The sequence below is a fragment of the Protopterus annectens genome, chromosome 5.part0 (genome assembly GCF_019279795.1).
Source record: "Protopterus annectens isolate FY-2018-M chromosome 5.part0, PAN1.0, whole genome shotgun sequence".
NCBI lineage: Eukaryota > Metazoa > Chordata > Ceratodontiformes > Protopteridae > Protopterus > Protopterus annectens.
The window spans coordinates 655,412,643-655,484,731 of NC_056735.1; positions in this window are offsets into that span (position 1 = coordinate 655,412,643).

The following is a 72,089-nucleotide window of genomic DNA, read 5'->3' on the forward strand; positions in this document are numbered from 1 at the left end:
GTGCTAGGATTAGAGATATCACTATATCCATGTACCACTCCAGATATGATTATTGCCATTGTAGTTGCCCATGTGAGATGAATGATCTTAGATATTCCATCTTGAGGGAGATGCAAAGAGGCATTGCTGAGTTCTCTGCTCATATCTTCAAAGGCAAGACCCTCACGTTGAATAGAAGTATACCTTTACCAAAAATGATCCCACAGTTCAAGAATAAAATAATTAGCTTCAATAACTGGCCAGCAAATTGGGTCATTCTTGAGGGATCTGGTGTTTATCTGCTTGGGATGAAATGGTCAGATTCCTCTGTTTTATCAGTGATGGTTTGCACCTTTCACCCATCAGTTTTCACATACTGACTAAACATGTTTACTACTGTCATAGCACTTCTTTAAGCAGACTTCATACCAGCAAAGCAAATTCCAGTTTTGGTAATATCAACGTAGTACTGCTGAATACCTAGAATCTAAATAACAGGATCTCTAAATCTGAGCCTTCATTTCATCAATATAAATGGGATTTCAAACTGATAAGCAAATCCCCTCAAACTTAAATTAAGAAATCCAAGGTCATCTATGAACTTAGGGTTATAACTAATTCAAAAGACAACTGCAAATCTGTGCTGGTGGCATAGAGGGATAAAGCCTCAGCTGCAGCCCACATGACCTGAGGCTGACTAAAAGCTCAGGTGGTTGACAGAGCAAGTAGATGGGATGAGCATGCCCATCTTGGTGGGAGAGATGGTGATTCCCACTCAGTTCACACCACTGTTCTGCTGACAGGATCTCACTTGGAGAGAGGATGCCAGTTGTGATGCTGTGAACCATTGCAAGGAAGGTGTAGCCATAGTCCATGATAGTACATGTCAGGCAGCAAGCATGCAGGGACTGTAATGTAAGTGCTCACATTGCCATTAAGGCTGGGGTGAGACAATAAAAATGCAAAAATTACCTCACTCCTAGGATGCTGGCAAGAGTGTAGACCACACTTTTGTGGAGGCTTGATAGTCAGCAAGCACAGCAGCAAAAATTACACATAAAGGCAACATAATGCTTTCTTTAGCTATACCAAAAAGCTTAGAAATAACCAGCAGTTCTGTACTGAACTTACCATTAATGAGACTTACTTCTCTGACCTCAAGGGCGATGCTGCCCAACCTTCAGTCTGATATTCCAATTCTCTCTCATATCCCTCCTGCTACTGTTGATCTAGTCCTTTCGGCACTTTCTAAAATTAAAAATATCAGTTCCATGGGTCCTGACAATATTCCTGAATGTTTGTTGGGAAGCACTAAGTTCTACCTGGCAACATCTTAAAGCAGCTCTGAAGTCTGAGCCACTCCCTTAAATCCCTGAGTTGTGAACAAAATATGTTTTGATGACCCTTCCACAAAGTTAACCCACACACACACACACACACACACACACACACACACACACACACACACACACACTGACCCGGGAACTACAGTCCTTTTAGTCTCAGCATTATTATTTACAGGGCTATATAATGTATTAAAAAAATAGCAATATAGATGACCTTACATTTATTTATTTATTAATTTACACTTTGTTAACAGAGTTGGTCTCACTAGGTCAGTGGTGTCTTTTTAGGGAGGAGATGCAAAGTTATATTCATACTAACTAGAGAGAATTTGGCCAGAACACTGGGTAAATTCCCCTAATTGTTTTAATAAGTCCCATGGGCTTGTTTCCATCTATCCAAGCTACCATCACCTTAAGCAGATGGGATCTCATTTTAATGGCTCATCTGAAGGATGGCATGATCAAATGTGTATTACAGCTCCCTAATGAAATGCCGGCACTCAGCCAAAAAAAAAAAAGACTGAAAACACAGGAGAAGAGCAAATCTCGAAAATTGGCCATCTCCTTTCAACTTTTTTTCTGCTGGGTGGGCAAGTTTCCCCAGCACCCCCCACCTGACTATATATATACCAACTCCAAGACTGCTATACCTCAGAGGAAAAGGGCATATTCTAAGACAAAGCATCTCGGACTTAGTATATGTAAGTCTGCACTTTTGACCATTCAGTCTCCATATTTTGACACCTACTCTAGCGGATCCCGAGATTTCAAATGGTTACCATGCAGCACCCCACCATATACTACACTGAAGTATCAGTGCCAGAAATGAACCCAAGCTGCTGGAATGGAGTAGAACCTGCAGTATTCTGATCTCCTAGCACCAAAAGTGATTATCAGCCACTGACATTGTGTTAAAACTCTTAATGTACACCAGTTTGGCTTTGTAAAAGGTAGATCACATCTACTCAATCTGGATGAGTTCTTTAAAGGTAGTACAGAGGCCATGGATAACAAACATACAGGCATTGTTGTCTACCTGGGACTTTCTAAGGCCCTCAACACTATTCCCAATGCTGTGATTTTTGTCAAACCCTCTCAATTCAACATTAACCCATACAAGTTCTATGGATAGGAAACAGGTTATCTGACAGAACCAAAACTGTTATGTTAGAGGTAGTAGCGTAGCAAGGATGGGGCAAAGGGTGTGTGTGCACTAGGTGCAATGTGTTATAGGGTACAATCCTGAAGTGTTCTTCCTGCATTCTTCTTTCTGTAGTGGTATTTCTGAATGTCAGTACAGAAAGCAACTTGCCAACTTCTAGGGTAAGCTACAGCAAGCCGATTGTTACAAATGTAGCAAATGGCTTGTTACAATTCTTGTATTTTTTGCCTCTTCTACAAAAGAGCAAGTGAAGGAAGGGGTGTGTATCTGGCTGGCTTGGATAGCCAGCATATCGGAGGTAAGCTGACTTTTTTTGCTCTTCCAATGAACAGCAGTGTCAGGGATGGGGCATGTGCCTGGGAGGAGGCAGTGAGCAGTTTACCAGAATTAAGAAAAGTAACTTCCTCAACCGAATAAAGCAACCAATATAAAAATGTATAAAATAAAAAACACACAATTCAGATAGTAAGCACTTTCAGTCTGATGAAGCTTTTAACCGTGAAAGTGCTTACTATCTGAATTGTGTGGTGAATTTATATTAAAGTAGTGTTGCTATGTGGAACCAGCGTTTTTTCTTTTAGTTTATCAGAATTGCTTCTTTTTTTTTTTTTTTGAGGGGGAGTGCTAATCCAGGGACCAGACCAGCTCATGGCAATGGTTGAGCCATCTATGCCTCTGGTTAGAGGTTGTTTAAGGCAGAAAAGCACCACTAGTGGTGTCATAAAGGGTTCTGTCTTGAGCTTCCTCTTCTTAGATACACACAGCTCTAGCATGAACGCTGATGTCAACAAACTATGGTTAACCAAGTTTACTGACAACTGCAGCCTGAGTACAGTTATCTAATTCCATTCTGATACTCAAATTCTACCACAAGGACTTAACCAAACAAATGTTTGAAGTGCTAATTATGAACTTATCCTCAATACCAAAAAAATGCAGCATAACTTCCACTGGTAGATACAGCATCACTTCCAGTTAGCATATAGATAATTTTGCACTTAAATCTGACACAGTTATCAGGTCCTTGAGTACATATGTTAATAAACTTCTCTTTAACCATGATGTCTCTGTGGTGGTCAGAAAATCCTTCTACCATGCACAAATTCTCTTCATGGATCTCCTCAAAGTCCAAAGACATTACAGTCCTTATTAGGACCAGCACTGAATATAATGTCTTTTGGCATGCACCTTGTTAAGCACCTACATCAACTCAGAAAGCTTCAGCATTTCCTTGCCGAAAAGATCATAGGTCTCAGTACCCTTAGCTAATCTGAAAGAATAAACATCCTGTTTCTCTACTCAGTGTCATACAGACTCCTGAGGGTGATCTTTGCTTAGCCTTCCATGCAACAAATGACCAGCACTCTTTGACCGCCTTCACCTAAACAGAACCAGAGCTAGAGACCTAAATATGTGCTACAACATCAACAGCACCAGATAACATAACAGAGAATTTATGTTCTTTGTTGTAGAACAAGTTGATCTGGCAGCATATTGTGGGGACTGGAAGAATAAGTTGTTGCATAAAGAAATGCTTTGGCAGTTGAGATTTAATGCTATTGTGCCACCAGGCTTAAATGAAACAGTTTATATTGCCAGTGAGCTAAAAGAAAGATCAATAAAAAATATAGGTTGTCTAAATGCAAGCTGGCAAAAGACAAGTTGATGCAATATACGTAAGAACATGTAATTGTTTGTTGCTTTTTTAGTATGGCTTCTGCAAGCACAGCATGTATAATATTATTTTACTTATTTTATTCATGATGTTTTATTTTGTAATTATTTATTACACATGGCTAGTCAATGTGAATGCTAGCTGAGTATGTAGTTTTAAATGCAGGACTTGGCTTCATGACTTTTCAATTAAGGTTGGGATTTTGGTTATAAAAGCCTAGCTGCTCTAAATGCAATGGTTCTGATGATGTCTTTTACTTGTAAGATGAAAGTGCTAAACCTTTTTGATTTTTTACAACAGCAGTTTGTTTTTAAACTTTTTTAAGCTATAAGACAATAAATGCTTTGGGGATACACGTTCTGGTCCCTTGCAGCACATGGTTTATTTTATTTCTGGATTACCTATTGGGTTTGCTACCTTCTTGTCTTTTACAGGATAATGACAGAAACCTTACCCAACCTAGTCCCCATATCTGGAGTGCTGCCCTTACATATTAAGGAAAACATGACTGGACAGATGATCATAAGTTTTCACCTAGGATATGTGGGGAAAATTTATTTAATGAGTGACTGCTAAATTTCCTAATAAGAGCAAGCAAAAGGTCACAAAGATAAACCTTGTGAGTAAAAACAGCAAAAAGACTATGGCAAGCAAGAGACATCACTGAGTATAATACCTTAAAGCCTCTTTGCCAGAGGCTCATGGGAAATCTGCAAATTAACCCTTAAGGACATAAATATGTTTTAACCACATTTTTTCTTAATGTCAGTCTAGTATTATTATTATGGTATCCGCCACTTTAGATATTTATAATATTATGTATAATTATTTGTATTCTCCTTAACAGCTTTCTTCCAAAACCCAAATTACTCTGTATACCTCATACTTTCACCTTGCTCCATCAACTTTTCCACCTTAATCTATAGCTATCTGCTTGTGCTACGTATAAAAGTTTAAATTGTGTAGCTTTAAAATGTCCCTTCAAATCAGGTAGTCCTAAAGCACCCTGTTCAATAGGAAGAATCAACTTATCCCACTTTACTCTTGCCTACTTCTTCTTCCAAATAAATTCCTTCAACTTTTTTTTAATTACAATCTACAACTTTTCTTCTAGCAGATAAAAGTATGTCTGCCTATGTACAAGATCAAATGAATGAAAAAACACGTTTACTGCTGGTACTGCACTGTCCATGTCCATGGCCATTAATTTTCAATCTCTTATTTTATTATTTTTTTAAACACCTTTATTATACTATCACTTAAGACACAGGCACATACATTAACAGAAAAGAAACCATAATATTTTTATGCATTATACATTGCATATGTGTTTTCTTTCTTTATAACTTTCCATCACTACTGCCTTCCTCCACAATCCAGGTATTACCCTCAGCCCTTTATAAACATTATTAATCAGCATCTTCCAAGTCTTCAGTAGCCTCCTAGCTTCCAAATTTTTATGAGAATTGCATCCATTCCAGGTGACCTCCCTTGTTGCTTTATTATACATCACATTGTTTATTATAGCAATAACCCATGCCTGGGTGTGGGTAATGCTGGATTTACCCACGGTTGGTGTGGTTTGGTCACGAGGGTGAAGCCCGAGTGGCCAAACAAAGCCAACCGTGGGTAAATCCAGCATTACACCCAGAAGTGGTTATTGCTATTATACAATGACATTATTTAAGAAAAAAATAATTACTTTTCTTAAATAATGGCATTGTATAATGCCTCCTTGCTGCCCTTCCGCAGCTGTCTGGTATTCTGCAGCAGTTCTGATGTACTGTGCATGCATATGCCCACGCAGTACATCAGAGCTGTGGGCAAAAGCAACGGAGAAAGCAAGATCTCCGTTGCTTTTTACAAACTGTTTCGCTATGTTAAACCCATTTAACATAGCGAGACAGTTTTGAAAAAAGCAACGGACAAAGCAAGATCTCCATTGCTTTTAACAAACTGTCTCGCCATGTTAAAGGAGTTTAACATAGCGAGACAGCTTTAAAAAAAGCAACGGAGAATCTCTGTTGCTTTTTTAAAGCTGTCTCACTATGTTAAACTCATTTAACATAGCGAGACAGTGTGAAGCAACGGAGATCTTGCGTTCTCCGTTGCTGTAAAAAAAGAGTTATAGTAATGGAAAAACTCCGGGCGACCGGATCTTTTTCCATTACTATAACTCAAATTTACAACGTGCAAGCTGCCAATCAGCGTGCACGTTTTTGAATATTAATTGGGGGGGTCATTGTATAATTGTCTTTTAGCTATTGTGACTGTCAATTGTCCTGCTTCCCCTTCACTTACCTTTGGTGTATCTAATGGAAATGAAGAAATAAAATGCCATCATCAAATAGAGAAAACTATAAAGCAATTAAGACAAGAAGTACCACTATTAGAAGAATACAGAAGAGGGAACAGTTTATCAAAAATACTTGGAAAGATGTTTGTGGTAAAAACAATGCACAATATCAAAACAGACCAGGATCTATCATGCACTATTGTAAATAGTAAACTAAAGATGTCAGTACAGACGGAACAACTCAGAAGATATGCAATTAAATATAAAGGAAAAGAACAAAATAAGCAATTAACTGATGACTCAAAAAAGTTTTATAGAGAACTCAGAAATGAAACAAAAGTAACAGAAACACCACAAAAAAGGAAACACATTTTGGAGAAATATTTATGAAGTCCCTGTGGGACATAACGGAGATGCTAAATAGATACAAAAATAAAAAAAAACAAACAAACAAGGAGTTTTAATGTAGAGGATATGAAATGGGATTAAGTAACAACTAGAGAAACTGAAATAAAATTAAGAAAAGTTCCTAAATGGAACAACCCATACCCAGACACAGTACCTAACATTTGGCTAAAAGTGTTAACATCTTCTCATAAAGATTTAGCCCTAAATAAAAATTATTTTATTATTTATTTATTTCAGTTTGATGACCGAGGAAAATAAAACAGCCCATTTTCAGTGGAGGCCCAAGGAGAAAAGCTCCAGTAACAATGATAAACATATTAGCATACACACATACAAAGCAAAAACGTCGTACAGCTTTATGCAGCATTCTACAGTAAAAAAAAAAATTCTACATTCTGCAGTAATAATAAAATGTAGCAACTGCTAGAGCAATTATTTATATGTACATTCTGAACAGACACCAACCTGATTAATAACAGGAAAAATGATACTCATCCTCCTTAAGAGTGAAACTGCAAGCCATTATAAAAACTATAGACCAATAGCCTGCCTTCTGACAATGTGCAACCTATATACTAGAATTGATGCAGGCAGAATTTAGTCATTTAGGGAAAAACTCAATTATGGCAATAGAACAAACTGGTAACAAAATAAAGTCATATGGAACAAAGAATCACTTGTTGCTAAATAAACCTATAATACAGAATTGTAAAATGGGGAAGAATCTAAGCATGGCTTGGACATATTACAAAAAAAAAACATTTGACAGCATCCCACATTCATGGATAAAGGAATTCTTACAGATGTATAAGATAGACTTTATAATGCTCAATTACATTACAGTGACCGTGAAAAAATGGCAAGCCACGTTGCAGTTAAATCATGATAAAGGGCAAATTATTATCCCGGGGATAAAAATTCAAAGGGAGGTATTCCAGGGTGATTCTCAGTCACTGCTGCTGTTTCTCTTGCCCATAACCCATTAAACTGTTTACTTAACAGATTAGGCCATGGTTACAATTTATTTATTTATTTTATTTTATTTTACATTTGTTAACTGGGGGTGTCTGACTGAGCCGAAAAGGCCCTTTTTCAGCAGAGGCCCGGGGAGAAAAGCTCCACAAAGAAAAATTACAGACACATTTAGTTATTTAGATGTGATCAGTATACACACAAATTACAAGAAACATGTTTTTACAGTGGTATGCGGCACATAAACAGTTATAGTAGAGAGAACAAACAAAAAAATATTAATTTTAAAAATAAAAGTAATTAATAGATTTGTGGTGTACAGTTGAAATTTGGAACATAGGTAGACTACATACATAGTACACAGGTACAGTACATACACTGTAGATTAGCCAGTGTTTGTGAGTAAGATTGAAAACTATTATCAAGTGCTGTAGATTTAGTATGTATATGTTATCCACTTTCACTAGCCTGGGGAGCAATCATGGCACTGCCAACTTTGCTTGAGATGTTGCCTGATGAGGTCTTTAAAGGAGGCTTTGGATGATGTGTTTTGAATGCTAGTAGGGACAGAGTTCCATTTTTAGCCACTGAACTACTATATAGTGAATCTCCAAAGCTATTGTAGCTGTTGATGACTTCTAGTAGTAGTTTGCTTGATGATCTAAGAGGCCTTTTGGCTGAGTGATGTTGCACTAGGTTTTTGAGGGCAGGACACTTATTGGGGAGGTAATAGATAGAATGACAGAGGCAGAGCTGATTGTAGGTTAGGAGGTTGGGCAGTTCAAGTCAGTGGAGCTGTCTCAAAGCAGTACAGTGATGAGTTCTATATGAGCAATTTGCAGCAAAGCGGGCAATTCTGTTATAGCAGGCTTCCATTTTGCTTAGTTCAGTTTTGTTGAGATTAGTCAGAATGGGAGATGCATAGAGTAGGGTGGATAGAAGTTGGGAGCGAGCAATAGCTGATCTTGTGTTGTTGGTAAGAAATGGTTTGATACGGTAGAGTGACCCCAGTTTGGCATGTACTTTTTTAATAGTCAAGTTGAGATGACTATCGAATTTTAGGTGGGAGTCAATAGTTATTCCCAATAGCTTAGCCTGTGCCACTGGAGCAATTGGAGCTGCATTTCTGGAGTAGATAGTGAATTGACTGTTAGTGTTTTTGTTAGAACTGGTTATAATCATAAGCTGAGTTTTCTTTGGATTGAGGATAAATTGGGCTTTGGTAAGGTAGTTTTCAACGTCAGAGAATGCTAGTTGAGTTGTTTGCAGGATGGTGGGAAGGTTTTGTGCAGCACAGATTAAGGTAGTGTCATCTGCATACTGAATTATAGATGCATGCTATGTGGAGTTATGGAGATCATTTGTGAAGACTGAATAGTAGTGGTCCTAAGATAGAGCCCTATGAGACTCCTATAGTTATGGGCAGCTGAGGAGAGAGAGGATTTTCCCATTTCACAGCTTGGTACCTGTCAGTTAAGTAGCTTTGGAACCAGGTAAGAGTGGAATTTGACAGATGATATTCGTTTAGTTTGTTTAGCAGGATTTGATGTGAGACTGTGTCAAATGCTTTGAATATATCCAAAAAAAGAGTTGACACTTGTAGGCCTTCATTTTTGAGATGGTTTACTGTGTCTGTGAAGCAGAGGAGGGCTGTAGTGGTACTATGGACAGGTCTGAAACCATGCTGAGCAGGTGACAGGATGTTGCTGTCTAGGAGATAGTTTAGCATCTGGGTATGGATGCATTTTTCTAGGATTTTGGCCGGGGGGAGAGTAAAGCAATGGGTCTGTAGTTATTAAGTTCAGTGGAGGTCCCACCTTTATGTATGGGTGTAACATAGGATATTTTCCAGAGTTTGGGCACATAGTTTTCAACAATTGATCTGTTTATGAGAGTGGAGACTGGGATAGCAATAGCATCTGCTGTGAGTTTCAAGAAATAGCTGGGGAATAGGTTGGCTGCTGTTGATGAGGTTTTTAGTTTGGACAGCATGCTTTTGATTGAAGTGGTGGAAACTGTTTTGAGGGTAAAGCTTGTATTAGTGTTATTTGTGTTGGGGGGATAGTGAGGAAGGAACTGTCCTGTGATACTAAGGATAGAATTGAGTTCACATAGTGGGAGCTGAATTGTGTTTCGATGGGAACTTTAGTGTCAGGGGTGGTTGGTTTGGGGGTAGCCTTTTGGGTGGATTTTAGTAGCTGGTTTACATTTTTCCAAAAATTTTGCGGGTTGTGTTGGTATTTAGTTTGTAATGTTGTGTAGTAGGATTTTTGTCCAGCCTAATGCATTTTTTTGCACGGTTGTGCAGTTCTTGGCACTTATTTAGGTTTTGTGTTTCTTTGTTTTTTTTTTGACAGTAAAGCCAGGCAGTGTCTCTGGACTTGAAAATTTGTTTGGTTTCTTTACTGAGCCAGGGGTTTGTAGAGGTTCTAACCTTGATTTTGCGCAATTGAGCAACAGTGTCTAGGTGTTGTAGAAATGTTTTGTTGAAATATGCTACAGCCTGGTCAAGTGGGAGGGTTTTTAGGGGGGTCCAGTCACAGTTACAGAGTAAAGTGTTGAGGACCTCAGGAGAGAATTTTTTTGTGTTTCTAGTGGATATATAGTTAGTGGTTTTGCATATGCTTGTTCTACTACGTATAAAGTATATTATGTTGTGGTCACTTAAGGTGTCTGGGAGACTGCCTGTGCGAGGGTACAATGTGGGATTGTTAGTTAGGACCCAGTCAAGGATGGATTCCCTTTTAGATTTTTTATCACATCTAGTTGGAATTTGGACTAGCTGCTGGAAGCCATGGAGATTTATTAGATTACTTGGTGATTCTGATATACAGGTGAACCAATCTAGGTTGAAGTCCCCCAGAATAAGGGTTTCTTGTATGTGGAAGAACACCAGGATAAGAAGTCTTCAAGGCTAGCAGGTGTATTACCAGGTGGAATATAGATCACAATTGTGGTGATGACCTTTTTAGGGTGAAGTTGAAGTTGTGAGATAAGTATGTCCCAATTATTGGGGGAGGGGTAGGAGTTTGGTAATTGACAGACAGTTAAGTTGGACTTGTACAGTAAGGCAGTTCCACCCCCTTTACGAAGTGGTCTGTCTTGTCTAATGATACTGTAGCCAGTAGGGAGAACTTCCGAGTTAGCTATGTTTTTATTTAGCCAGGTTTCTGTTAAAGCAACTATGTCTGGGGAGTAGTGTGCTATTGTGGCCTGGAGTTCAGGTATTTTATTTTTGATACTTCTAATATTAATATTTAGCATTAAAAGATGGTTGGTTTTGCTGCTGTTGTTGATTTTCCCAGGGATGATGAATGTGGGGGTGTTATGCTCTGACATTTGTGTTGGAGCAGTTTGTGTTGGACAGGATGGATTTGGTCCTGGGTTGGGGTGGATATCCCCACTTATGGTGAGCCTGGAGTTAAAATGGTTATACAGATTTTGGAGTTTGGTCAGGAGTGTGAGAAAGTATTGTGTTTTTATGGAGTAGGAATGAGAGCATATGTGTTTAGTTCTGAATTGGTCCGTTATGTAGTTCTTGAATAACTAAGGACAGATATTATTATAATGTGTGGTGTCTGTATACGAGAGTGCATAATGTAATGTTGTGCTACTAAGTTTAGGGATATTGCTAGAGTGATAACTTGTGGTGTTGTAAAGAATTATGAGAAGACAGACTAGACTTAGTTGTGTGATAGTCATGGTTATAAAGTTTAAGTTGTTTCTAGGTGGGGGGTCTGAATAGGAACTATAGGATTGCACTATATGTGGAAGGGGAAGTAGTGTGGGTGATGTAAAAAATGCCTAGTGGGAATGAGAGTGACTGGGAGTATTTTGTGTGGAGCAAGTTGGTGTGGTATAATGTGATATGACTTGAGGAGCTGTGATTGGTGGAGGTGATGTGAGGGTGAGCTGTGGGTGTGGCTGTGATTACTATAAATGTAGAGGTAGTGGAGGCGGGAGGAAATAGGGGGCAGGGCAGGGGAGCAGAGAGACCCCGAGCGTTAGTGAGGGTGAATGGAGCAGGGCAGAGCCAACCAAGACAAGAGAAAAAAGTAAGTATTACTTTACAAATCTGAACACTTTAAACAAATTCCTGAGGTCTAATGGCTTACCAGCAAGCAGAATGTAATTGCTGAAGAGCACTTGTTTCCTGGTGGGAGACTAGAAATTTAAAGATGGCTCCATGCTCAGCAGGATTCTAATATAGACTTTGTATTGGGGGAGGGAGATATCACAAGAGGTGTAAACCAGGTGGAACGCAAAGAAACCAGAGAGGCAATCAGTGGAAATCAGTGAAAGCCTCAGAGGGGGTAAGTAATAATTCAAACTACCTGTAAAGTGAAGGAGAGAAGAGACAGCAAGGTTTATTAAGGTTGGGAGTGTGTCTTCACATTGACTTGCTGATTAGTAACCAGTTTGTGCACAGATTAGAGTAGGGAGATACATTAGCAATGAAGGGGAATGTATAGAGATGCAAATAAACTGACAGGGCTGCTTGATGGTTAATTTAGTCACAGGGATGTGAATTAAATGTATACTGTCTATTGGACAGTTAGGCTTACTGTACTAGCGGGGGGGATGACACAAGGCTACAATAGTCAGTTTTATTAGCAAGCTGAGAACTACTAAGAAATGCTGCTAATGTAATAGCTTCACTCTCATAAAACACACAAGTAGAATGCCCGGGTGGACTGACCCTGCTCTTGAGGCTCAAAATGTATATCCTTGTTTAGTTTGCAGTACTGATTCCTTCTTATACTGTATGGGTGGAGTAGTAGCCGCAGACTGCAGATTTGCTTGAGTGTACTCTAGTTCATTAGATGAGGAGCTGAAAGTAAAACTGCAAGTAGTTAAAACTTTCTCAGATGATATAAGAATTTCATTTGGTCTTGATAAATATGCAAAAGCAATGTTTAAAGCAAGAAAGCTGCAGCACCAAGACAATATCAGCCTGGGACAGGAACGTGATATAAATTAATTTAAGTAGATGGAAGTGTATAAATATTTGGGAAATGAAGAGGCATTGGCAATAAATTATGAACAAATGTGAATAAAACTCAGCAAGGAATACTTCAGAAGACTAAAACTAATACTGAAAACTGCCTTGACACCTAGGAATAAAGTCCAAGCTATAAAATAATTTGCTTTTCCTACTCTAACTTACAGTTTTATGGTGACTGACTGCCATTGAAAGATACTGAATGAGTTGGGCAAGGAAATAAGAAAAATACTTCATACTTAGCACATGATATATAAAAATCAGTGTATACCAAGATTATATATTCCTCGTTGTGAAGGAGGTATGGGCCTCCTTGTAATTGATTACAAGTACAGATCTGCAGTTGTGAAACTACATACATAGCTGCTGACCTCACCAGATACACACACAGTTAAAAGTTTTAAAACATAAGGAGAAGTCTAAGATGGCTTCTCTGCTTAGTTTAGCAGGATCAGTTCAGTGACAAGTGAGAATGGAAATTAAACCAGAAGTAGATAAAAAGCAGGCATCAGCTAAATGTGCCAAAAACAAAGGATATAATATAAGGAGAAGGAGTGGATGAGAAGGAAAGAAATGTGAAAAAGGCATAAATACTGTGGCAAGTACATGAGATCTACTGGGGTAACCCTATACTGATCAGGATTGACTCAGGAATGATTAAGAGGAGGTGAATTGAAACCAAAATATAAAAGGTTAACTTCCAAATTAGCTGCATATTGAGTAACAGCTTAATTTAACTCTCCCAGTGTGAAAAAAGGAACTTAGCAGAGAAAGCCACTGGACCTAAATTTCTGAGTAAATTTCAGTAATTGGCTGGTAAGTGCACTTCCTGGAAGCCAGAAAAAAAGAAATACAGAGGACCTGAAGGAAAATCAGCTACAAAAGGTGATGAAGAAACATCTCCAGACATGATTTCCAATAACCCAGAGGAAAGTATAAGGGAACTGCACACATACCTGATTAAAATAAACAAAACACTGATGGAATATATCAACTCAAACAATAAAAGGCTGGAAAAAATGGAAGAAGCTTTAAACAGATACTCAGATAAGGTGATAAAACTGCAAAACTCAGTGGTCAAAATGAAGAAAAGGCTGGCTGAATATGAGACTGCACAAGAAGAGATGTTTCAAAAAATAGTAGAATTAGAGAACAGAGCTCATAGGGGAAATCTGAGATTGTCTGCTGTAGCAAAGAAGCTGGAAGGAACAGACTGCATTAATTTTATGAAAGCACAAATAACCAACTGGAATGGTATTCCACAACAGGAATTGTTCATTCAAAGGGCACATTGTCTGCATGTTCCAAACCTAGCTATGACAAAGCAACCTAGACCTTCAATAGTAAAGATGCAATCTTACCAGCAGAAGGACTGATTCTGAGAAAACTGTGGCAGAAGGACAAAGTACTAAAAGTGGGAGACAACAAAGTGTTTGCGTAAAATTACTACTCATTGTATACCAGGTAGAAGAGGAGTAAATGTATTCCATTATTCAGGGAATATTCAGAAGCAGATGTGAGATTCAAACTGCCATACCCATTTATCTTCAAAATATTTTTCCCTGGATGGACAAAATCATTTTTGATGAAGTACATGCTAAGAAAGAAATACACAAGTTTGTCCAACACAAAGTGAGATGTGAAACAAGGAGATTCTGCTTCTTGTTCTTCTGGTAATAAAGACCACAGAGAGACTGTAACAATGAAACTTTTCCAATGTTTCAATAGAAAATGCTGGAGAGAAGGAAAAGTTTTGTAAGATGTGACATATGCTCAAATGGAGATGACAAGAAACAAACTGTATAAAAGATTAACCTGCCAAACAGTATATGCATGTAACACAAAAAATGGAATTGGACACTTAAAAAAAGTTGTTATACATAAAAGGCAGGAATAATTACTTTTTAAGAAAGTTATGCTTTATGTAATGTCTTTCAAAATCAATGGTCTCACATATAAATACAGAAAAGAAAAAGTAGTGAATTTATAAATACAGAAAAGAAAAAGTAGTGAATTATATTAAAAATGTAGAGTACAAATAGCTATGCCACAGGAGACACACTTGGAAAGAAGTGAACATGTGAATCTGATAAAGAAAGGTTTTCAGTTTGGTTATTCAGCAGAATACCTGGGGCAAAGGAAAAAAGGAGTATTTATATTAATTGCAAGAGGAGGTCCAATACTGATAGAAGAGGATAAAAAGATAATAATGTAGTACAAAGGGGCAACTGACAAGGAAGGTGGATTAATTACACTGGCATATATTTATATTCCACCAAAAACTGCTATAATGGTGCTTAAGAAAATTCTGGAAGAAATAATCAGCATTCAGCAGGGAACATTAGTTATAGGTGGGGAATATAATTTGATCTGCAGCAGTGGGGATGTGTCTGGGTGGTCAAAAGGGAAAATATAACAAAGGAGGGTAGATTTTTGAAGAAAACTATGAAAATATTTGGCATGGAAGCTGTGAATTCAGTATTAGGAGTTCAGAGTGAATTTACATATTATTCCCCAAGATACAAAAAGTGGGCTAGGCTAGACAGAATTTACATTTCACAGGAACATGTACATTTAAATGAAGGTCCTGATACACACCCAATAACTATTTCAGATCATGCACCAATAATAACTAAATTAAAAACACAGGGTAATGAAATAAAAAATGAGACAATGGCACTTTCCCACCTATCTGTTGAAAAGAGAGGAATTTAAGGAATGGATAGTGACAATTATTCAGGAGCTATTAGAGAAGATAGACATTTCTTCTGAAAATATAGCTAGGGAGTGGGATAAAGTTAAAGTGGAGTTTAAAAATAGGGTGGAAATAAAAGAAAGGGAGATATGGTCAATAAGTAACAATAATTATTTGGATGGACTGACAAATATTAAAGCATTGCAAAACGGGGAATCCCACAGAACAATAAGAGCAGAAACTTCAGAATGCTAAACAGAAAATAAGGCATTACCTTGATAACATGCATGAATTTAGAAAGACTGCTGTTAAGCAACTGTTTTTGATAATATCTCTAAAACACAAAAACTTTTAGCACAATGATTTGGCAACACAAAGGGCTGTCTCCAAGCTTACTGAGCCTATAATAAGGAGGATAACAAGAGATCCTGTAGAAGTATTAGAAATATTTTGGAAATTCTATGAAAGTCTTTATAAAGCAGAGAAATACAGAAATCAAGAAAAGGTACAAATGGAAATGTTTATGGAAGAATTAAATATGCCAAGGTTAGAGGTAGAAGATGCTCAATTACTGACAAAACAGGAGATGAGATAAAAATGGTGATATATAAACAATCTACAGGACAGCCACCGTGAATGGATGGTATTCCTGTGGAAGTTTGGAAGCTAGAAGGGAAAAAGTGATAAAGATCTTGAAGGTTTTGTTTAACAGTATTTTAAGAGGAGAAGTACCAACATCCTGGAAAAAAGCAGTGGTAGCTATAATACCTAAAGAGGGTAATGTTCCATCAGATGTAGCTTCATACAGGCCCATTTCAATAATAAACCATGATTATAAAGTGTTATGCCTGTAATAGTTAAAAGAATGGCAAAAGTGATGCCACAATTGATAGATATGGATCAATGTGGGTTTGTGAAGGGAAGGCAAACATATGACAACATTAACAGAACATGGATGATCCAGAGGGAAGTAGAATGTAAGAAACTACCATTGTTGACGGGGCTTGATACAAAAAAAGCATTTCACAGACTAAGTTGGGATGGTTTCTGAGCATGGCAGTAGAAACATTTGCATTCTCTGATAAAATTATGAGGTTGATAAGCAGGATATACAAGGGAACAGAGGTGAAAATTAAAGTTGTTGAGGTCCATTCTGATGATTTCTGCTTGAGCAGAGGAACCAGGCCGGGGTGTCTTCTCTCCTCTTTGTTATTTGCATTATATTTGGAACCACTAGTGAAGAAAACAAGGGACTCAGAAATTAAATTATATAATTGGTATGGTAGTCAAGAAAAGCTGGCTCTATTTGAAAATGATATTATTTTATATCTGACAAAACCAGAAAGGGAAATTACAGTATTGTGGGACATTTTGAGATAGTTTTAAATCTTTTCAGGATACAAAATTAATGAAACTAAAACAAAGGCAACAGCGGTAAATTATGTACCCACACATGAATTAGTTCAGCAATATCCATATTTATGGGGATATGATAAAATGAAATATTTAGGAGTATGGATTACAAATTATTCCAGTGTGGCAGCTAAGGATATATAGGAAGAGACTAAACAAAAAATAATACAAAAACTGAGAAAATGAAAACTCTGTTATATGGATACTGATAGAAGATACAAGCAGTTAAAATGTTTTTAGTCCCTTTAGTCTTATACACAGGTCATACTGCGGTGGTGCTGCTGCGATAGCATTGTCGTCTCACAGTAAGACGTTGTCCTGTTCGATTCTCAGCTAAAGCGTCTTCTGTGGAGACATGCGTGAATGGGCATACCTTCGTTGAAGGTTGTGCATCAGGGCTGGCAACTCGGTGTGTAAAAATCTACTGCCAATCATTAGCGGACCGGAGTTCCGCTGTGGCGACCCCTAACTGGGAAAAGCAAAAGATACAACAACAAGTCTTATACACAGGTCAGGCATCTTTTTATCAACCAGAGAAGAAGTTGTGGATAGCAATTAATAAAAAGCTAAAGAATTTCATCTGGGAGGGGATGGCAAGAGTCAAGTGGAATAAGCTAATTCTTCCAATAGAACAAGGCAGATTGGGATTACCTAATTTGAAGGGGCATTTTAGAGCAACACCGTTAAGTTTCCTATACATAGCACAAGCAGAAAAAAGAAGTTATGTACTCACCATAATGTTCCATCTGAGTAGTTATACTTCATTTTTCTGCAACCTGTGGGTATACGGACCCGTATCGGATCCGAGCCGGCAACTTTTTTTTCTAGCATCTGCTCCAAGCTCCTCCCTTTACCCATAATGCCCTACCATCTCCTATCTTCCCTCAGATCGAGTTTGCTGCAACTAAAAATATATATGCAACTCAACCCAATAAACCAACCATGAAAACAGGATAAGGTCCGGGGGATGGAGGGAGGGAATGTTGCAGAAAAATGAAGTATAACTACTCAGATGGAACGTTATGGTGAATACATAACTTCTTTATCTGAAGTAGTTAACTTCATTTTATCTGCAACCTGTGGAACAGAGTCCCCAGCTACTCCAATCCTGGGAGGCCCTTATGGAAGGATATTACTGAGCACCGCAGAGCCAAAGGATGCTCTACCCCTCGAAATCGGATCCAATTTATAATGGGAAATGAAGGTATGTGAATTGGCCCATGTCGCTGCTGCACAAATATTGTTCAAAGGCACCCTAGACCTAAAAGCATCCATCTGGCTAAAGAAACTTTAGAAATAGCTTTTCCCATAAAAGCTTTGAAAAAGGAAACAAACAATTGGTCAGTCTTGCGGAAAGACTTTGTTCTATGAAGATAAAAATGAGGTTGTCTATGAACATCTAACAAATGGAGTTTGTATTCACCTTTATTTTGGAAGTTGGGAAAGAAAACGGGCACATTAATGGACTGGTTTATGTTTGCTTCAGATGCCACTTTAGGTAAGAAGGAAGGGTTAGTATGGAGAGAGACCCTATCCTTATGGAAGACAAAATACGGAGGCAGGGCAGACGGAGCTTGAAGCTCAAAAGCTCTCCTAGCCGATGTGATGGCGACTAGGAAAGCTATCTTCCAGGACAAAAATTTCAAGTCCACTGAAGCTGCAGGTTCAAAAGGAGGAGCCATCAATGCCTGTAAAACAATAGTAAGGTCCTAATGAGGTACAGAATCCTTGACAGGAGGCCGTAACAGAAAAGTACCTTTAACAAAAGCCTTACACAGCCTAGAGGAGGCTAAGGCCATGTTGTCTTCACCAACGTGAAAACTGGAAATGGCTGCCAATTGTACTTTCACTGTGGAGGAACTAGATCCTTGCTGAAAGATACCAGACAGGAAGTCCAACACCGCTGGAACAGGGGCTGTAAAGGGATCTATTTTTCTCTGTGAGGCCCAAATGGAAAAGCGCTTCCATTTACTGCAATAAAGTTTCCTAGTGGAGTCTTTAAGAGAGGCCATCAGAATGGATTTTACCGGGGATGAAAGTCCAGGAGTCCTGGCAATTAACGGAACTGGAGCAACCAAGCTGTTAGCTTGAGGCTGCCCAGATCGGGCAGACGTGTCCCCGACGGATGGGAAATTAGATCCGGGCAGGAATCCAGAACCCACGGGGGAGCTAAGAGATGAGACCAAAGGAATGGGAACCAAACCTAACGAGGCCAGAACGGGACAATGAGGATCACTTTGCACCATAGTCGGCAAGCTTTCTGAAGAAACTTCAGAATGAGTGGTAAAGGTGGATAAGCATACAGAAGCCCAGGGGGCCAAGCATGGACTAGAGCATCTCTGGGGACTTCCCCTGGTGAGGGAATCAGGGCGAAGAACTCGCTGCACTTCGCATTGGAAGGAGATGCGAAGAGACTGCAGCAAGGCTGACCACATGCAAGGAAAATCTCCTCCACTACTGACTGTTTCAGAGACCACTCGTAAGGCATCAGAATGGCCCGACTCAATCTGTCCGCTAAAATGTTGGAGCACCCCGGGATGTGCATTGCTATCAGAAACCGACTGATGGAAATCGCCCATTCCCACACTCTCATGGCCTCGCGACATAGAGGGTAGGATCTGGTTCCCCCCTACTTGTTGATATACCACACAACCTACATGTTGTCTGACTGAATTGCAATCAATCTGAGAGGGAGGACTGTGTGAAAGGCTTCCAACACTAAAAGCACTGCTCTCATCTCTAGAACAATTATGTGCAAATTGGTCTCTGCCTGGGATCACATGCCTTGGACTGTCCTTCCCGAACAGTGTCCCCCCCACCCGAGTTGGGAGGCATCCGTGGTCACTGTGGTTTGGACTAGGGGTGACACAAAGGGGCATCCTTCTGATATCTCCGGTGAACTTAACCACCAAAGAAGAGATGTCCTACAGACATGACTGATCTTGATCGGAAATTCCATGGGCAAGTCTAGCCAAGACCATTGAACAGCCAGAGTCCATTGAAAAACCTGCATGTGAAGGCACGCATAAGGGAGAATAGATATGGTGGCAGCCATGGAACCCAGAGCCCGGAGAACCTCGCTCGCCTTTGAAGACTTGGAGTTCACTATCTGAGCTATGTGGCACCTGAGAAGTAGAATCCTGTCTGGAGTTAAGAATACCTTTATCTGCAAAGTGTCTAACCATGCCCCAATGAAGTCTAGAACTTGTACTGGTTGCAAATGGGATTTGTGAACATTGACTGTAATTCCCAGTAGATCTGCTAACCGAATGAAATAATCTCGGGCCAGACACAAGTGATGCTTATTGGGTGCAGCAAAGAGCCAGTTGTCCAGGTATGGAAACACCTGAATACCCTGAAGCCTCAGGTGAGCCGCTACAACTGCCATTACCTTGGTGAACACCCTGGGGGCTGTGGTGAGACCAAAGGGTAGGACTCTGTACTGGAAATGACTGTCTCCCAGCCGGAAGCGCAGAAACCCCCTGGAGCTTCTGTGTATTTTGATGTGGTAGTAAGCATCCTGAAGGTCTAACGAGCACATCCAGTCGCACTCTCAGAGATAAGGTAGAATGGACTGTAGGGTAACCATCTGGAATTTCTGTTTGGCTAATGACAGGTTTAATGTTGACAGGTCTAGAATGGGCCTGAGGTCCCCCGTCTTTTTTGGCACCAAAAAGAACCTTGAGTAGACACCTAATTTGGACTGATTGGGGGGGACCTGTTTGATGGCTCATTTGAGAAGCAGCTTTGAAACTTCTAGAGCTGTGGCCTCCCTGTTAGCAGGTGAAACATCCAGGAGGTGTTTTGTAAAATTTGGAGGGGCAACAAAAGGAATAGAGTAACCTCTGGATATTATCTGAAGAACCCAGCGATCTGTCGTAATGGACTCCCATGCCGCTGGGTGTAAGGACAATCGTCCCCCGACTGCCTCCAGAGTAGGACAGTCGGGCAACCCCTCAGGGCTGCTGATCGGGTCTATCAGAGAAGGGTTCCCTAGACCCAAAATTCCTGGGACCCCCTCTACCTCTGGGTCGGCGTTGATCCTGTCCCCCTCTGCCTCTGGGGGAATAGCTGTCCTGAGAATCCCGGGAAAACTGAGATTTTCAGAACCACATCTTCTTCTGCCCTCTTTGATTCCTAGAGAAGGACCGCTGAGGGTTAGAGAAGCAGACTCCAATGGCAGACAAAGTCTTCCCATCCTTTTTGCTCTGGACAAGTGTGTCATGCACCATCTTCCCAAAAAGGGAAGAACTGTTGTAGGGAGGGTTGATAAACGATGCCTTGAAAGGGTCCGCAAACTGACACAATCTGAGCCAGGCATGACGCCTCATGGCTATGCCTGTCCCAGCCGCCCTAGCTGCTCCTTCCATGGTATGGGAAAGGAGCCACATAGATGTGTTTGAGACTGACTACAGAGTTGACATTTTCTCCGAGAACAACTGTCTGTCCTGCGGCGATAAAGACTCTGGGGGCAACTCAGCGAATTCCGAAGCAAGGTCTCGCTGAAGCTGAATCACGTGCCAAATAATTCAGTGCACGGATAGAAAAAGTCGCTGAGGAGTATACGCGTTTCCCAAACCTATCCACCGACCTGGACTCCTTGTCTGGAGGGTGGACTAAGGAACTCTCCTGTGCTACTTCCTTCTTTGTAGCTGCTGCGACCAACATAGCATCAACTGGGGCTCCTTTTGACCAGGGTTGTCTGTCAGAAGGGGGAGATAAAACCTTGTCAGGGCATTTGAGGATGGGCTTTATGGTGTCAGGCTCCTTCCATGCCCTCGTGGTGGTGAGGTCCACCAAGGGGTCTGCTGGTGGGGACACCCAGGAAGTACATGGGCCCATGCCAAAGGCCTCCAGGAACACTGACTCATCCCCAGAAAGTTTTTGGGGCTGACCAACCTCTCCTCTGGCAGAGGATCTACATAATTTCTCAGAAGGAGACGTCTTCGGGAGGTGACCTGGAGGAACCTTCTTCTTCATCTAAGTCAGTGTCAGTAGTGAGGGACGCGGGGGAGTCCAAGTGCCTCCTTTTGCACTTGCTCTTACGGTGACCCTCTTCTGTGGGACTTTCAGAAGGGGATCCGTGAGCCGCAGGGGTTTCCTCGGGGAAACTGACCTGGGGATCCTCTGGCATGGGCTGTCCCTGAGACAGGATGAAGGGAGTTGTCGACAAATTCAGGGGGGCCTGGGTGGTATCTAAGGGGATGGGCTGGGGTCTCAATCCCTGGGAGAGAACCCTCTCCACCACTTCAAAGGCCGAGGGAGAAGCCCTCCCCGGATCTGAAGCAGGGACCGGAGCCAAAGACAGGGTAGCCTGAGGTCCGAGGGAAAGGATTGGATCTGAAAAGGTTGGAGCCAAAGAATCCATTCCCCCAGGTCCAACTCCCTGTCCGCAGCTCCAAGAGTCACTTGGATCCAAACAAGTTGGATCCGAGGAACTCAAGGTAACAGCCGGAGTCGAGGTTGGAGAAACAGTCGGCGCCGAGCTACCAGCTCTGGAAAACCTCAGATCCAACAGCCCCGAAGCCGAAGCACAGATCGGGGAAGGAGAGATGGGGTGGAAAAGAGGCATGGAGGTCCCCCCTCCAGAGGGAGAGGGGCCTGGCAAGACTCCCATCTGAATTTGGGTCTGAATAAATCTCTGCATCATCCTGTCCATATCCATGTCTGATAGGCTCCGAGTCGACCTCGAAGAGGCCACTGACTCGGATCTGGCTGGTCTGTACAGTGGGGAGGAAGGCCTTGGGTCCGAATGTTCCAACGGCTCCGGTGAAAAACGAGGAGACCGGAGCCGTGGAGAAACAGGCCTCATGGTCTTAGATGGGGGGCTGAGAAAGAGCTCCCTCTCTGGGGACCTCTTACAATACTTGTCCTTCTTTTTCTCCCTTTCCTCTCTGCGCCCTTCCTTTTCCTTGTCAGACTCGCTGACTGAAGATTTGTCCTTAGAAGACCCATCACCAGACGAAGAGGGAGGTTGAGTCCCTGTCTGGGTGGAAGGTAGTATACTAGAGACCGAGGCCAAGGCAGATTCCAGCATGGCAGCAGGGAGAAGGCCTTTGGCAACTAGCTTGGCCTTACGATCCCTAAGGGCCCTAGGGTTAAAACCTGAACAGACAGCACATTGAGTGGACAGATGTGCCACTCCTAAGCAAATCCCACACAGAGTGTGACCATTGACTGGGGAAAGCTTATGGCCACACTCTGTACATTTTTAAAAAACAGGCTTTGGCTGGTCAGCCATAGTCCTGCACTCCAAGGTACAAGCACTACCTCTCCAAAAACCACACACACACAAGTAGGGGAAGGGCAGGTCTAACTACTACTCTATACAAAAACTTTTTTTTTTTTTTATAACACTGATGACCAAATGAGATACTACACAAGGGGAGGAAGGGAAATCTTACACAAGCACACCTAGATATCAGCAAAAAAATTACTACTTACTATCCCTGAGCTCAGAGCTAAGGAGACCATGATGCACACTACTGGCGCGGCAAACGAGATCTGGGGGAAGATAGGAGATGGTAGGGCATTATGGGTAAGGGCAGGAGCTCGGAGCTTGGAGCAGATGCTAGAAAAAATGTTGCCGGCTCGGATCCGATATGGATCTGTATACCCACAGGTTGCAGATAAAATTAAGTTAACTACTTCAGATACTATAATTCAAAGTGGAAAGGTATGATGATGAAAGAGGGGGTAAGCTCAAGGAACAAGGACAGACTGAGATTTTGAACGCAGACCTTTAAGGAAAATAACAATAATCATACAGAATACAATATTCTTAAAGTAGCAGAAAGTATTCTAAGAACTAAGCGAACATGGGAATAGAGAAAGGAGATTCTGTCAATAGGGATGACTACAATTAGGGGTACAGACAATATGCAAGAGAGGGCTGGAATTTATTGGAGAAACCTGGCAAAGGAACCAAGGTATTAGGAGCAAATAATTAAGAGAGCAAAATGTAATAGAATGGGAAGACACCAATAAGTTATTTGGACTGCAGCTTAGAGATTGCCTTTACTGTCAAGGAGTGATATCAGAGTATAGGCAGAGAGAAAGAAATAGGGGGTCCTAAATGAAAGACCAGCACTGGTAGAGTTTTTAGTAGAATCTAGAACAGAAGCTGCTGTTACAAAAGGGATAATTAGTAGAGCATATAAAATGCTGCATGATGAGTATAAGAATCAATCAGAGGAGGTTAGAAAGGATTGGAAAGAGAGATTGGATAAGCAATTCACAAAGAAAGATTGGGGGGATATATGTATGTCTCCCAAATATGCAACAAAGTCTAGAAAGTTTAGGATCTTTGCTTGGAAGTGCATACAGAGGTATTTTATATCCCAAGTAGACTCCAAAGAATTTTTCCTCAGGTAGACAGCAAATGTTGGGGTGTGGTGGAGAGGAAAGAAGTAACTGAGAACATATTTTCTGGGAGATGTTTACTGTTTAAAAAAAACTGGAAAGGTTAATAATGGCTGCCCAGGATAGTGGACTAAGTACAGGTTTCTTTTATGAAGTCCCCTGAATATGTGAGAGAAACAGAAAAATGCAGGCTCTGTAAAATGAACTGAAACCAAACATCTTGTTGTTATATGTGATACACTTATGGCAGAGGGCCTGTATACTGATAGGCACAATAATGTGGCAAGAGTGTTGAAATGAGGATTATGCAAACACTACAGTACTGCAGTTGTTGTGAAGCATAGGAAACATGAGCCACAGAGCATTGTAGATGATGATGTTTATATTACATGGGATCACCAATTACCAACAGTTCAAAAACTAGATGCTAGAAAACCAGATATATTAATCCAGGAAAAAAAAGACAGTTCCAACAGTAGTAGGAGTGGAGTAACATGTCTAATAAAAACGAATATAGAGTTGTATTTAGACATGCTACCAATACATGAAAATATGTATAAATTACAGGAGTCGTCAACTCTGGGCACATTGCAGATGCTGCAAAGAGCTATTATACTTATATAAAACATTGAAGCAATACTAATTTCATTATGCTTAATCATACTCTGATTTAGGAATGGGTCCACTCCTGTCATGGTATTAGAAACCTAAAAGTCTTGGAGAAATTAAGCTAGGGGAATACATTTGTCAGCACCAAAAATGGCATAATGATCACTTCTGTCTTACAAAGCTTGTCAATGTCCAGGATCTTGGAAATACAGTAAAAGAGGTGAGAAGTATGAAGAAGACCAGGGAGCCACTTTTTGAACACATTTTTGGGTTACCCACCTACTGGAGGAATAAGGGAAACATTGCTGTATTTGTGGTAGATCAGAAATGCAAGCAGGTCACATCAATGCTTCCTCCAGCAACAGATGAGGATCTGTGTTTCTAACTAGCTGAGAGTCCACTGATGGGCAACAGCTAAGCCAGACCACTAAAGATCTGGCTTGCCCTTTGATGTGAGAAGCAATACGAAGGTAGCTAGAAGCAAAGTCATTTTCCTATACCTCATGGCCTCCTGACAAAGTGGAAAGCATAACATCCACCCTGCTTGTTTATATACCAAACCACTACCACATTGTTGGAGTGGACGGCAATCCACTGGTGGGAAAATTCCTGGAATATCTGCAAGATGACAAGGACAGCCTTCATTACCAGAATGTTGGTGTGCATTTTGGCCTTGTAGGTTAGCATATGCCTTGGACCATCTGCTCCAAATAATATCCTCCTGACCTACAGCAGAAATATCCATTGTCAAAGTTACCAGGGAAATGGGAACTTTGAAAGAGAGAGCTTGGATTTGTGACTCTATCAAAATAAATTCACTCTGCACTTTCTGGACTTCCCAGATGTCCTGATATGAGCATTCAATGGATCTGAAAGCTGTTACCACTAAACTCTGAGTGACTAATGAAGAACTCTCGTGTGGAAGTTGGCTTGAATTAAAGTGAGCACAGAGGATGCCATGAGACCCAGTGCTTAAAGACAGACAGCTGCTAGAACAGACTCACTTTGAATTAGCCAAAGAGCTGCAGATTAGATGGCCATAATCATGTCCAACAGAAGAAAGGCTAGGCAAGCTAGAGCATCCAAAGTGCATCATATTAAGGCTGAGGGCAATGCTGCTACTGACTGAGATTTTGTAAAATGAAACCCTTATGTCTAAGGACTGAAATAACATGTGAACTGAATTCCAGGAGGCAGACTGTTCAAAAGTGGATCTGCAAGGCTCCAGTCATCCATGTAAGAAAACATTTTGGAGCCCTGCAAACTGAGAATTGGTGCCACTGCCCACATACAATTAGTCAACACCCTGGAGCTATGATGAGACCATATAGTAGCATTTGGAAATTAAAATGACTGGACTCTATCCGGATGTGAAGGTACCTCCTGGACCCCTCGATATCTTGATATGTAAGAATGTGCTCTGGAGGTACAAACAACACATTGAATCACGTTCAGTTAAACAGGGTAGGTTAGACTGCACCAAAACCATACAAAATGTCTGTTTGGTGAAGTGTTGATAATTAACCTGAGGTTCTTTGTCCCTTTGGACCAAGAAAAACCTTGAGTTAAAGCCGTAGCCCCTTCTGGTCTGGCAGAACCTCTTGTACGGCTCTGTTTAAGAACAGCCTATGTGCATTTAATCTTGACACTGTTTTCTGTTGGAGAGGGATAGCCAGGACAGGGAGAGATTGCAGTATAGGAATAAAGGCAAAGGAATATAATGGCCTTTATATGACTCATCTACTGCATGTGATGACCTGCCACACAAGCAGATGGAAGGAGAGAATACCCCAACTGTCAGGTAAGGTCTTAGGGTTTAGTCATCCCCAAAGACCACAGTATCCCTCATTGTTCTGCTGAAAACTTTCTCCTCTGAGATATTTGCCACTCTAAGAGTTTCCATGATCTCTGCAACCTATGCCAAAACTGTAACAGCTGTATGTTTGGTTGCGTCAAACCAAAGTTGGTGCAGGCCCTGCTGATTCTAAGAAAATGGATGCTGAGAAGGCTGGAAGTTGATTCCAACCTTAGAGAGCATACTGCCCTCAGTCTCCTTCTTGTCTAACTTGTTTTTTGGCATATTAAGCAGATCCAAGTATGGTGATGAGCAACCAGTCCTATGCATGCCACTCCAGCTGAACTACAAGTCGACAGCGACCTCTTATTTGACACCCACGTTGCCAAAGTGGTTAGAAAAACATTCTACCTTGCACACCTTATCATGAAGGGATTCACATCCAGATCCAAGGATGTCATTGTACCCCTATACTCCTCCCTCATCAGACCCATGATTGAGTACAATGCCCCATTTGGTATGTACCTCACCCGGCATTTGCAACAGCTGGAGAGACCACAAAAGTACCTCACCAAGAGGATCAAGGGTCTCCAACATATGTCTTATTCTGCCAGACTAAAGAAACTCCAGCTCTATTCAGTAGCATACCGCCTGCTCAGAGGTGATCTCTGCCTGACGTACAAGGCCATGTCCAATCAGGAACTGATGGACATGCTCCACCTCAAAAAATCCAAATCCACCAGAACCACGAGAGCTAAAGACTTAAACCTCGGCACAAGTATGAATAGGACATGCTGAAGGGATAGATTCATAACCCAGAGGCTTCCCATGCTCTGGAACAAGGTCCCAGTTCATGTTAGGCAGAGCCCCTCACAGACTCTCTTCAAGAGAAATCTTGATGAGTGGATGGGAGATCGTAAGTTTACCCCAGGGGTCACATCTGTGTCACTACTAGACAGGGGCACAGTAAACTAATTCTATTATATAAGGGGACCTTCACTGTGTCACTACTAGACAGAGGCACAGTATTCTAAATCTATTCTGTGCATTTTGTACCATTTTATGGGGTGGCGAAAGCCACATCACTATGGCTAGGCTTACAAATGCCCCAGGGCAGATAGCCTAGTACTAAACTATGAAACTATATGTAAAGTGCAAGATCTGGTAAGATACCAAGCCAAGGGTTGATAGCAGGAACTGCAATTTAGTTTTCAGGTTGGAGTCTGGCAACTCTTCCAAAGTGCAAGCACATTCATTAGCTAGCTCCCTCTGAAAATACAACATGTGCACAATGTAGTTTAATGGTATTGGGGAGAAAGTAAGAGGGAGCATGCCCTAAACTGGAAGCACTCATTCCTCAGGTTAAAGAAGCAAGTAAGACTTCTTGTAAAGTCCTCCAAAGCAAACTATGAATCCAAATTAGCGTCTTCAATTAAGGATGACCATAAGGTGTTCTGTAGTTACATCCGTAGCCTAAAAGGTAAGGTCCAGATTTGCATCAAACTGGTAGTTAATGATACCACATACACTGAGCCTGTGGAAATAGCAAACCTGTTGGCACATAGGTACTGTGAAAACTTCACTCCCCTGTCCCTACCACACATACCCCATGACATTACTTCCATCTGTCCCCTACCTTGCATCTCTAGAGAGCAGGTCATACATGCCCTCTCTAAGGCCAAAAACACATCATCTATGGGACCTGATAACATCCCAGGCTGCGTCTTACATGGGCTCCAACATGAATTAGCAAAACCATTGCGTACTCTTTTTAATCATAATCTAAGCACTGGATTCATCCCAACTGAATGGAAAATGGCCACCGTTATCCCCTTGCACAAAGGTGGCCCTTCCACTGACCCTGGGAATTATAGACCTATTAGGCTGACTAGCCTTATCTGGAAGCCATGGAGTGAATCATCATGGACCTTATCAACAAAGATATTGATAATCTGCAAACACTTGACCCTACTCAGTTTGGATTTCTCAAAGGGAGATCATGCCTGTTAAACATGGTGGACTTCTTCAAGACAGTCACCAGAGCCCTGAACAAGGGGAAAACTGTGCATACAGCCTACCTGGACTTGGCCAACGCTTTTGACACTATTCCCCACTCAGGCATTATTGACAAACTCACCCAGCTAGGTATCAACCCTTAAATCTTTAGGTGGGTCACAAACTGGCTCACGATAGAACCCATACAGTCAAAATAGGGGAATTCACCTCCAATAACAGACCCATAGCCAATGATGTTCCACAGGGATCAGTCCTGAGACTTCTACTTTTTGGAATCTATTTCTCTGAAGTACAATAAAAAACTAAAGGTCTGCGGCTGACAAAGTTTGCTGACAACAGCAAATTGGGAGCGGTCACAGAATCTCCAAACAATGTCAACATCCTACAAGAGGGTCTTACACAAAGAAATGATTGGTGCCAAAGTCATGGCCTTAAACTCAACGCAAAAAAATTTATTATCTTCCCTTTCAGTAAGAGTGATATTCTGGCTAATTGCCACATCAATAGAAACACCCTAAGCATGCACTCAATGGTGAGTGTCCTGCGCACACAGGTTGACAGCAACATTACCTTTGATCACCATGTCTCCACATTAGTAAGAAAGGCATTCTATATTGCTCATTTCATAAGTAAGGGTATTGCCTTCAGAAAAAGAAAACACACCAACCATGGGTAAATATTCAATATACCACACCCAGTCATCGGTTATTGCTAAATTGACTCATTTCTATCAAACATTCCTCCAGGTCTCTTAGATCTTCTTACTCTAATATAATGTTACTTTCCACTTCACTTTATCTACTTGTTTGTGGTAACAGAGCTTTCTTCCACCTACGTCGGTCTTGTCTACAATTCAGTCCTAAGCATCCTCTATCGTCTGCATGCTCCTACTTCATTAATGAAATAGTTTAAAATACATCTACAACAGCAGCAATCAAAATGTAGACATACTGGACTTGCAACTTTAATATTTAACTTAATATTCATCTTTGTTTAACTTTGCAGGACAAAATTTCCACAAGCATATCTGTCATAATCAATGTAATGTATTGTTACCTATATAATTCTGTCATTTTTACATTATACTAATATTTCTTTTTTTTTTCACTAAATATTTTTTTTTATTATTTCAAATAAGATGTCTTAAACATTACAGGAAATAAAGATAAATAACATATTTACAATTCTAAAACATTACTAACTTCAAACCATTATATAACTATTTACATTGGTGTCTATGCAAATAACATTGAAATTCTATATTATATAAAGTTAGAAACATAAGATGATATATCTTCTTCGATCTTTTCAAGTATTTCCAGTACTTTCATCCAAGAGTAATAGTAAGAAGTAGATCTTTTATTTCTGTTCTTCACTGTTAATATTTCCATGTGAGCAACTGTTGTTGTTAAAGTCTCAAATTCCTTGAACGTAGGCGAAGCCTCATTTTTCCAGTGTATAGTTATGATTTTACGTGAAATTGCCAATAGTGACCATAGGATTTTAGTGTCTTTTTTTGGTACACAGTTTGGAATAGGAGAGTTGAATAAAATTAAAGACTTTGTTAATTGAAAATTATCATTATAAACAGTCTGAAAAAAAATAGTTAATGGATTTCCAGTACATATTGAGACATATACATTCATAAAAAACATGCTGCCAATCTGCTATTATCTTGGTATGGCATCTCCAACATTGATCTTCAACAGAATACATTTTGGCTAACCTATGTGGTGTATAGAAACTTCTGTGTAGATATCTCCAAGTGAATAATTGCCAGTATTTTGATAATGTAGAAAATTTGGAAGATTTTAGAATATTACTTTTTTCTTCTTCAACTGGAGGATGGTTGTTTATTAAAGTATAATAATCCCAATATGATTTTTCATGATAGTTTTTTGTTTTTTTAACAATTTTATAGATATTAGACAAATAACCTGTACCCTGATAAGGCTGTTTTGTGATAAAAATAAGGTATTCAATGAGTTTTGGAGCTTCATGTCTAACTGAAGGTTGCATTTGTTCTATTTTATTTATAAGAAAATGCCTTAGATTTTGTAAAAACAGCCAATTGTCTTTATTTATATTATAATTATAAATTATCTGTTCCTTTGTTAGAATTTTCCTTTCTCTATAAGTTGATGCCAAAAGAGTAATGTTTCTTCTTTAAGTATATTTATTTTAGATATTTGGAATGTATCTAGAATATTTGGTGTAAAAGCTATAGGGAAAATAAGAAAAATCCAAGAATTAATATTTGGTATTTTGTTTATATATGTTTTGAACACTGAAAGTGTAGAGCTTACATAGTTTGATGGCAATTTATTAATATTATTCCTTTTCCTAAAAATAATCTTTTAACATCCATATAAGGGGTGATGGTATTACTGTTAAGTTGTCTTGTATGTGATTATAATTGATTTCTATGTAAATCTGCTCATGGGCTTGTTTCCATATAGGTGTGTATGAATTATTTAACCATAGTGTTATGTTTTTAATAACAGATGAGGTAATATATAAATCAATATCCGTAAATTAATTCCACCATCTTCCCAATCTGGCAAATGTTTATTTAAGGCTATACGGGTTTATATGGAAACCATAGAAAATTTAAAATTAGTTTATTGTATCTTTGAATAATATATTTGGGAGGTGGCAATGAAAAATTTTGTATTAAGTATAATATTTTGGGAAATATGATTATTTTAATAAGATATAATCTGTCTGCTGTTGAAAAGATATATTTATTCCAGTAACCAATTGTTTGTTCTATTTTGTCTAGTATTTTATTATAGTTAAATATTAGAGAATCTGTTAATTCATTGAGTAGATTTATTCCCAGATATAATAATTTACTTTCTGTTACTATATATTTGGAAAATCTTTTGTTTATATTATTTTTTTTACAATTGCAGGGCATAATTTTAGTTTTGTTTTCATTAAATTTTAAGCCTGAAATATTTTGAAATTTATTCATGGAGTTAAACAGAGCATTCAAAGACTCATTTGCATCTGAGAGAGTTAATAGTATGTCATCAGCAAAGAGTTGGATTTTAAGGTTTAACATTTTATTAATACAAATGCCCTTTATGTTATTGTTTGATCTGATTTGATTTGCAAAGGGTTCTATGAGTAATGCAAATAACAATGGTGATAAAGGGCAACCTTGTTTAGTTCCCTTTTTGATTGTTATAGGGCCTGATCTATATGATCCCAGTTTAACATATGCAGTAGATTTTTCATATAGTATTTGGATAAGATTATTAAAATTAGAAGGAAAGTTATATTCTTTTAAAACTAGTGAAAGAAAGTTCCAGTTAACCGAATCAAAAGCTTTATTAATATCTAATGAGATTACATTTAAATTTAGGACTTTATGTTTGCTATAATCTATTAATGTTATTATTCTTTTAATATTATCTGAAGTATTTCTTCCTTTAATAAAACCTGTTTGATCTTTGTGAATTAAGAAAGGAAGAAAGTGTTTGATCCTATCTGCGTATATAGCCATAAACATCTTGTAGTCTATATTGAGTAATGATATTGGCCTATATGAGGAACACTGTTTCTCATCTTTATCTGGTTTGATAATTGGGGATATCAATGAATATTTCCAAGAGGGTGGTATATTCAAATCTTTATTGGCTATATCATATACTTTTAATAATAAAGATATGGCTTGATTGGGTATTAATTTATACATTTCTGGTAGCATATTGTCTGGGCCAGGTGCTTTATTTGTCTTGAGCTTTTTAATTTGTGATTTTAATTCTGTCATATTGATTGGTTTGTTTATAATGTCTATTTGTTCTTGTGTTAATTTAATATGAATATTGTCTTCTAAGTATTTTTTTATATCCTTAGTAGGTGTATCTTGAGTATTTATGGAATTATCAATGTTAAATTGGAGTCTGATTGCTTCTAAAATATCATTTAGTTGCGTAACTGTTTGGTTAGTGTTGGGAGTAAATATTGCTTTTATTTGCTTAGATTTAATTATTTTTTTGTTCTATTAGTTAAGTATCTCAGGTGTGCTGAATTAGTAGAGTACGAGTTTATTTTTATCTTTTCTAAGTTAATCATAATCTTATGGTGTAGCAATTCTGTATACTTCTTATTGATTTGTGTAAGTTCTTGAACTTGAGTAGCATTACCCTTTTGTATTTCCAGTTTCAATTTATCTGCTTTGTTTTGTAAGTCTAGCATATCTTTATTCCATAACTTCCTTTTATTTATGTACCAGGATAATATCTTCCCATATGTAACTGCTTTTAATGAATCCCAGACATATATTTCTGAAATATCTTCTGTGTAATTTATTTCTAGAAAGTTTTGATTGTTTCTTCATAAAATTATTTGAAATCTGTCAATTTTGTGATATAGGAAGGTATCCTAGTAATGGGATTTGAATAAAATGGTGTAAGCTCTATCTCAAAGACTATGGCATTATGATCAGATAAAGGACAATTTATGATTTTGACTTTGTCAATTTTTGTTATTAGGTCATTGGCAACATATATTCTATCAATTCTAGAGTTAGTTTTATATCTATGAGAATAAAATGTGAAGATTAGTGAGTCTGGTTCTGCAAATTCATTTATATCTTTTAAATACAATGTATCTATAAATTTTGATAGTGCTTTAGAGATAGGTTGTTTTCTTCTTTTGGATTTAGAATCTGTATCTTTCTCATTCATTATACAGTTGAAGTCTCCTGCCAATATCAGGCTACCCTTAGTTAAATGAATTATATCTTCAAAATGCTGTTTAACTGTTTTTAATCCTAGTCCTGGGATCCAATATAGATTTACTAACGTATAGATTCTCTTATTTAACTCTATTGAAACTAGACAAAACATACCTGATGTATCTTGATGAGTAGTAATTATTTTAGGTGTTATAGTTGAGTTGCGAAGTAGTATAGCTACTCCTTTTTTTTTTTTGTTTTGTATTGAGAGTTTATTAGTACTGTGTAATTATTAATATTTAAGTTGTTTTTATCTCTAATAAGTGTGTCTCTTGTAAAAAGACTATTTGTGGTTTATGTAAGTTTATGTACTTGAATAGGCTTCTCCTTTTATTACTATTATTTAGACCATTAACATTTATGGATAAACATTTCATTTCCTAGTTTTGAGTTTGTTTTATGTGTGAGTTTATGTAAATATTGTTTATTCTTAGTTCCATCTTGGATACAGAATTCAAAAAGTTTTTCTTGTATGATTTTTGCATGTTTCTGAGTGACACCAAAGTGATAGAATAAAAAAAACAAAGAACTTCCAAACTTGTAATTCTTAACCATAAAAACCATTCCCTATCGCTATGAGGTAATATACCTCTTTGTTTGGTTAGTGAATCTAACCAAACAAACTTTCTACCCTCACAAATAATATTTGGATCAGTTTCTCTTATCCTCTTAGTTTTAAATAAAGATAATTGAATAATATATTAAGATAATCTAATCAGCTAAAATATATACATATATTCTTTACTCATCTTATTGTAATTCAATAATACTTATTTCTAATCAGGTTTCAAAAGGTACAAATATTTAGATTAAGGTAGTATCATTTCAAAATAATTTAGGGTATTAATAAACATCATGTTAAAATCTATAACTGTATATTTCATACATCTGTTGAAAACTATTTACTGACATTACTGTATAATACAGTACCATTGTTGTGCAATTGTTTTAGACTACTCAAGTCCAAAACCAGTGTTTAAATTAATATTTGCAAAGTCATATTGGAATAAAACATGAATAGTTCTGAAACCACATCATATTTCATGTTTAACATAAACTGAAATGCAATACAATGTACAAGTATATTAATATTTCTTTAGTAGACATTAAATATGTTCCTCTGATTGCATTTTTCAGCTTTTCAAAGACAATTCCCATGGCTGGAGACAACAAGATCACAATTTAGACATCTCCCTTATCCAAGAGACTACTTATAATGTTGTTACTTGATTGAGTGTTTTGTTGTTAACACTTCTATCAACTTTCAGAGGGACTTTGTATAATCAAAACTGACACAGTACAGAGGTAAAACTGCAGTGCACTTGACCACATTTTTAAAGCAAACATCTATGTATATCACATATTAACTCTTACAGCTTAGACTGACACTTAACCAGTGAGTTTATCTGCTGACAATAAGTGCTGGAGATATAATTTTGACTTACTTAACACCAGTAATTTAATCTTATGACTGAATAAAAGTATACTGGAGAACATATCAAAATAATGGAAGCTGCTAAGATTTAAACTATTATGTATGAAAATGTTACAGGTTAAAATTCCTAACCCATTTTGCAGTAAATAGACAAAATGTATTTAAACTATGGGGTAACACCTTTATTATGTCAAAAAGGTGTTTAAGAAGCTTGTTTTTCCTCTAACATCAGAGGATAGCTATGATGATCCATGCACTGCAAGAGTATTATTTTATCCTGGTAATTGCTTTATGACTGTATATAGAAATATTTAATTCAAATCATTAACTGGCATTACAACAATATTTCTCAGAAAAGTTGTTTTATAGTTAATGACTAGATAGAACGCATCATTGAGAGGATACATTTATCAAATGTCAAGTGCTTTAGCTATAATACAAGTGTCTCCTCGAATTAATCCCCAATGAATTTACTGCTTACTAAACTTGCAGACTAATATTGGCATCTTTTCATGTAGTCATATTGGAACATGAAAATACAGGTCTGCTGATTAGGAACAATCAGGCTCTCAACTGCTAGACAATACATTTGTCTGCAGAAAGGTTTAAGAATTATAGTTGCATTGTCAAGCATTTTTGTTTACACTAACAGTAACATGATATACCCACATACACTAGTATTGTGTCATTCTTGATAATGTAAAAAGCCAGGTAATATTATAAAAAGGGTGAAGCCACAGCCAGGTAATATAATAAGAAGAGTACAGCCGCAGTCATTATTCAGATGAGCAAATGGGAACAGCATTAGCCATCTAAGGATGGATAGCTCGTTGAGTACCTGCCACAATGTATGTTCATAATGTATGGTAACTTAGTAATAAATTAGGGTGTGGGCTAAGCCTCTCCCTCTTCTACTCAAATTAGATTTAATACAATATGTGTGTGGAACACAGATGCTTCGACAAAGTTCAAAGCTATATGGGATATAAATATTGTATAATTGACACATTGGGTTAAATCCACTGTTGTTATGTTACTTATTATAGTTGTTTATATAATTATTGCTTCTACTTTCTCTACTTATTATAGTTGTTTATATAATTATTGCTTCTACTTTCTCTATCTAGTATATTATACTGTTATTTAAATGTTTGATTTGCTAAATGTACATTTAACCTTCTTGTTGCATCCCATATGTCCACTTGAGGGCATATTTTGGTAGCAGGACATTAGTAGTATTTTGTAGGAGCACCAGTGTGGGAAATGGCAATTTTCCTTAAAATAAACTTGTCAGTTGCTTGACATTTACTAGTTTCTTTAGAGAATTTGTAAAACAGCAGTGATTTTATTTGCTGATAATTCATTTCTGTTCTTTAAACTCTGCTGTATAAAACATAGTAAGGGATAGCTAAAATGTCTGGAAATCTAAACTGATAGAAAGACAAGCAGATATATGTCCTTATCTATCAAGGTGCTAGAAGACATCAGTAGCCATAAACTGAAAGTGCTTCAAAAATATATATCTGTGTATATTTATATGAACCTTTTATATTATTTACGTTTCCTTAGAAGGAATTTAGGTTTCTGTATCTTTAAATGTGAACCTAGCTTATTTTCTGACTAGACGTCAATTAGAAAGAGTCAGGGGATGGCATACACAAGTAAATGCGACAAGCAATAAGTAACTCAAGTTTCTAGTGATGTTTGTGGCTGTTAAATTGTCTCGAGAACCAAGCGGGAAAAGGTATGTGTTTTTTCTTTTCCCTTCTCTTACTTGGTGACAAACTCATGTAGTGTGCACGCGAGCACTCTAGTTTTATACTAATATTTCTTCAATGCTGCTGTTTGCAGTATTTTGCTTTTTTATTTCTTTTGCAGTTTTACATTATGGTACCATATCCTTGTTATACTTAACTTCTTCATTGTTTCACTGACAGCAGATTGTGACTGAATTGTGGGGAACAATGCTTCAATTCACCTACCCACTGTAGACTTAGTATTAAACTAAAGCATATTTTTTTCACAAAAACTGTGACTGATATAAATCTTGTAGCATGTAAAATGTATAATGTATAGAGTGCAAAAAAAAAATTTCACAGAGAATATATGCTTCAACTATTATAAACTAAAATGAAATCTGCTTTTCAAGTGTGCACACATTAGCAGTGTTTTCATCTAAAAACACATTTCCTTATTTGGATAGTAGATTGCTAAATTCAACTTCCTACATAAGGAAAAACAAAATCCAGTTTTTAAATTTGAACAGAAAGGACTACTTTGTTCTCCGAAGAAGAAAGAAAGCAACTGCCAGCTGAATTTAACAACTACTTAACTACATTTGCAACAGAATCTTTTACAATTTTTGTTACCTATTCTATAATTGTAAGTTTGCATTTAATTGTATCTACTATGCATTTCCACTTGCTGCTCTAATTGTTAATATTTTTTATTTATGTATTTTTTGTGTGAATTTTCATATTGTTAATTCTCTGTTATACATTCTATGTTTATGGAGCTTTTCTCCCTGGCCTCCACTGAAAATGGGCTCTTAATGGCCCAATGGACTAGTAAACAAACGCCAATAAATGAATAAATAAATAAATAAATTGAATGCTCTTCAATTGTGCATGGTAGGTTGCTTTATTTTTTCTTTTTTAAAACAGAACCCAAATTAGATTCAATTTAACCATGAGACTGCATCTCCACTGTTTGGATTTCTAAGTCAAAGGTGGCCAGAATTCAGTATTTCTCTTTATATAATGGCAGTGTTAAGAGATGTTGTTACTTATGATTCTTATTTATGTATTTGCGTAAGTTTAAAGCTGCTTGTATATTTCAATTTACAAGTAATCTCCGTGGTATCCCTGAAGTCTCAAACAACCCACTAAACAAGTACAGTGGGTCCAAAAACAAAACAGTGTAAGAAACTTCTCTGTGTGGAAGATTTTCAGTCCATATAACTTTAGTTAATCACTGTATAGTAATCAGATCAGACAATTATAGTAGAAGTAGCAAACTTAAACTTGTCTTAAGTAAAAAAAAAAAAAAAAAAAAAAAATATATATATATATATATATATATATAAATATAATATGAAATATTGTACAGAATTACCAAGTATTCGAAAGTAATCCAAGCAAGGCAGGCAGTCTGTTTCCAGTCGAAAATCCTTTATTAAGTACACAGACAAGAGATCCAAGTAAAACAAAATTAACAGAGTAATAGTTTCCTCACAAGCTTTCTAAATATATATATATATATATATATATATATATATATATATATATATATATATATATATACTTTTTATCAGGCAAGGGAGTGGTTTATTGTGCTGTAAAACAAAGCATTATTGGTACACATGTTAAATTCACATCCCTTCCCCCATCAGTGTGACATTCAAGCTGGTCCTGCCCTACTTACTAGCTGTCATAATACTGTAACCCTTATGTACTTTAAATAAAATTTATAATGATGTGGTACCTCTTATTTAACTAGATTATTAAGTCTGTGATTTTATCCAAGACAATATACTACATGGCTGGAAATATATCAACTTTAGTCCCTTTGGCAATCAAAAAATATATATAAATATATACATATACACTTTGCATGTAAAAAATCAATTGTAAAAATCATATTCTATTTTCATAACCTATTGTTAACAAAGATCGCTTTCATCCTTCTAGACTTCTTCAGGTCTGTGTACAAGAACCCTAAAAACTATCTGTAAAAATATTATTGTATAAGGTGAACTGAATGCACTCTCCTTGGAAATTACAGACTAAAGAGTGGCTAATATGCCTTGTGGATGCCACATATGGCAGAGAGCAGTACCTAACTCTCATCCCATAAAGGTCTGGGTATGCATGACTAACTGTGATCCCCTGGGGAATTAAATGATTTCAACTGTATATGATGAGATCTCCTCCTGATGACCCCACCCTGAATCTCTTCAGCCTTGGTTAAATCCAACCATATATCAGTAATTTTTCTCTGGTAGACCTAGTGGTACCACTGCACCACTAATGAGGCTGTACTTAGAGACTTCTCCAGGACAAACTTACTTCAGCTTGTAGAAGACCAACTCAAAATTCACTAAAATCCCCAATAAACAGACCAAAGTGAGAGGGCTACTGCATTCACTTCTGATTTACAGCACGTAAACAGCTGCATAGAAAATAAGCACCCATCCACCCTTTATACAATAGAAAATTCAAAAATAAACCTCACTGGCGGAATTCTCATATTAAAAACTAAATAACAAAAGAAGGAAATTAAGAAAAGTTGTTAGAAATCCCGAACTTTGTACCTCAAGCTCACACTTGAAACATGACAGCAAGAAACTTAATAGCACAATTAGAAAATGTAAAACAGAGTAGAGGAAACTACATCTCTTTTTTCAGTTATGTCAAGGAATTAAGAAATAATGTCTGCCAATACACTGAGCTCATCCATAATATCACACCTTCTGATTCGAAGGATAGCACCAACTCACACTGTTGCTCTTTCTATCACTGAAAATCTAGTTTTCCCTGAAATCACCTTGGAACAAGTGCAGTAATCTATGTCAAACACTAAAAATAATACCTCCATGGGACCAGGCAACATACTAGGCTGCATTCTCATCAGTGCCAACTATGTTCTATGTAAGCATCTATTTAAGCTGCTCATCCTCACCTTATTCAAAGAATCTGTGCCTGATGCCTGCAGAACAAACACTGTGACTCCCCTATACAAGGGCAGCCCCTCTACAGACATGGGTAATTATAGGTCCATCAACTTCACCAGCCTTATATGAAAAGCCATGTAACATATCACAGCAAAACTCATTTGTATGGATCTAAACAACTTAACTAATCTAGACCACAATCAGTCTGGTTTTGTGAGGGGTAGATCCTTTTTTCTAAACCTACCAAGCTTCTTTGAAAAAGTTACAGAGGTTATAGACAGTAATTCCTCCATGTATGCTGCTTAACTTGACTTGGCTAATGCTTTTGGCACTGGGACTGTCTGCTGGATTGCACACCTGCTATCCAACATATTCAAATTTCTAAAAGTTTCTGATAACCTCTCTGAAGATAGCATTGTAACACGTGGTGTTGAGATGGAACAGTATTGGGCCTTCTCATGTTTGAACCAGTAAGCAACGTGGTGCACGTACGGCAACTGCTCAGCTGTGAAATCAACACTGAAAGAAAAAGAATAGCCAGCAGAAATGATGGAGTACAGAAAAAAGCTTTAATAAAACAAATAATCAGGTAGAGGATAAAATGCCCAACTACCTATCTCTTCTCAGACCGGTTTCGGCTACAATAGCCTTCTTCAGTGAAAATAGTAAAGCACATAATAACCATTCAAATGCATATATTTATATGTAATAACATAAAGGTAGTTCATTGGTAAATTAGAAATGGTCATTAAGACCAGGTGGGAATAAAGCCCCTAATTTAATGATCCATTTGCGTTCTCTGAAATTAACTAAATCATGCCAAACTGATTTATCTCTACATTTACCTGCAATGCAGTCAATAACAGTAAATTGAAAAGAAGCAGAATTATGTTTACAGACATGTTTAAACAGGGCATTATTGGGACGCTTGTTCCTGATGTCACTAAGATGCTCCCCAATCCTGAGGCAAAAAGGTCTAGAGGTCTGTCCTACACAGAATGAGGAGCATGTACAAGTGGCTAGGTAAATGACCCACTCTGTACTACAATTGGCCCAAAAATTGATATTGAAAATTTCAGATGTATTGTGACTGCTAAATTCCCTTGTATGTTGAACTTTATTACAATGAGAACAGTGGCCATGTGGTATACAACCCAGCACTGGGCCACGTCTCAATGTATATTGGGTAGAAACAATAGAGTTGGGACCCACCCTCTTATAATGGCTAAACAGGGAACCCAATGTCCGACCTCTCCTAAAAGAAAAACAGCATTTGTCCCTCAAGTAAGAGTGTAATCTCCCCTCTGCCATCAAAATATTCCAGTGTCTGTTAATAATATTCATGAACCCATGTGTGTTATGTCCATACTTGGTCACCAGACGAACCAGAGAATTGGATAAATCCTTATGTTTATCCTTGTATCGTAACAAGTCAACTCTGTTCTGATTTGAAGCCCAGTGGCAAACAGTGCTAACAGTACCTGGGGGTAACCTCTCTCACGAAACCTACATATTAGATCATCTCTAGTGATCTCAAAAGTTTGTTGGCTTGAACAAATCCTTTTGGCTCTTACGAATTGTGACTTGGGGATATTCTGGATGATATGTCAGGGGTGAAAGCTGGTAGCATGTAAAAGTGAATTATATTCAGGAAATTTCCCATACACCCAGGTGGAAAGAGTGTCATCAGGATTCCTGCTAACCTCAACATCAAGAAAAACAATCCTGGATTTATGACAATTTACTTTGAACTCAATTCCCCACACATTGTCATTGAGATAGCCAATAAATTCCTGAAGATAAATATCATCCGACTTCCACACCAACCAACAATCATCCAGATATCATCTCCACATATCTAATTCATCCATGTATATATTATGATTAGAATCATAAATCATAACCTCCTCAATATAGGCCATAAAAAGGTCCGCATAAATGGGTGCGAAAGAGACACCTATTGCTGTACCCTTGACCTGTCAAAAGCATTGGTCCTGGAAGTAGAATATGTTGCTAGTAAGAACGTATTCAGCCAAGCACACTAAAAAAGTATTAAAGCCTGGTTGGTAAAAACCAGATCTTCCCAACCAATAGTCCAAAGCCTGCAAACCTGCCCAATGTAGGATATTTGTGTATAGAGAGGTTACATCCAAGGTACATAGCAACCAGTGTGGCTCCAACTGTGTGTCACAAATAATATACAAAAACTGAGTAGTGTCCTGGATTCTAGCTTGTATTAGAGGTAGTAGTGGTTTTAGATAATAAGTCAAATATTCAGATAAGGGTTCAGTAATTGAGCCACGCCCTGATACAACTGGTCTTCCAGGTGGGCATCTAACATCCTTGTGTATTTTAGGTAAAAGATAAAAATATTGTTTACACGGAGATGAAACCGACAACTGATGTCTGTCTGCCTCCGTAATGATACCCTCTTCCTGGGCCTGTATCAGGAATGAGTCGATTTTGGTTTTAAAGTGACTAGTTTGGTCCAATGGCATAGCCATATAATATTTTTTATCCCCCAATTGTGTCATTGCTTCCTCATAATACTTGACCCTGTCCTGAATCACTACCGCCCCACCCTTATCTGCTTGTACTATGACAATTTCTTTGTTGTTCTTAAGTTCCTCTATACATTGTACCTCCTCTTTAGAAAGGCTGTTATAAGATACCTGGAAATCTTTGAGGTTACAATGTAGATCCTTCAGGACATTAGCTTGAAAAGTGGATACTAGATGTGACATGGGTGGAACAAAAGATTTTTTTAAATCTAAACCCTGGAACTGCCTGAAGAGTGTCATTTTCAAAAAACAATTTCAAATTAAGTAAATGACAAAAATTAACCACATCTTGTGCTAAGGTGTATTCTGGAACAAAAAAGCTGGGAACAAAATTAAGCCCTTTGTTAAGAACTTTAATTTGTAAATCATTGAGGTGTGCAGATGAAATATTATGTACATTCATACTATTTATTAATGTTCTATCATCAATTTTAACAGACCAACCCTCCATGGGTTTGACCTTTTTTGTGTTTCCTCCCCCCTCGTCTGTATCTGAACCCAAAGGGTGTGACAAACTCCTCCTCTTGGGATCAAGTGAGGAATCTGTGTGGTTCCCTTCCCCTTCAGTGTTGGTGGACGTGTCCTCCCCTGATGTGTAGCTCAAAGATTCCGAGCTACGTTTCAGAATATATTTGGGTCTTTTCCTCTTGGGGACCAAAGGTTTTTTATTATTAGGAAACTTAAAAGTAACACTCCTAGGCATATCAAATGGTTTACCTCTTTCATAATCTCCTATATCCCTTTGGAACTTTTTCAATTTTTTATCCTTTAGAACCTGTTCTAACTTAAGTAATTCTGTTGTTAACTGGTTCACCCGGGAAGTGAAAGATCCACTAGATTCAAATTTATTGGCCTCCATACAAATAGTTTCTACCTCCTGAATACCTAGTTTGACCGCCGGTTCATAAAAATTGGCTAAAGCATCCACAAAACTCAGGGATGCTGATTGTTGGATCTGTCTCCATTCATCCGTTAATTGTTCATCAATATTATGTACCAAAGGTTGTACTTTAACCCTTAAGCCACGTGGTGTAATTTTTTTTAACTTGGTAAGCCTTGAACAGGCATAAATGCCAAACATTGGTCTGAAGACCTTTCATACTTTTACCCAACTTAAAAAACAATGATTCACATAATTTATCTGGGTCTTGAACTGACCCCAAAGAATCGTTGCCTGTATCCGATAAACCCAAACCAAAAATGGTCAGATCATTCATATCAGATACTAGGCCTTTTACAAGAGGAGTCAACGCCATGTTGCAAGAAACAAATATTAACTTCCACAAAAACGTTAGTGAATCAAACAATTCTGCTAACAGCAAGAATAAAACTGATATATATATATATATATATATATATATATATCCTGTCCAAAACTGCCCTGTTGGACAGAAAAAGTATCTATCAAACAACACGAAAATCGGTACCCTATATTCCTATAACTTGAAGCCTAAAGTTAAATAGAATTAAAAATGCATGGTAGATCATGTATACTGGTGGATATTAAATATAACCATAGACATATTCAAAAAAAGAATCTGACAATGATAGCAAGCAAAGATACAATAGTCAGCCCTTGTGATCTAACCCGAATAACATAGAAAAATCACAATGCTGCGTACCGAACCACACAAAAAAACACTAAATGTGGATCTAGAAATGGTCAAAATTGTCAACTCCTGTTTATAAAGTGTCCACAGAGACCAGAAAATAAATAATCTTGATACACATGTATTGATGATACAATGGCTAGCCCCTGTGGTCATATAGACATGATCCTCTAAATCAAATAACCACACTGCTGCGTATCATCATAGTAAAGTTAGGGCCTTATTAGTTAGCCCAAAATAATTCAAAATATCCACTCAATATCATAACCACCTACAAATTCCAAAAACATGTATCCTGGACTCAACTGCCGTGTTGATATAGAAACCCTCATAAAAATATATATGACTCCAATAATGAAGTCTATATAAATTGCTGTAAGCAGAAATGACAATTTTCAAAAACCTTTACTTGAAGAAAAAATATAGTTGTTATAATGTATATTGCTACCAGGTTGAACCCATGGAACCATATAACAACATTGGTACTACCAAGAGGCTAAATGTTGAAATACTAAGAAACTAAAGGAGACCCGGCCCCCAAGGGAAAAGATGATCCAAATCAAGCACCACTAAAGAATCACTTAGAAGAAAATACAGAAGATCATACTAAATATTAGAAAACAAAATACCTATAGTTCAAACATTGATATATGTTTTATAAGTATACTAAGATTATGCATTCACACAATGCCCCTAAAGTCACCAATGTGTTACCATAATATATAAACCTTAGATTCTGAACCACAGTTGAAATAAATAGTAAATTGCACATAGATTGTTAAACAAACCAAGTTATATATATATATTACATGGTAGGTAAAAACATAATGAGAACCCACTGTTAACCATAGATATGCAAACTAAACAAAAAATGCCGAAGTCAACCGGTTGTTCCCTTTGTAGCAGTAACACAATCTTTCCCATATAAACAATACACTGAAAATATATACCTAGGAAAAATCCCTTTAGTACATAAGTAACCTGCATGTTATATAAAAATGTGAAAAATAAATATGATAAATATGGCGATAGCACCATCTATAGAAAGGTTATTAACATGGCATGTAGTAACCCCCAAAACAAAATTTACAGCAAAAAATTTGGCAAAAATTATAATTATGAGTCCCCCCAGAGGAGAGAATCGTAACTGTAAACTTTGTGGACACGGCAGAAACCTGTTGTGTAACCATGAAGAAAAATTAAATAATAAAACACATAAATATCATACAATTCCCTCAACCCCACTGTATAGAAACAATAATCGCAATATGTCCAAAAACTCATATCAATGATCCAAAACTAGATAAAAAATATTCATAGCTTTGTATTTGACCATAAACACCTAATCCAAAAAAAAAAGCGAGTCGATCAAAAATGAAAGCACAAAGTCACCTGTAGTTGTTAATCCATAAGTGACAAAACACATAGATCTGCCATCCTTACACAGTCCCGCTACTTTCAAAAACTGGAGGTATCAGTAGTAGTCCCAAAACTAGATGAAGTAAAAGTAGTTGAATATCCAAAATCCGGAAAAAAGCAAAGGAGCCCATATGACAATTTAGTCCATGGCTTGCTTGTACATCCGTAAAGAACAGGAGGCCAAGAAAACAAAATGCAAGGAATACATGTAAGAACCGATGTATACTGAGCAATACATCCACCAAACAAAACGACCCAGTCAAACAACCAAAAAACTCCTAACCAACTGCCCAAATGTTGGTAAAAATAATAAGTCTTCCACTGAAGAGGAGGGAAACCACCAGACGCCAACAGCACCAAAGGGAAGGAAGAACCAGGAATCTACCTACCTATCTCATCTCATTTAATGAATGTGTGTTAGGTCCATACTTGGTCACCTATAATGCCCTGTTTAACATGTCTGTAAACATAATTCTGCTTCTTTTCAATTTACTGTTATTGACTGTATTGCAGGTAAATGTAGAGATAAATCAGGTTGGCATGATTTACTTAATTTCAAGGAATGCAGATGGATCATTAAATTAGGGGCTTTATTCCCACCTGGTTTTAATGACCATTTCTAATTTACCAATGAACGGCCTTTATGTCATTACATATAAATATATGCATTTGAATGGTTATTATGTGCTTTACTATTTTCACTGAAGAAGGCTATTGTAGCCGAAACCGGTCTGAGATGAGACAGGTAGTTGGGCATTTTACCCTCTACCTGATTATTTGTTTTATTACAGCTTTTTTCTGTACTCCACCATTTCTGCTGGCTATTCTTGTTCTTTCAGTGTCGATTTCACAGCCGAGCAGTTGCCGTACGTGCACCACGTTGCCTCCTGGTTCTTCCTTCCCTTTGGTGCTGTTGGCGTCTGGTGGTTTCCCTCCTCTAGAGTGAAAGATTTCTTATTTTTACAGACATATGGGTAGTTGGTTAGGAGTTTTTGGGTCGTTTGACTGGGTCGTTTTGTTTGGTTGATGTATCGCTCAGTATACATCAGTTCTTACATGTATTCCTTGCATTTCGTTTTTGTGGCCTCCTGTTCTTTACGAATCTACAAGCAAGCCATGGACTAAATTGTCGTATGGGCTCCTTTGCTTTTTTCCGGATTTTGGATATTCAACTACTTTTACTTCATCTAGTTTTGGGACTACTACTGATACCTCCAGTTTCTGAAAGTAGCGGGACTGTGTAAGGGATGGCAGATCTATGTGTTTTATCACTTATGGATTAACAACTACAGGTGACTTTGTGATTTCATTTTTGATCAACTCACTTTTTCACCTTTTGGATTAGGTGTTTATGGTCAAATTCAAAGCTATGAATATTTTTCATCTAGTTTTGGATCATTGATATGACTTTTTGGACATATTGCGATTATTGTTTCTATACAGTGGGGTTGAGGGAATTGTATGATGTTTATGTGTTTTATTATTTAATTTTTCTTCATGGTTACACAGCAGGTTTCTGCCGTGTCCACAAAGTTTACAGTTACGATTCTCTCCTCTGGGGGGACTCATAATTATATTTTTTGCCAAATTTTTTGCTGTAAATTTTATTTTTGGGGTTACTACATGCCATGTTAATAACCTTTCTACAGATGGTGCTAGCGCCATATTTATCATATTTATTTTTCACAATTTTATATAGCATGCAGGTTACTTATGTACTAAAGGGATTTTTCCTAGGTATATATTTTCAGTGTATTGTTTATATGGGAAGGATTGTGTTACTACTATAAAGGAAACAGCCAATTGACTTCAGCATTTTTTTGTTTAGTTTGCATATCTATGGTTAACAGTGGGTTCTCATTATGTTTTTACCTACCATATAATATATATATAACTTGGTTTGTTTAACAATCTATGTGCAGTTTACTATTTAATTCAACTGTGGTTCAAAATCTAAGGTTTATATATTATGGTAACACATTGGTGACTTTAGGGGCATTGTGTGAATACATAATTTTAGTATACTTATAAAACATATATCAATGATTGAACTATAGGTATTTTGTTTCCCTATATTTAGTATGATGTTCTGCATTTTCTTCTAAGTGATTCTTCAATGGAGCTTAATTTGGATTATCTTTTCCCTTGGGGGTCGGGTCTCCTTTAGTTTCTCAGTATTTCAGCATTTAGCCTTTGGGTAGTATCAATGTTGTTATATGGTTACATGGGTTCAACCTGGTTGCAATATACATTACAACAACTATATATTTTTTCTTCTATTAAAGGTTTTTGAAAATTGACATTTCTGCTTACAGCAATTTATACAGATTTCATTATTGGAGTCATATATATTTTTATGAGGGTTTCTATAACAACACGATAATTGAGTCCAGTATATATGTTTTTTGGAATTTGTAGGTGGATATTTTGAATTATTTTGGGCTAACTAATAAGGCCCTAACTTTACTATGATGATATGCAGCAGTGCGGTTATTTGATTTTGAGAATCATGTTTATATGACCACAGGGGCTAGCTATTGTATCATCAATACATGTGTATTAAGATTATTTATTTCCTGGTCTCTGTGGACACCTTATAAACTGGAGTTGACAATTTTGGCCATTTCTAGATCCACATTTAGTGGTTCTTTGTGTGGTTCGGTACGCAGCATTGTGATTTTTCTGTGTTATTCAGGTTAGATCACAAGGGCTGACTATTGTATCTTTGCTTGCTATCATTGTCAGATTCTTTTTTTGAATATGTCTATGGTTATATTTAATATCCACCAGTATACATGATCTACCATGCATTTTTAATTCTATTTAACTTTAGGCTTCAAGTTATAGGAATATAGGGTACCAATTTTCGTGTTGTTTGATAGATACTCTTTCTGTCCGACAGGGCGGTTTTGGACAGGATATATATATATATATATATATATATATATATATATATATATATATATATATATATATATATCAGTTTTATTCTTGCTGTTAGAATTGTTTGATTCACTAACGTTTTTGTGGAAGTTAATATTTGTTTCTTGCAACATGGCGTTGACTCCTCTTGTAAAAGGCCTAGCATCTGATATGAATGATCTGACCATTTTTGGTTTGGGTTTATCGGATAAGGGCAACGATTCTTTGGGGTCAATTCAAGACTCAGATAAATTATGTGAATCGTTTTTTAAGTTGGGTAAAAGTATGAAAGGTCTTCGGATCAATGTTTGGCATTTACACCTGTTCAAGGCTTACCAAGTTAAAAAAATTACACCACGTGGCTTAAGCGTTAAAGTACAACCTTTGGTACATAATATTGATGAACAATTAACGGATGTATGGACACAGATCCAACAATCAGCATCCTTGAGTTTTGTGGATGCTTTAGCCAATTTTTATGAATGGGCAGTCAAACTAGGTATTCAGGAGGTAGAAACTATTTGCATGGAGGCTAATAAATTTGAATCTAGTGGATCTTTCACTTCCCGGTTGAACCAGTTAACAACAGAACTACTTAAGTTAGAACAGGTTCTAAAGGATAAAAAATTGAAAAAGTTCCAAAGGAATATAGGAGATTATGAAAGAGGTAAACCATTTGATATGCCTAGGAATGTTACTTTTAAGTTTCCTAATAATAAACCTTTGGCCCCCAAGAGGAAAAGACCCAAATCTATTCTGAAACGTAGCTCGGAATCTTTGAGCTACACATTAGGGGAGGACACATCCTCCAACACTGAAGGGGAGGGGAACCACACAGATGCCTCACCTGATCCCAAGAGGAGGAGTTTGTCACACCCTTTGGGTTCAGATACAGACGAGGGGGGGAGGAAACACAAAAAAGTTCAAACCCATGGAGGATTTGGAAGGTCTGTTAAAATTGATAATAGAACATTAATAAATAGTATGAATGTACATAATATTTCATCTGTACACCTCAATGATTTACAAATTAAAGTTCTTTACAAAGGGCTTAATTTTGTTCCCGGCTTTTTTGTTCCAGAATGCACCTTAGCACAAGATGTGGTTAATTTTTGTTGTTTACTTAATTTGAAATTGTTTTTTGAAAATGACACTGTTCAGGCAGTTCCAGTATTTAGATTTTAAAAAAATCATATTTTGTTCCACCCATGTCACATCTAGTATCCACTTTTCAAGCTAATGTTTTGAAGGATCTACATTGTAACCTCAAAGATTTCCAAGTATCTTATAACAACCTTTCTAAAGTGGAGGTACAATGTATAGAGAAACTTAAGAACAACAAAGAAATTGTCATAGTACAAGCAGATAAGGGTGGGGCTGTAGTGATTCAAGACAGGGTCAAGTATAATGAGGAAGCAATGAGACAATTGGGGGATAAAAAATATTATATAGCTATGCCACTGGACCCAACTAGTCACTTTAAAACCAAAATTGACTCATTCCTGATACAGGCCCAGGAAGAAGGTATCATTACAGAGGCAGATAGACATCAGTTGTCGGTTTCAACTCCGTGTAAACAATATTTTTATCTTTTACCTAAAATACACAAGGATGTTAGATGCCCGCCTGGGAGACCAATTGTATCAGGGAGTGGCTCAATTACTGAACCCTTAACTGAATATTTGACTTATTATCTAAAACCACTATTACCTCTAATACGAGCTAGAATCCAGGACACTACTCAGTTTTTGGATATTATATGTGACACACAGTTGGAGCCACACTGGTTGCTCTGTACCTTGGATGTAACCTCTCTATACACAAATATCCCACATTGGGCAGGTTTGCGGGCTTTGGACTACTGGTTGGGAAGATCTGTTTTCTACCAACCAGGCTTTAATACTTTTTTAGTGTGCTTGGCTGAATATGTTCTTACTAGCAACATATTCTACTGCCAGGACCAATGATTTTGGCAGGTCAAGGGTACAGCAATGGGTGCCTCTTTCGCACCCATTTATGCGGACCTTTTTATGGCCTATATTGAGGAGGTTATGATTTATGATTGTAATCATAATATATACATGGATGAATTCGATATTTGGAGACGATATCTGGATGACTGTTGGTTGGTGTGGAAGTCGGATGATATTTATCTTCAGGAATTTATTGGCTATCTCAAAGACAATGTGTGGGGAATTGAGTTCAAAGTAAATTGTCATAAATCCAAGATTGTTTTTCTTCTTGATGTTGAGGTTAGCAGGAATCCTGATGACACTCTTTCCACCCGGGTGTATAGGAAATTTCTTGAATATAAGTCACTTTTACATGCTACTAGCTTCCACCCCCGACATATCATCCAGAATATCCCCAAGTCACAATTCCTAAGAGCCAAAAGGATTTGTTCAAGCTAACAAACTTTTGAGATCACTAGAGATGATCTAATATGTAGGTTTCATGAGAGAGGTTACCCCCCAGGTACTGTTAGCACTGCTTGCCACTGGGCCTCAAATCAGAACAGAGTTGACTTGTTACGATACAAGGATAAACATAAGGATTTATCCAATTCTCTGGTTCATCTGGTGACCACGTATGGACGTAACACACATGGGTTCATGAATATTATTAACAGACACTGGAATATTTTGATGGCAGAGGAGAGATTACACTCTTACTTGAGGGACATATGCTCTTTTTCTTTTAGGAGAGGTCGGACATTGGGTTCCCTGTTTAGCCATTATAAGTGGGTGGGTCCCAACTCTATTGTTTCTACCCAATATACATTGAGAGGTGGCCCATTGCTGGGCTGTATACCATGTGGCCACTGTTCCCATTGTAATAAAGTTCAACATACAAGGGAATTTAGCAGTTGCAATACATCTGAAATTTTCAATATCAATTTTTGGGCCAATTGTAGTACAGAGTGGGTCATTTACCTAGCCATTTGTACATGCTCCTCATTCTATGTAGGACAGACCTCTAGGCCTTTTCGCCTCAGGATTGGGGAGCATCTTAGTGACATCAGGAACAAGCGTCCCAATAATGCCCTGTTTAAACATGTCTGTAAACATAATTCTGCTTCTTTTCAATTTACTGTTATTGACTGTATTGCAGGTAAATGTAGAGATAAATCAGGTTGGCATGATTTACTTAATTTCAAGGAATGCAAATGGATCATTAAATTAGGGGTTTTATTCCCACCTGGTCTTAATGACAATTTTTAATTTACCAATGAACTGCCTTTATGTCATTCCATATAAATATATGCATTTCAATGGTTATTATGTGCTTTACTATTTTCACTGAAGAAGGCTATTGTAGCCGAATCCGGTCTGAGATGAGATAGGTAGTTGGGCATTTTACCCTCTACCTGATTATTTGTTTTATTAAAGCTTTTTTCTGTACTCCACCATTTCTGCTGGCTATTCTTGTTCTTCCTTCTCCTGTTTGACAATTATTTTGCAGAAATTCATGCAATATTCCAGAAGTGAAGTTGGCCAAGTCTGTTGATGACTGCAAGCTGGGCAATGTTAGCCACTCGTTCACAAGCATTAAGCATCTACAGTAAAGCCTGGAATATGCACATACCTGCTATAACAAAAAAATGGTCTTGAACTAAATGCAAAAAAAAAAAAAAAATGCAATATAGCAGTGCTGAGAAAAAAAATACCCCATCTTATATGTTACAAAGATTACTCCTCTTCAGACAGATATGGTCATAAGAGACCTGTGTACGTATATGGATGGCACTCTTTCATTTGATCATCATGCTTCCTCTATAGTCAAGAGACTCCTTCTATATGGCCCATGTTACTTTCCAAGGGAATATCTTCAAGTTTGAAAGAAGTTATCTTACCACTGCACTTTTCCCCTATCAGACTCATCACTGAAAACAATGTCTCCTTTATTATGTACAAATCCAAGGATGTCATTTAACTGGAAAGGCCTAAAATTTTCAAGCAAAGAGAAAATTAAAAGCAATAATTCATTCAGCTGTCTCCCAATACTCAGTAGCCTATGGACCACTGAAAAGTGACCTGTGTCTTAAATTTTAAGCTATGAAAGACCAATTCTATTTTAGCCCCCCCCCCATTTCTTCACAAAATCAGTGTCTCTTTAAACAGCAGCACTAGGGACAAATCTCCATCAAGAATTACACAAAATTCACTCTAGGCTAGATTCTTAACTTAAAGTATTCCCAGCCTATGGACTACACTATCACTCCACATAAAAATTACTCCTCAAATTGTGAAACCAAAACAGTTAAAAAAAAACAGAAAATGGCAGCAGCAGAACCACAGCAACACTGTTTTTATTGTAGATAGAGTGAGCGCTTTTGTTGGTGTACTCCACCAACTTCATCAGACAAATGACATCACATATAGTTGCAGTTTAAATACTTTCAAACTGCCATATCAATTACACAATTAAAACCATTTTTTTTTTAAAAACACATTGCAACAAAGAACGCCAAAGTGGGAATAAAACCTACATTACTAGTACTGTAACATAGTTAAATGTAAATGAGTTCTTTAATTTAGCAGAACATTGCAAAATCTTTATCATAAATAGAAACAGAAAAAGAAACATATATGGTTGAGACAAGCCAGCCAGGACGACAACAGTGTTACCTAGTCAAAGCTTATAAACTAGTCAAAGTCCAGCAGTTGACAGTCTCAATGGCCCAGTGGCAACAACGTTTAATGGGGGAAATAGCAACGGTGCTTATGGTACAGATGGCCGTCAAAAACTGGGTGCCATGCAGAGACTGTCACCAACTACCACACATAATCAAACTAGGAACGGACTTCTTCGCAACACTAATAATTTTTTAAGAGACACTGCCTTCTTCGGGAACAACCCGGGAGACACAACTGGAGCCAACAATGAATCTAACTCGGTAAGTGCACAACTTAATTTATTTGACTAAGTTGTACAAATTCCACAAGCTCCAATTGGAGGTGTCTTACCTGCAGGAAAGTATAAACAAGAAAGTTGTCCCTAAAGGACTTCGCCAATGGCGATATCCAGTAGGACTTGTAAATAATTCCACTTTTCACAAGAAATTGATTGTATTGTTTAATCAACAAGGTTTTGATTTTCTGGCTTTACTAATCCAGCATTATGGAGCACAGATTGCTGTTTTAAAATCTGAACTGGAACTATTAGAACATGCTGTCATTAACAACAATGACTTTGATAGATACAAGTACGATTATACTCGTATCTTTTCTAGCATTGAGGCTAGTTTAAACAGGGTAATAGAAACAAAAAAGAAAAAGCTTGCAAGGGATATTCATGATTATGGGAGAGGTACTGCCTACCCTCCACCCCTTCCATTGTATAACACTAATACTAACGAGGAAAGCTTTGGTTTAAGGGACTCCCTCGATAATGGGGCTGCAATCTTTAGTCCAGAGCACACCAACAATGGTGCGTCCACACCGGGGTTCGCAGAAGTGAGCGAATTAGAAATAACCAGCAAGCTAATAATGGTGTACAACAGGGCAATGCTGAGGGAGCCTACAACAATAATGGGCAGTCCAATTCCACGAACCAACAGGATTTTCCCAACAACCAAGGGAATCAGCAGAGGCACAACCAAAGCAATCACAACAGGTTCCAAGGTCCACGCAGGAAGCGTCAAAACCGGAGAAGGAAGTAGACTATGATTTACCTGCAATTTTGACAAACAATGAGGGTGACTTTAAGATATACAATTTTAGCACCCTAAATATTAACAAAGAGATCGTTAATGTTTTTGCAAAGGGGCTGACATTTGTGCCTGATAGAAGGGCTGATCTGGTCAAAACCATTCTGGACCTGAGAATGTTTGTGCGTAAGCTTAATTTAACTGCACTGTTTGGTAACAACCTAGCGCTTACAAGCACATTAAGAGTGCCTAGTTTATTCAACCCACCTATGCAAGCATACTTAGCTATGTTTGAGAAAGTAAGTGAGATGGACACTAGAGCGTTACTTGCTAAGGAAGTTCCAAGATTTGCTCCAACAACTAACTGTTCCAAGAGCGAGTTGGAATACACTGACTTACTGAACTCTTGTAATATTCGAGTTATGAAACCTGACAAGGGTGGGGGTCTGGTTTTCATGGATCAGTTTAATTACATAGATAGAATGGAAGCTCATGTGACATCTGATGTATATGAAATGGTTAGTTTGAACGAGCTTAACACCGCATATAAGAGGGTGAATAATGTACTTAATGATCTATTCCTTGATGGTAGCATTGACTTAGACACCTTGCAGTATTTAATTATGCCAGCTCCCATTTTACCTACACTATTCGGGTCTCCCAAATTGCATAAAATTATCCACAACCCCCCTTTTAAATCCATAGTGGATGGGAGAGGCTCAGTCACATATGCATGTGCTAAGTTTATTGATTGCAAACTCAAACCTTACATCAAGTCTGAATCACAAATATGCCATGATTCATGGAGTTTTCTTTATTGTATCAATAATTTAGCTTATCAGGATGGTTTTACCTTTCTCACAGTGGACATAAAAGATCTATATACAGTTATCCCACAGACACTAGATATTGAATGGGTCAGAGAATTCCTATATCTAAAAGGCATGGCTAGTAGTGATATAAACACCATTGAAACCTTGTTGGAGTTAGTACTGACTAACAACTTCTTGTGGTTTAATGGAATCATCTATCTACAGATGACGGGGATTGCCATGGGATCTCTATGTGGCAGTAGTTTTGCCAATTGTGTAATGGCTTTTTGGGAGAGGCATTATCTATTTAATGATGCTCTCTACAAGGAGAATGTTCTTTGGTACACAAGGTACCAAGATGATATGTGTTTCATCTGGAAAGGGGAAGTTGAGGTCATTGAGACCTTTATTTGTAACATCAAAAAATTCACTACATTTTTGGATTTCACCTATCAGATAGGACATAAGGATATCAACTACTTGGATGTGCTTCTAAGTAAGGATAGTTTGAACCAAAGATATAGAAAAACTATCTACTGCAAGCCCACTTATTCTAATGCCTTTCTACATTTTACCAGCAGCCACCCATTACATCACAAAAAGGCAATTGTGAAAGGGCAAGCGGTTAGGGCTGCTAGAGTGATCTCCTGCTATGGTGAATTTATAGATGAATGTACACTACTGAAGTCTATGTTTCTGAAAAGAGGTTACCCATTGGGGTTCCTCAATAACATATTTGAGGAAGTTGACAGGAAAAGAGTTGTAGGTCACTTCCGCCTGATTGTTTGCAAAGGGTATGAGCAAGAACACACAGAATGGGCAGTGAATGATGTAGTGATTAGGGATCATGCTAACGACAACACAACTAGCAGGTTCATTACAACATTTTCCCTAGACGCCACACATATTAGGGATATACTTAACAAAAACTGGTCCCTTATCAACAAGGATACTAGTCTTACCAAACTGGGACAACTACCTCTCATGACCTTTCAAAGGGGCCCTAACTTGAAAACCCTAGTGGAGAGAAATAAGGTAAACAAAAGAGGTACAGGCATGGCGAAATGCGGCAGATGCCCACAATGCAGATTCATTAGAATCACAAATAAGGTTAGATTAAGGGATAAAGAATATCATATAAGGGAAGGGGTAGGTTTAATTGTGAATCCCAAGGTGTGGTCTATGCAGCAACTTGTGTCTCCTGTGATGCATACTATGTTGGGAAAACGGAGAACAAAATCAAACAAAGGGTATATGAACATACCTACTGTATTGGGAAGAACACTACCAATGCTTTGGCAAGACACATTATACAACACTCCAACCATCAATTTCAGTTTGTGGTACTACAACAAGTAGAACACAATATTAGGGGTGGGCCTTGGGAACTCAGACTGGAGGAATGTGAATTGAGATGGCAGGTACGTACCTCGGCCCATGTGACCCCAGGGGTTAATGATTACGTTTCTATTAAATGCCTTCTCAAACTTAAGGCTCTGAACAGATAAGGCTATTCTAACTATGGCTTGTTTAATTTAATAACTTTAATAACATTATTAATACAACTTCACACTTTTAGCACTACTTACATTATACACTTTGTATTTTTTAGTGTATTTTCTGGTGCATTATTAGACTAGATTATAAACTTTGACTAGGTAATACTGTTGTCGTCCTGGTTGGCTTGTCTCAACCATATATATATTTTTCTTTTTCTGTATATATGTTTCTTTTTCTGTTTCTATTTATGATAAAGATTTTGCAATGTTCTGCTAATGTAAAGTACTCACTTACATTTAATTATGTTACAGTACTAGTAATGTAGGTTTTATTCCCACTTTGACATTCTTTGTTGCAATGTGTTTTTTTAGGGAATATCCCTTTAATTTAAAAAAAATGGTTTTAACTGTGTAATTGATATGGCAGTTTGAAAGTATTTAAACTGCAACTATATGTGATGTCATTTGTCACATAAAAATTACTACCTTATCTTACCTTTAAGGCTAGTCTTGATGATTGAATGGATAGACACACATATCCATCAGGTTTATCATTTATGCTCCTGATGAATTTGGAAAGTGAGTATTATTAAGTGTTTAAAAAGGACAGCAAGAACGTTTAAACATTTACTGGTTAAATGTAAACTTGGCTAGGTATCTTATGGTCCTTATAACTGTTTTTGTAGTATTGTTCCTATGTTTATTGTTGTTATATGCATGATACAGTTTAGCACCCATAAAGACAATGAAAAGAATATGTAAACATGCTTCCAAAAGCCATTCATAGCTCTGGACTAATTAACAAGAGAATGGATAGTAGGGCTTTGAGGTATTTGAGCCTTTCTGAAGGTTGCTGTGAAATCATAGATTTGGCATGGGGCCTGTGTCCACACAACCCACTCCCTTGGGTTCAAATGATACTGTTGACCTTTCTGGAGATGTGGATCACCATATCCAGGTTTTCCCATACAATCCTGGTGCTATATTTTAAGACAACCATTAAAAGTGGAATCAGCAAAAATGGCTGATGAGAAGAACTGTAAGACTTCTGAAGTTTACACTCAAGAGTGCATTACAGTTGGTTGGCTAACCTCTACACTGTCTCATAAGCTCCAGGAAACCTCTAAAGTTTGGGTTGCCTTAGGGAGGCCAAGACATTTGTCCACTCCATATTGTCTGTATTCTCAACAGGTGACTCCTATGGGAAATTGAACTGCTAAGTTTTTCTAACAACCTTATAGGCCTCTTAGGAGGACTCAGAGAAGGAAGAGACCTTTTAGTAGAGAAAACTAGTAGAGTTTTCAAGCACTGATGCTCCTTTATCATATTGCAGGGGTCTGAGTGGCTTGAAGGCCAAAAAACTCAGTCAAACATGTCTGCATACAACAGTGTTGACTAGGGTGCCAAAGAGTACCATAGGATGGTACTTCGCAGTCCTGACTTCAACACATATTAATAAATGTAAAGTCAACATTGGAAATGTAAGCATCCACCCTGTTGCTAAATGAGACTACATTGGTGCCTAGACTGGAAAATCCAACAGGCATTAATAGCCAGAGCCCAGAATCAGGTACTGGCATCAACCCTAATGTGACAAAAGCACAGGTGTCATTAGGGTCGATGACAAAGACATGAGACCCCACAGACATCACAAGGGTGGCTAATATTGATGCTGGGTAATATGGCACAGTAAGAAGGACTGGAAATGCATTTGTGCCAGGGGCAATGGAGCTAGTGTCCTGATGGTCAGGACAAAGTAGAACTGTGATATTGGCAAAAAAATATAGGCACAGGAGAAGCAGACCATGGGGGAAGTGAGTGATGTATGTCTCTCTGTGCCCTGAAACCAAAAGGGACAGAAACAGGGAACCAGACAATCTGCCAAGTGCTTTGTCAATGGCCTTTGCAGTCTGTCATAATCACTGATGCAGACAGCAGGAGAAGAGTTGTATCTTGGTGTAAATGAGTGAGTAAATCTCTTCAGGGTAGATTACACCACAGCAATAGGAGGCCTTTTAGCTGTACTTAGCAAGCCGTAGGCTGACTATACTACAATTATGGTAGCTGACAGAGCAATGGGAGAAAAAAAGAGGGAACTGACAAGAAACAGACTTGTCAGTCTTCCTCTTAAGGATAGGAAGGAAGAGGAAGTAGAAACTTCCTGTTGTGATAATCTGGACCTTTTAGAGGAGTTGAAGAAACAAAAGGTTTATCTGCTTCTAGTTGTGCATTAAGAAAACTTTCTAAGTGGTAAATTTGCAGGAGATCCCAAAAATGCTTGATCATAAGCCGGTTGCAATTCTTACACAACTGTCACATTTGTGAATTGTGTGGCTCTCTTAAATAATTAAGCACCTCACATGCCTCGGTTAGCATCATCACCTACAGCACACACACATCTAAGAAATGATTTGTGAGATGTTTTGAAAAAGATAACTAGTTCCAGGCCCTAACAACATAGGCAAAATTAATGTTTTGACTGGAAAAATGTCAAATGTGAGGTAATCCCCTAAATAGGGATTAGAAATGAAAGAATAAAAGAACAGACCTAATAAAAAAAGACTGTTATTTATAAAAAGTGAACTTGCCACAAATCAAGCAAATCCACTAAATCAAAGCTTACAATCACTGTTCTTGACCAAACAAAAACATATTATTCTGGAAGGTTATCAAGTCTCATGTGTTAACGTTGTCACCTCACAGCAAGAGGTTCTCCTGTTCGATTCTCGGCTGGAGTACCTTCTGTGTGGAGTCTGCATGTCCTCCCACGGATGAGTGACATTAAAGACATGCAGGTAGGTGTGTACATGAATGGGTGTGCCTTCTTTCAAGGTTGGGCATCAGGCTGGCACCTCGTCACCGTAAAAATCCACTGCCAATCATTAACAGACCGCAGTTCTGCTGTGGTGACCCCTAACTGGGGAAAGCCAGAAGACATTACATTTTTTTAATGTATTCTTCACAAAATGCATATTAACTTGTAGTTTCTTCACAAATGTTTATGTTTATGTTAAAAGCAAAATAAAAAACAGATGCATGATTATGCAAGATATAGTTTCACATAAGTAATAGCTTTATATTTCAAGTATCTAACAATTGTATCCTCTCAGTACTGACAGATAGTTGAAGGTAAGTGCTGAAGGAGTTAAGAAACATTGTTTAAATGTGTCAGGTATCTGTGGAAACCAGATTAATCACCAGTACATTCTGGCCTTCTGAGGCTGGGGGATGAGTCTTTGCAAGGATGTCTATGAGATAGTGTGTACTGGTACCAAATGTTAAAAAGTTGCAAGCCAATAAATCATAAGCTCAGGCAGTCTATGGTTTAAAAGGCATACTGTCAAGTGTTCAGATAAAAAGCCGCGGTGGTGCAGCGGTAGTGTTGTTGCCTCACAGCTAGAGGTTCTCCCATTCGATTCTCAGTTGGAGCACTTTCTGTGTGGAGTCTGCATGTCCTCCCCGCTGTCGAGTGGCATTAGAAAGACATGCGTAGAATGGGCGTGCCTTCGCTGAAGGTTGGGCGTCGAGCTGGCACCATGGCACCCGTAAAAAAATCTACTGCCAATCATTAGTGGACCGGAGTTCCGCTGTGGCGACCCCTGACCGGGAAAAGCCGAAAGAAGAACAACTGTCAAGTGTTCACATGAAGGTCTAAGCGAGGATCACGAGGACATAAAATATTTAAAAATTTTATTATTTGTTAAAAGCTATGTTACATCAAAGTTCTACATGCATGAAATTGATAAGAAAAAATATAAATAAATAATGTTCCTTCATTCTTTAAGACTAATCTGAAAATGTTAGTAGGCAGTCTTCCAGTGCTGTCTACAGAATAAAAAAGTACTTTGCACATCCTGTAGCATTATTCTTGACTTAAGACTAAAAGGTAAAACATTTTGTTATATATTTATGAGCTTTAACATTTAGTGCCTTAAGACGCAGATTCTAAACTTTGGTATTGCTTCAGGGCAGTGTGGAATAAATTACAAGGGCCCAGCACAGAAAGTTTTGTGAATTCCATGCTGCTTTGTATTTTTGTACTGAATAGTCAGAAATGTGGATACTTAACTATTCAGGGTGTGTAAACATGCTATACTAAAAATGGGGAAAATGGATTTGTGGAAAACTTATTTTTCCTCTCTTAGATAATTTTTGAAAAAATAAAAAGTGAAATGAGTGAATAACTGTTTTGTTGAATGACTGAGTTTGCTTGTTAGGTAAAGTAACAGTGGGATTACCCCAGAGGAAATAAGGAAAAGTTTATTAACGTGTATGCACATGCAACAAAAGAGAAAATTAACACAAGTAGGCACCTTGTGTTGAGTGCAGTACCCTCAAGACTAAAAGGTAAGAGGCATGAGAGATGTTTTATGTTGTTTAATGTATGAGTGAAAAGAGAGAGAGAAAAAAAAAAGAAAAAAGCAAAATAAAAAAATAGATGCATGATTATGCAAAATATAGTTTCATATAAGTAGTAAAGTACAGTTGTATACACTTATCATAAATGTAGATGTTCAAGTGTATTCACTGTTGCAGTCATCACATTTGGGTATCCCTGCCAGAATAGCCCTCAGTCTGCCCGAATACCAGATGCTTAGTATTTCTGCGTCGGTTGCTGTCACTCCAGGACTGACGTCAGGTCATCAGTGGTATAAAATCAGGCAGCTGATGCCATTACATCAGTTTTTCTTGCCCTGTCAAGAGCCCCCAATAGGGAGCTAGATTATGGTGGAAGAACACCACCAGTAGAAAGTAAATACCAAAAATTCCTTGAAGGAGAGAGAGAGAGAGAGAGAGAGTTGTAGCATAGACTAGATTCAGACCTGCTGAATCTAGCTTTGTTTGTATAACTTGAGCACTAATCCAGGCCATCTTTTTTTGGAGAAGGTTCCCCTGCACCTTAGTAGCAGGAGTGTGCAGTTAAAACTTGTCTGATCAAAGACTGCTGGAATGGGGCTCTGTTTTAGCTTTTTATTGGTTAATTTGTTTAGCTCAGTTTGCTCATTTGCTACTGCTATATTAAAAAATAAATAAATAAAAATATACACTTTATGCATCACCGCTTAGCTAGGGTTAAACTATTCCCAGTGCCATAAAGTCTGCTCTTCAAATTTTCCCTTAGAACTAGCCAGTTTTTTTTAGTTTTAGCACTCAAATCTGTTTCTTTGAGCTCAGCACTTGCTCAGTACTCGTAAGCACTAAATAAGCTACAAATTACTACAGCACTCAACTTTCCTCACTTGTCTAGAGGAAAACGGTTTTTAGTACTTAATAAATAAGCACATATCCAGGCTCCCGGTGTTTTCTCCTGTCTACCTGATGAATCTGGGCATCTTGGGGCAATACAGAAATTGCCTCATGTACACAGACAATCCTCTCCTCCTACTACCCAACACTACAACCTGTGAGAGATGCACTTATATAACCAAATTGGAAGCAAAGCTCTCTTCACCCAAGACTGGACTAGACAGTCAAGAGGAGAGGGTAAACACTTGCACCACACCACGCTCATCACACTGTCCCTCAAAACCTACACCCACCAAAACACACACATAGAAACACAAAACACACACCTACATTCATGGAGGCTCTCAATAAATATATGCCCAAGCAACAGAGACCTCCAAACCAGAAACGCAAGCAACCTCCACCAAAAATGACACATGGCCCACAAACTCAGTGTGCTACTCAACCACAGCTCATAAGGCATAACAACGTACCCAACACTATAGTCATAGGTGACTCTATAGTCAGGCACACTGATGTTCCACTCACCATCCTTCGCTATCCTCCAAAAAAAGGAAGCCAATCTGGTAGTCCCCTGCCATAAACAAACTGTACAACAGAAGGAAGGAAGGAATTGTTGCAAAAGAGAGTAAAATCCCATGAGTGGAGGAGCTCTCTGGTCAGCCTCAGTAAGAAGCTGAGATCCCTTATCAGATCATCCAAAGCTAGCTACGAAAACAAAAACACCACTGATTCTAAGAACAACCACAAAGCATGCTATAGCTATGTCAAGAATCTCAATAGCAACACCCAGATCTGCTCTGGGTTACAGCACAACGGCACAAAAATTACAGAACCAACTAATATTGACAACATCCTGGCAGACAGGTTCAGTGCTAACTTTACCCCCCCCCCCCCGCAAAGGGCTCATATCTATACAGGAAGAATGCAGACCCCTGTAATCACAAAGTACAGTTTTGTACCTACCATAAATGTAAATGTTCGAGTGCTAATACAGCTGCAGTAATCATAGATGGGTTCTCTGCCGTCAGGCGGGTCCTCGGTCGGCCGAATTCCAAAGTCTAGGTCCGGCGTCGGTTGTCGTCGCTTTCTTTCCTGACATCAGTGCGACAGGGGTATATAAGACACAGCCGACGCCATATTCTTCAGTCTTTCTTGCCCCAGATGTCAGGTGCCCCCAGAAGGAAGGCAATACATAAATTATATATATATATATACAGTCAAGCAATGCAATATAATAAAAAAAAACAGTAGTTGCAAGCAAATACACCATAGCAGGATAACCCAAATTAGGTTGTATGAGGAGGTGTTAGCCACTAGGCCTTTACCAAGAGGGGAAGGAGGGAGGGAAACCTGTACTGCAGCTGTATTAGCACTCGAACATCTACATTTATGGTAGGTACAAAACTGTACTATGTTCATCGTGCATACAGCTGCAGTAATCACAGATGGGTAGAATCCCAAAGCTACGCACAGGGTGGTAGGCACTAGGTGGAACTGGGAGCAGCCAGAATGCCCTGCAACACAGCAGTGGCAAAGCCTGCTCTAGTCTTGGAATATAAAGGCAGGTGGTAGTGTTTTGTGAAGGTATGCACAGAACTCCAAGTGGCTGCCTCCAAAATATCTTTGGTAGGGACTCCTCTGAGGAAGGCTGTAGAGGTAGCTGTGGCCCTTGTGGATGGGATCTGATGCCTGTAGGAACAGGTTTGCCATGAAAGGAGTAACAAAACCGTATGCAATGGCCTATCCATTTTGAAATTGTCTGTTTGGAAATTGGCTTCCCTTGAGCTCCTACAGCATAGGACACAAAAAGTTGTTCTGATTTCCTGAAGGGCTGTGTTCTGACAAATAGTAATGTAGCTGTCTATGGATGTCTAAGGAATGTAGCAGCCTTTCCCCTTTGTTTTGAGGATTGGGGTAAAAGGTAGGTAAGTGTATGGCCTGATTTAAAGCTACCCTGGATACTACCTTACGCATAAATGAAGGGTTGGTTCGTAGGGAAACCCTGTCCTGATGGAAGATGAGAAAGGGCTGCACAGCCATGAGGGCTTGTAGTTCCAAAACCCTATGAGCTGAGGTAATGGCCAGAAGGAAGGCTGTTTTCCAGGACAAATATTGCAAATCTGTTGAGGCAGCTGGTTCAAAGGGAGGCAATATTAATTTTTCTAGGATGTAGTTAAGATCCCAGGTTGGTATTGGTTGTTTCCTTGGAGGTCTTATATTCTTAGCTCCTCTGAGGAACTGTCTTAAAAGTGGGTGAGAGAATAAGGGTGGATCAGTGTTGTATTCTGCAGAAATGGCTGAGGCATGAATTTTGATGGAGGAAAATGAAAGTCCACTATTCAGCAGCTCAGCTAGATACTGTACTATCTGAGGCAAATTCAGTTTTCTAGGATCCTGGCCTTTTTTCTCATTCCAAGCGCAAAAACGTTTCCATTTTGCGGAGTAAGCCTTTCTAGTAGATGGCCTTCTGGCCTCCAAAATGACATCCTGTACCTCTTTGGAGAGTAGGGTCTGTGGTGGTGTTAAGGAATTTTCCATGCAGCCAGATTGAGTTTTCAGCTGACTGTGAAGAGTTTTGTAGCTGTGCTGAGTCAGTAGAAGAGGCATTAGAGGTAGGGTCCAGGGAGGAGTATGTGTTAGGCTCCTCAGGAGTGGGTACCAGTGTTGTCTTGGCCAGTCTGGAGCAATCAGTATCATCTTCGGTCTGTCTGCTCTTGCTTTCAAGAGCACCTTGGGCAGAAGAGGCAAAGGTGCGAAAGCGTAAACTGTCCATGTTGCCCAACTGAAAGAAAGGGCGTCCACTCTCCAGGCCTTTGGATGAAAGGTCCTTGAACAGAACTTTTTCAATTGATGATTCCTGTGGGAGGCGAAGAGATCTATGTCTGGTCTTCCCCACGCTTGTATTATCTTTGTAAACACTTGAGGATGCAACTTCCACTCGTGTGGATCTGCCATATTTCTGCTTAGATTGTCTGCCAGCGTGTTTTCCAATCCTGGCAAGTACTGTGCTTGAAGTTCGATTTGCCATTCCAGAGCCAAGTTCCAAAGTGACATGGCTAGCCTGCACAGGGGGTATGAATGTGTTCCACCTTGTTTGTTTATGTACCACATTACTGTGGTGTTGTCTGTTCTCATCAATAATTGCCCTGGATGCAGGAGGTCCTTGAAAATTGTAATTGCATTTATCACTGCTAGCATTTCTTTTTGATTGATGTGAAGGTGCTTTTCCTTTTGGGACCATTTGCCCTGAATGCACCTGTCTGTCATGTGCGCCCCCCAGGCGCATTCTGAGGCGTCTGTTGTGATGACTTGATTTGCTTGAGGCTTGCAGAATGGATGACCTGTGTTTGTTTGGCATGCTTGGGCCCACCATAGAAATTCCTTTTGCAAACATGGAATTATTGGTATTATTGTTTCCAAACTGTGGCTGTGTTGAGACCATAGGTTTTTTAGGTACCATTGAAGTTTCCTCATATGCAACTTTGCACATGGGATTAGAAGAATGCAAGATGCCATGAAGCCCAGAGCCTGCAGGATTTTCCTTGCAGTGAGCCTGGTACAATTTGCTAGTATTTTGAAGTAATGAGTTAGTTGCCCTTGTTTTTCTGGCGTAAGATAGGCCATCTGGGTGTTTGTGTCCAAGTTTGCACCCAGGAAAGTTATTTTCTGAGATGGTGTTAGCCTGGATTTCTCCTTGTTGACTGTGTATCCCAGAGAATTCAATAACCGTGTTACATAAGCCAGATGTTCCAGACGTATGTGCTTGTTGTCTGCTTGGATCAGGCAGTCGTCCAAATAAGGGTAAATTTGTATCCCTTGAAGTCTGCAGTAGGCAATTACTGATGCCAGGCATTTCGTGAATACTCTGGGCGCAGTAGATAAGCCAAAGGGCAATGCAGAGAATTGATAGTGGATTGAACCTGCAGGAAATCTGAGGTATCTTCTGCAGCTTTGTCTGATTGGGACATGCAGGTATGCCTCCTTGAGGTCCAATGTTACCAGCCAAAACTCCTTGCCCAGCATGGGAAGAAGCTGCTGTAATGTGAGCATCTTGAATTTTGGTACGAGTAGAAATGTGTTTAGGATGGATAAGTCCAAAATGGGTCTCCAGTCGGTTCCTTTCCTTGGTACCAGAAAAAGTCTGGAATAAAAACCTTGACCTTGTTCGTGAGTAGGTACCTCTTGAATAGCTTTCATGGCCATAAGCTTTGAAATTTGTATTTGAGCCTCTGCCCTTTGATTGTGTGGCAGGTTCGGCATGCCTCTCATTTTTGGGAGTGTGTGAAAATGAAATCTGTAGCCTCTGTTTATAATGTCCAGGATCCATTTGTCTGTTGTGATAATATGCCAATTTCTTGTAAATAATGCCAGCTTTCCTCCCAAGGGTGCTGCCAGCTGAGACTTGCTTGGCATGAAAAGGGGGAAGTCATTGGGTTTGTTTCCTGTATTGCTGTGCACTGTCTTCGCCACCTGTTGTTGCTGGAGCTTGCCATTGTCTGCCTCTATATGATCCTTGAGGTTGTCCTCTGCCCCTTGTGCACCTGTATCTACCTCTTTGTGGCTTGTCCGTGGCTGGACAGGACCAGTTCTTTGAAGGCCAATTTCTGCTAAAACGTGGTGGCTGAACCTGTAGAAAAGCTTTGACAGTTTGCATAGATTTAGCTTTTTCTTCCATTTTCCGTAGTATCTCCTCAGCATTAGTACCAAATAGTACATCCTTTTGTAAAGGAGCATCTAGTAGCTTAGCTTTAACATGGTCAGGCAAGGTTTGTTCTCTAAGCCAGGCATGTCTACGAATGACTGATCCTGTCACAGCAGCTCTGCTTGAGGCCTCTAGGGCATCATAGCCACATTGTAAGGTGTGTTTACCCACTTGTTCTGCACTATGCATCATATCCTGCAACTCCTTCAAATCTGGTTGTTCAGGTTGAGACATTTTATTTCTTAATTGTGATAACAGAAACTGCTGATATTTAAGCATATGGAACTGACAATTTAAGGCCCTCATGGCTAGGGTGGCCGAGGTATATACCTTTTTTCCCCACCTTTCTAAGGATCTAGACTCTCTTTCGGAAGGTAGTGGATTCTTAGCAGTAGAGGCCTTCATTCCCTTGGGGCCTTGAAAAATGGTTTCAGGGTCAGCATTATGGCTTTTGTAAAGAAATTGGTGAGAGTTAGGAACTCTGTAGTACCTATCAGGCTTGACTGGGGCAGGAGGCAGGGAATCCGGATTTAGGCAAGCCTCCGAGTAAACATCATCAAGTATGTCCAAGACAGGAGGTATCGCCAAAGGTCTGTGCTGAGGTAACAAAAGAAATTCCCTAAGTCTTTTCTTGGAATCAGAAAAGTCTTGGCCTTCCCAATGGAAGTGTTCCCTCAAGGTGTGCAAGGTTTCCCCAAAAGAGAAATCCTCTGGGAGAGATACAGAAGGAATGGACTGCTCAGCATCCGAATCTTCAAAAGGGGAGTACGAGTGTTTCTCTTCATCAGAATGTTCTGAAAAAATGGAATCCTGGTCAGAAGAGGGAGAAGATTCCTCCACTCTGGGTCTCTTGTCTGGAGGGGGCTGGGAACCCCTGATAAGAGTAATTAAATCCTCAGCCATTTTTAGCATCTGCTTTTTAGGCATGGGGCCTGGAGATGGGCCCTGTGCAACAGGCCTCTTGGGATGCATGGCTGATTTGGACTTAGTAAAGGCCTTAATGGAGAAGGAAGATGAGGGTCTAAAGACACCATGGGTGGAAGTGGACCTATCCACATTAGGAGGCTCAACACTCACAGTGGCTTCGGTGGTTGTAGTCTGGGTATGGGCCGAGGTACCTGCGGTCTCGGTTACAGAGGACACCGCCAAAGAAGTGTCGTCGGTAGTCAGGGGCTGCGTAGGCGCCTCGCTGAGAACCGGACCACGTGTAGCCGGTTTTGGCGTGGTGTCGGTGGAGACCGCGGGCCTCACTTGTCGGTCTTTGTCCTTGCGTTTTTTGGACAAAATGGTAGTCGGAGTATCCGACGACATTTTATAATCAAAGGCTTTACCAAAGAAGTGCTGGGCGAACTCCGCCCGACGCTTAATAGTGCGTTTATTGAAAGTAGCGCAAAAGCGACAGGCCGAGACGTCGTGGTCTGGGCCTAAACAAGGTATGCAGAGGGAATGGAAATCCTTATGCGGTATTTGCTTCCCACAAGAAATACAATTGTTAACTTTGTCTGACATCGGTCTGAGGCAAGAAAAGTTTCCCCAACGGGGTACTTAGCTTTAAAGAAGACTTCGGTTTCCAATTATTCGTAATTTCAGGAGCTGGCTGACCGGCACTTGCGAACTGCTTCTGCTTCGGGCACCGCGCGGCAAAAAAGACTGAAGAATATGGCGTCGGCTGTGTCTTATATACCCCTGTCGCACTGACGTCAGGAAAGAAAGTGACGACAACCGACGCTGGACCTAGACTTTGGAATTCGGCCGACCGAGGACCCGCCTGACGGCAGAGAACCCATCTGTGATTACTGCAGCTGTATGCACGATGAACATCTACACAGGTAAAAGCTGCACTCTTTAAAGCCAAAAACACAGCATCCATGGGACCGGACAACATCCCAGGCTGCATTTTACATGAACTTCAGAATGAACTGGCTCCCCACCTAAGCACCACGTTCAATCATAGCCTCACATCAGGCTTTGTGCCCACTGAATGGTGTACAGCAACAGTGATCCCACTCCACAAAGGGGGAGCCACCACTGATCTTGGGAACTATCGCCCTATTAGCCTGACGAGCCTGGTCTGCAAGGCCATGGAAGGTATCATCATGGAACTCATAAACAAAGACATTGGTAACCTTCAAACTCTGGATCCAACCCAGTTCGGGTTTGTGAAAGTCAAATAATGCCTCCTGAACCTGATCGACTTCTTTGAGGCAGTCACCAAAGCCGTAGATGAGGGTAAGGTGGTTCACACAGCCTATCTTGACCTCGCCAAGGCTTTGGACACCATCCCCCATTCTGAAATTGTAGCTAAACTCACTAAACTAGGTATAAATCCCTACGTCACAAGATGGGTTGCCAACTGGCTCACTGACAGAACCCACACTGTAAAAGTTGCAGACTCCAAATCTGACCTCAAATCAGTGACAAGTGGAGTATCACAGGGTTCAGTCCTGGGACCTCTCCAGTTTGCTATCTACTTCTCTGAAGTACAGGCTAACACAGAAGGCCTCTGGCTAATGAAGTTCGCAGATGACTGCAAACTAGGAGCCATAGTCGAGTCCCCAAATGATGTGGAAATCCTACAGAAGGGCCTCGGTGAGACAGATGCTTGGTGTCAGAGCCATGGCCTCAAGCTCAGTGGCAAAAAGTGCATTGTCATCCTCTTTGGTTAAAACTCTGTACCCATGAACTACTACATAGACAGCAGTCTATTTAACACTAAATGTGTGTTAAGAGACCTTGGGACCCAGGTGGACAGTAGTCTGTCCTTTGATAGTCATATCGCCACAGTAGTCAGGAAGTCCTTCTACGTGGCACACCTCATCATAAAAGGGTTCTCATCCAGGAAAAAAGAGGTCATTGTTCCCCTCTACTCGCCACTCATTAGACCCATTATAGAGTACAACGCCCCTTTTGGAATGTACTTCACATGACATCTGCAGCAGCTGGAAAGGCCACAGAAGTACCTCACAAAGAGGATTACCGGCCTCAAACAGATGCCCTACACTGACCGTCTCAAAAAGCTCCAGCTTTACTCCCTAGCATATCGCCTACTCCGAGGCGATCTCTGCCTAACATATAAAGCTATGTCAAACCCAGAGCTGTTAGACATGCTACACCTAAAGAAATCCCAATCCCTCCGAGCTACACACTCTAGGGACCTAAACCTTGTCACCACAATAAACAGGACATGCTGAAGGGATAGATTCTTGTCCCAGAGACTTCCCATACTCTGGAACAGGCTACCCATCTATGTCAAGCAAAGCTCTTCATTAGCACTCTTCAAGAAAAATCTTGATGATTGGATGGGAAATAGGAAATTCACCCCGGGGATCACTTCTGTGGCTCTGCTTGACAGGGGCACAGGTAAATAACTTTCTTGGGTGGCATAAGCCAGGGAACCTTGTTGGCTAGGCTTAAGTAGGCCCTCAGGCCGATAGCCTAGTACCTACCTATGAACCTGTGAAGGGGGATGGAGGGAGGGAAACCAGGACTGCAACAGTGAATACACTCAAACATCTACATTTATGGTAAGTGTACACAACTGTACTATGTTCTTCATGCTTCACTGTTGCAGTTGAGTGGAAGAGGGAGAAATGTATAGACTGAGAGGTTTATCCACTGGAAGGACAGAGCATCCACTTTCCAGGCCTTGATGTGAGGTTCCCTGGTGCAGAATTTGTGGAGCTGGTGATTGGAGTGAGAGGCAAAGAAGTCGACCTTCAGGGTTCCTCATTTCTGGGTTACTAGGGTGAAGGTTCTTTGGTCTAGCTGCCACTTGTGTGGGTCTAGCAGGTTTCTGCTTAAGTTGTCTGCCAGAGAGTTTAAAAAGCCTGGCAGGAATTATGCTAACAGGTGTAGTCGCATGGCTGAGCCTGTGTGCCAAAGGGTCATGGCGAGCCTGCACAGAGGATAAGAGTGAGTCCCTCCCTGCTTTTTGATATACCACATCACCATGATGTTGTCTGCTATGATCAGTAGAGACCCCAGGGACAGCTGTCAGGGTGTGCTGAACAGCTAACATCTCTTTTTGGTTAATGTGCAGTTGTATCTGATTTGGGCTCCATTGGCCCTGAATGCACCTGCCATCCAGGTGTGCACCCCAGGCATAGTCTGATGCATCTGTGGTGAGGGTCTGGGTGGCATGGGGTTGTGAGAAGGGAAGTCCCTTGTTGTGGTAGCATGCTGCTGCCCACCAAAGAAAATCTTTCCTTAGACAAGGTATCATTGGTATAAGAGTTTCCAGGTCTTGAGAGTGCTGACACCAAAGGCTTTTTAGGTACCACTGTAGTTTCCTCATATGCAGTCTGGCATATGGAATGAGTAGAATGCAGGAAGCCATGAACCCTAGAGCTTGCGGGATTTTTCTTGCAGATAACTGGGTCCTGGTTGTTAGTTGAGAGAAGTAAGCTGTCAGGTAGGATAATTTTTCTAATGTAAGGAATGCCATCTGGGATGCTGTGTCCAGGCTTGCTCCCAGGAATATAATTGTTTGTGTGGGTACTAGTTTGGATTTCTTTTCATTGACAGTAGGTCCTTTACAAAGGTCAGGTGCTTTAGCAGCTTTTCCTGACTGTCTGCCGGAATTAGGAAGTCGTCTAAGTATGGGTAAATTTGAATATTTCTTTGTCTGCAAAAAGCAATGGTGGGAGCCAGACATTTTATGAAAACTCTGGGAGCAATGGATAAGCCAAAGAGAAGTGCAGAGAACTGAAACTGCAGTGATCCTGCCCTGAAACATAGGTATTTCTTGCATGATTCCCTGATTGGGATATGTAGGTAGGCTTCTTTTAGGTCTAGGGTGGCTAGCCAAGCATCCTTGGAAATCATAGGTAGAAGCTGCTGGAGGGTGAGCATTTTGAATTTTGGTATCATCAGAAAGGTGTTTAGAATGGATAGATCAAGGATGGGGTGCCATGTGCCCTCTTTTCTGGGTACCAGGAAGAGTCTAGAGTAGAAACCTTAGCCTATCTGTTCTTCAGGAACATGCTCTATTGCCCTCATAGAGGGCAGGGAAAGGACTTGCTTTTTGGCCTCTGCCCACTGGTTTGGGTAAAGATCTGGAAACCCTTTTGGGGTTGGCAGTGTGTGGAAATAAAATTTGTATCCCTGTGACACTATGTTGAGGACCCATGGTGGCCCAGTTGCTTGCGTAGAAGGAGTGTTTTCCTCCCAGGTGGAAGTGTAATGTCATTGTGAGTTCTTACCATAAGGGGGTGGCTTTTCACTCCCTGGTTTTGAAGAGAAGGAACTCCATTGCTTAGATCTCTGCATTCCCTGGGGCTTTTGTCTGGGGGGCCTGCTTCCCCTGGGTCTGGGCTGAGCTGACCCAGAGGGGGCAGGAAAGGACCAGTGCTTGGAGGGGCAATGCCTACTGAACCTCGGTGGCTGAACCTGTAAGAAGTCTTAAACTGTCTGCATAGATTTTTTTAAGACCTCTTCTGCCTTGGTGCCAAATAAGTTGTCTTTGTGCAAGGGTGCATCCAATAATTTGGATTTGACATAGTCTGGCAAGGGCTGTTCCTTAAGCCAAGCATGCCTTCTAAGGACAGAACCAGTGACTGCTGCCCTGCAAGATGCTTCTAGGGCGTCAAAACCACATTGTAAGGTGTGCTTAGTTACTTGACTTGGAGAATGCATTAGCTCTTGTAACTCTTTATTTTCTGCACAAGCAGAGAAAGAAGATATTTTTTGTTTGAGGAGTTCCATGTTCCTGATATTTCAGCATATGGAACTGACAATTTAATGCTCTAATAGCAAGAGTAGCAGAGGTGTATACTTTTTTACCCCATCTGTCTAATGCTCTGGAATCCCTATCTGAGGGAGTGGTATTCTTAAGTTGGAAGTTGCTTTGATTCCTTTAGGTCCTTAAGAGATGACCTTGGGTCAGCAGTAGGATTTTTGAAAATAAATGTGAGAGAGTCAGGGACTCTAGAGTACCTGTCAGGTTTCCTGGGAGCAGGAGGGAGGGTGTCAGGGGTCAGACTGGAGTCCATAAAAACATCATCCACAACATCCAGGACAGGAGGGATGGCCAGAGGTCTGTGCTGTGGAAGATCTAAGAATTCCCTGAGTCTCTTTTTTGA